At 41.9% G+C, this 72,089-nt stretch overlaps 1 protein-coding gene across 3 annotated transcripts; it reads left to right on the top strand.

The window, feature by feature from the left end:
* Positions 1-23,368: 23,368 nt before the first annotated feature.
* On the top strand, positions 23,369-35,340 carry PTHLH (parathyroid hormone like hormone). Of its 3 annotated transcripts, XM_086885344.1 has the most exons (4): positions 23,369-24,806; positions 25,303-25,425; positions 30,917-31,339; positions 34,828-35,340. In XM_086885344.1, the coding sequence occupies exons 2-4, from the start codon at positions 25,325-25,327 to the stop codon at positions 34,835-34,837; spliced, it is 534 nt and encodes a 177-aa protein (XP_086741470.1). In that variant the 5' UTR covers positions 23,369-24,806; positions 25,303-25,324; the 3' UTR covers positions 34,838-35,340. The 3 variants fall into 3 exon arrangements, with proteins under 3 accessions (XP_086741470.1, XP_023783829.1, XP_086741471.1); XM_023928061.2 differs by lacking the exon at positions 23,369-24,806 and having other exon boundaries at positions 25,150-25,425; XM_086885345.1 differs by lacking the exons at positions 23,369-24,806; positions 34,828-35,340 and having other exon boundaries at positions 25,265-25,425; positions 30,917-31,343.
* The last annotated feature ends 36,749 nt before the right edge of the window (positions 35,341-72,089 follow it).

A 72,089-nucleotide genomic window follows, 5' to 3' on the forward strand; every position in this document is an offset into this window, starting at 1 on the left:
TCTGCACTGTATCACCTACAATGGGCATGTTGTGTATAAGGACATTAAAGGATTCCCACCCCCAGAAACTCTGCTTCTGGCTATCCAACAGGTCCTGGGGCTTTCAAATGCTCTTCATTTCCAAGGCCTTTACTTTCTAATGGAAAAGAATCATTTGGGTTGGAAAAGACCCTTAAGATCATCAGAGTCCAACCAGGATCCAGATCATGAATGTAGATGTTAAACAGAATGGGCCCTGGGGAACACCAATGGTGACTGGGCACCAACTGGATCCAACCCCATTTCCTACTCTCTGTGTCTGACCATCCAGCCATTTTTTCACCAGTGATCTGTCCCACTATTCCAGCCACGAGCAGTCAGGAGAATTTTGTGGAAGCTGAGTGAGTGTGGGAGTTTTGTGAATGTCAAAGGCTTTACAAAAGTTCAGGTAAGCAACATCTACAGACAGCGTTTCCCTCACCCACTCAGTGGGACATTTTGTCATAGAATGGGATGAGACCAGTCTTTTATAGCTCTGGGCTGGCTGGGTTGTCCCCTGTTGTCCTGTGTGTTTTCTATGGTGGCACTCAGGAGGATCTGCTCCATAATGTGGTGTTTTGGTCTCTCTCATGAGTTGGTCACACATAGCCAGGCACTTTTTCAGCACTAGAGACAAGCAACAATGAAAACTGAGAAGTGTCCCTTTTCCAACATGCTTAGTTTTGTATTTGGACATGCTTTGAACTAAATGTAACACAACTGCTCCACCCTTCCCCAGGGGCAGGGAGTTAAATACTTCATTTTGCCAAGTTTGCCATATAAATCAGAGTGGGTTCCATCACCTTAAGAATGTGTTCACTGTCCTTGTCCTTTAAATTCTGACATTCCATGCTCTGCAGTAAATGCAGTAGAGTATTATTAGTGGAAGCAGAGACTGGGTACAGTTTCCTGAAGACTTGAGAGACCTGAACTACTTTGAAGTCATGGTCAACTTATAAAAAATATATGAAAAGGGACATTAAGAAGTTTTAAATAAAAGGAAAATAATAAGGGGAAAGGAGAATAGCAAGGAAAGAGATGAAGGGTGAGAAAAAGGAAAAGGGCAGAAATGGAAAAGAGGAAGAGGAAATGGGGGGGTAGCAAGAAAGAGAAAAGGAAGAAAATTTGAAATGGAACAGAAAGAAAGAGGAGGAAAGAGGGGGGAGATAGAAAGGCTGGGGAAGTGAATATGCAATCAGAATTCCATTCAAGACAACATAGATCTGTAAAGTTTTAGGTCTCACTTATTTTAATATTTATATTTATCTATTTGGAGATCCTGACTACTCTTTTGTATAGTGTACCACTCTCTTATCCTTTCAAAATGAGTAAACATACTAAGGCACTGCACTGCCTGGGAACATAAAGTCCTTATCAATCACCAAAGGTTTCTTCCTGCTGCAAATACTAGATATCATTTTGATAGCAGAACTTCTGCTGTATAACCTTCAAGAGAATTTAGAATCTTTCTGACTAGCCCAGTGCAACTTACTGCAAGGGAGGAAATCTGTCTGGATTTTTATTACATATTTATACTGCTAAATCTCAGTAATTCTACCTTAAGATTATTTCTTTGACCCTTAGATTGTTGCATGAGCCCCATTCTAACTTCCAGCACAAATACAAATTCCTTTCTCAGTGCTGGAAATTCCATTCCATTTATTTATTATTATTTCCATTATTCCATGGAATCCCTGCTATTTAAATATATTGTTCATAAATTGGTTTCCTTCATATATTTGTCTTCATATACACAAGCAAATACACATACATTTATAGCTTTAGCAAATACCAAGCATTAAAGAAAATACTCCTTGATTAATTCTTAAGTGTGGCCACAAAGCAGAGTTTCAAGAGCAATTGGTTGACGCAAAGATTAAGACTTGGTAAGAAAAAATATAATTCAGACGAGGTGTGGCAAAAAGGAATTAAAAAAACAATTGTCCCAGACTTTCATGTAGGTGGACCATGGCCAGAGGCTCCCCATTTCTACCTCTTCTTCCTCCTCAAAAATCCCAAAACCAAAAAACCTCTTCTGAAATAAAAAAGTACCTTAACAGAAACCAAGACTAATCATGTATTCTTTAGCATGGTTTGACAAGACTATCACATGCTGCTTTCCTTTTCCTGTTAATAAAGTTTGATAGATTTGATTTAAATTGTGTAAATGTTAAAAGCTACTATAGTTGGCATTTCAAGAGGATTCTTCAAAAATTAACCATATAAAGACATGAGACTGGGGGAAGGATGCAGGGAAGTGAGAATTGTAACTGAATCCAGGGTTTACTTTCTCTAGCTCCTACTCATTTTTTTCTCTAGCTCCTACTCATTTTTTTTTTTTCAAATTGTGGGGAGCAATGATCACAGGAAAAATAAGGAAAACAGCAACTGGAATATACTTCTGTGATGAAATGGTCAAGGCAGCATTCACTGGAATACTATAATTCCACATTGTATTGAGGAGGTGTAAAATAATAGTGCAGACCTGGCATAATTATGACAATTGCTACTTCAGTCAAGTATTAATTCTGAGGCTTCTTATGAAGCTTTTTATTTTTAACAGTGAGTAATGCCCCAGACCATACAACTCCTCTGTCTCCATCACCTCTTTAAATCAAAACTGCTGTTAGGACACAGTTTATATTTAGCAATAATAATGTATATAGTCACAGGAATCCATGAATGAACATGGGCAGACAGAGTTTTCCCTACAATCATGCTTGCCTGGGCAAAGTACCTTAATGCAATAGAGCTACATGAAATTCTTGTGCTATGTGTTGCTTGAAAGCCTTTTTTTTTTTCAGCATAGGAAAGATGGCATGTGTAGATAGTTATTTTTCAAATATATCCTCATTAAGACACTATGAGTTATTTGGAAATGGTTTCCCTTCCCTTCCTCACCATCTGCTATCTAAGTATTTCACCTAAACTCCAGGAGACTGAGGCGTAGTGCTGGACAATTTCCCTCTGCTTGAAGGTGTAGATTTCACCCTCTGCCAAATAAAATTTAAAAAATAATAATGATTTTTTTTAAAAATCAGCTTCACCCTGTACATCTGGCTTGAGGATCTTGGCAGAAACTTCATCAGGACACAGCGTTCCAGTAGCCTGCTATTACATTCACAGCAGCTGGAATTGCAGACCCTAATTTGGAGTTATAATGTAATACCATAAAGGCAAATGGTTATTTGGGTTTGATTACAGCCCTTCAGCTTTCACAACATCTGTCCCCACCCACACGGGGCCAGTTTAATCTTACAAAAGTAGGGATAAGCCCTGTTACCTGTATCCTTGTGTCAGGAGACATTTTGCAGGACCTACATTTCTAGATTATGTTCTGGCAATGGTCCTTCTAGATTAATTGCTGTCCCCTTCAAGACTTTACTTTTAACTTCAGTAAGTTGCTTGTAAGTTCTCAGACGGCTCCCCTTCAACCCAGACCTGATCCTTGGCACCACTGCTCCTCTGTGGCCTCAAGGTCCTTTGAACACCCCACCCGTCCAGCACTAGCTCAGTGCTCAGCAGGAGCAGAGAGCACAGTCCTGCAGCATGGGGACCATGTTGAATATGGCACAGCAAGCCCTTCTGATCTCACCAGGACTTTCTTAACAAGGGGCCCTTCAACACTCAAAAAAAAAAAAAAAAAAAAAAGAGTCCAAACATTAAAAGCAAACAAACAACTTCCTTGAAATTTTAATAGCTCAGTTAGTAGTGGTGACAGATGTCAGATTGACAGTGCTGGAGAAGACAGCTTTCAGTGGTGCATGCACAGTTCCTGCTGGGGCACTGGGCACATAGTCCTTTCTGCCTCCTGTACTACCCGCAGACCTCCCCTCATGAATGCAACGTGGTGCTGAAGCCATCACCTGGAGAGACCACCTGGAAGGACAGTGTAATCCCCATGCCAAATTAATGCTTAGGTTATTGGCTGACACTGCCAAGAGAGGTACCAGTCCTGATGGTCTTTTTAATGTAGATACCTGCCACCCACTGAGAGCCAGACTGAGAGACCATCAATTCATAAATTTATTCTATTTATTTTATGACATCACATCAATTAAACTTCTATTCCACAACCTTGGATTGTAGCTGAAAATACCTCCAGGCAATAACTTCACATTTAAATTTTAAAAATTTCGCACTTCATCTGGCTTCTTCTATTCATCCTTCCCCTTCACTAGAGCTCAGAAATGACATACAACAGATGAAGAAGTATGGAAACAAACTGAAAATCACCATTTTAGACACCATCCCAGCAGGTGTGCATGTTTTTCTTGGAATTTATGAGAAGTAGTAAATATTGCTAACTCACCTCTGCCCATCTTGCTGCAAACTGTGGCCAGTTTATAAACACCATCCCATTTCCACTGGTGGCAGTGGACATGGCCATCAGAACCCACTGTGGGAGACTCTAAAGAGCCAACACTTGTAGTATTGCCTCCCACTGAAAGCTGTCTTCTCCAGCACTGTCAATCTGACATCTGTCACCACTACTAACTGAGCTATTAAAATTTCAAGGAAGTTGTTTGTTTGCTTTTAATGTTTGGACTCTTTTTTTTTTTTTTTTTTTTTTTGAGTGTTGAAGGGCCCCTTGTTAAGAAAGTCCTGGTGAGATCAGAAGGGCTTGCTGTGCCATATTCAACATGGTCCCCATGCTGCAGGACTGTGCTCTCTGCTCCTGCTGAGCACTGAGTTAGTGCTGGACGGGTGGGGTGTTCAAAGGACCTTGAGGCCACAGAGGAGCAGTGGTGCCAAGGATCAGGTCTGGGTTGAAGGGGAGCCGTCTGAGAACTTACAAGCAACTTACTGAAGTTAAAAGTAAAGTCTTGAAGGGGACAGCAATTAATCTAGAAGGACCATTGCCAGAACATAATCTAGAAATTATTTAGATTTGTCATTAAAGTTAGGGTTTTTACAATTTTTTTCTGTTTGAATTAGACATCAGCAGAGCAAATCTCATGATAAATTAATGGTTTGGGTCCCTTTCAGTTCAGATGCGAATCACTTGGCCTAAATAAGCAGCCTGTCACTGCTGAATTTCATTAGTCATTTCCTGTCATTAAATTAGATGAGATTAATAAATAGAAACTGAAAGACAGTTGGCCAAATTCAGCCCTCCAGTGAAACTTATCCCCAGACAAAGCTGTGAAGGGAGCCCAGTCATTCACTGTATGTGTTGTGGGGCGTTTCTTGCACATTTTAGAGATTCTCAAGCAGAGTGGGATTGCTTTTCTTAATATCTTCTCTTAATCCCATTTGTCCCAGGTAAGCATCCCAGCCTGACAGAAAGTACTGCTAGACACCAGACAGGTTTTGAAATAAATTGTAAGGGAATCCAGCCCCTCTGAAGCAGAAGTGAGACTAATTAATGACACTTCAATGAGACCTGAATGCACCATAGAGGAGAAAACATCCATGAAGAGAAGCCCCAGGCAGCCCAAACAGCCTTTGAGGCTGTTTTCTCTGTGAGGGGATCCTATTCCCCACGCCCCACTAGTGCCCATCCCTCTGAGGTGCTGACCTGAAGCTGTACCCCAGACCCAGCTCCCCACTCCCCTCTGTGAGATTAGAATCATTTGGTTAAGCAAAGGGAGTGAGAAAAGCTGAAAGAGGAATCAAAATCAGGCTGCAGTTGACATTTTGCACCAAATTTGATCCTGTAGTGCCTGGGCATGGTGAGACAGATGAGACTGTTATTGTAGTGGGAGCTGGCACCAGCCCCTGTATGGAAGTTGCCTAATGCTTTTCATCCTAAGATTCTTTCAATCAATTTTTGAATAACGTTAACACCTCCATTGTTTGTCTTTGAAATCTGGCAGAAGTGGGGATTGCCTGAGGGCAGTCATGCCTTTCATTGATGCTGTTAATAAACTCAAATTTGGACAAGTAACAGAGGTGTTGAAAATCATAATTTTTTCTCTGTATTTTCCAGAACCCAGAGTTATTTTGGCAAGCGGTGAACACCCCCAGAGATCTGATGTATCTGCCTTCATGCTGCACCCTGAATATCTCCCTGAATGGTAATGCCTTGGGCTGGTACAGGCAAAACCCCTCTGCCAGTCCACCAAGAGGACTTAGTGTAATACGCACAGATTACAACAGCCAGTGTGGGGTCATGGAATGGTGGCAGGAAATAAGGAAGGAAGAACAAGTCATAGGGATGAGGTATCTGGAGAGGGGGAGCTGTTAACAAAGAAAGGAGAATTGAATGAAAGGAAGAAGGAGGGTTACAAGCAAATATGTAATAAAGACATCACTTAAAAGTACAATTAAGAACTAGAACTCACTGTACATCTCCCTCTAATGTCCAGTTCACATGGGGAATGATGTTTTGTACTGAACTGAATGACCTCTTTCTGTCTCATGACAGTTGAAAATTGCTTGCATTGTTAGGCCTGGAGGTCAATTGTTATCAATGGGGAACGATAAATGACTGTTTAAAGCAGAGCTTTTTTTTGTAGCATCTATTAATTAAATGCCTGTAACTAACGTGAAATTGCATGCATATAGCTAATGAGAGAAGGCTGATGTTTTAGTTTCCATTGTAAGGCTTCCAAAGGTGGATAACCAAGAAATTCACTATTGCCTACTGTAAGTTGATGTATTATAGACTTCAATGGCGGCAAAACACTATTGTTTTGCACAGGAACCCCGTGTCTATCTGAAAAATGAGGCAGTTCCTGATCCTCCTGAAGATGTGACAACTTGAACTAAATACACCAAATTAATCTGGACCTAATACACCAAATGTTGGAGAAAAAAAGAGGGGGGGAGGGGGGGAGGGGGGAGGAGGAAGGGAAAACCAGCACACTACCTAAGGTCAGGCACATGGTCATAATTCCCTTCATTTATTTTTGTGCTTGAAATAGACCCTCAGAGCAGCAGCAGAGAGCAATGGGAAAGCAAGTGAGCCATGCAAGGTTACCAGAAAGCAGTGAACTGAGATTCTGAGACATCAGCGAACTGAGGTCTTATTGCTGCTGGAAGGTGGAAGTGACAGCAAACCCACAAGACAGCATGAAGAAAAGCCTGTGCTTAAGGAAATGGGAAGCAGAGTTGCAATCTGGTCTGCTCTGGATTAGGCAAAGCTGCATCACAGCACAGCCCTGGGGACAGACACCCACCTCCTGCTCAAGAGTGTTTCTGCATCCTTTGTCTTCCCAGCATCCCAAGAAGTGCTGCGGTTGTGCTGGGAGTGCTCCCAGCACTATGGCACACAGTGCTTGTCTTCAAACCTCAGGAGTTGCAGGCCTGAGCTGTGTTTGTGCCGGCAGTGCTGATATAACACTAATTGCCTGCTACATCAAGCTGGGCTGAGGCCACTTAGGTGTGGTTACAGAAAGGTTTTGCAGTTGTTCAGCAGAAGCTGAGCTCAAAACACTCCAACAAGGCAGGAGTAAGAGCAGACTGCTTTGGCAGGGGAAAGGAAAACACAATTACCGTGGTTTCTGTGTAATCAGAAGACCCATTTGTGTAAAAATCTCAAACTCAGCATATTGGAGAAGCAGATATTCAAAGGCCATCTTGTGGGGATTTCTGAACTTCCATGATCCATCTGACAAAAGGGAAAAATTCTGCAAAGAAGGGCCTGGAAATTTGCAATTCCCATTCTGGCTGACACTATTAGGATTACCTCTGAGATTACTGTTTACTGACTTTCCAGCAATGCCTATGGATCAATTATTTCAAGACAATGTTCCAAACCTTTTCCCAAGAAGCCTTGTTAATGTAAGCTTCCTTAACTACTCTTTTGGTCAGTATATGCCAAAAAAAGGCTATGTAAATATTTGAGGAGGTAGAGGAAAGCTCTTTTGATACCTAAAATTCCACAATTCCTGTAAGTAGACTAGGCAAAAATAATGTTCATGTCCCACTCAATCTTCTCTCAAGGTACTGCATTTAATTTTACTGCAGCTTTTGAAGAGTGTTGTGTTCTCTTCCTGTGTGCATTTTCATGAAATATTATTGAGTACTGACATGCTCTGTTGAAATGCCTTTTGATACCATTCCATTTTAACAATGAATAAAGTTATAGTATCTGGGGGGTATGTAGAGCCACCAAAGCTAATGGAAGTAATTCTTTAGGCTTTAGAGCAAACTCATGTTAAGGTCTCCAAGTTATATTTAAAGTCTGTATATGGTATTTGGGAAGGCCTTAGAAGAAAGATACTCCATAAAAAAGAAAAACCATAGTAAGTTGTAGGTGTTCCTACAGGATACATTATTCTTCAAGAATAGAATGAATAATGTAGAATTTTGTACAACAAATTTTTTTAAACCTGCACACACTTTGTTAAAACACCCATTCATCACAGTTTCAAATCCTAAAAAGACAGTAATTTTAATGATTTGTAATTAATAGTTTCCTGCTTTACTTTTAGCAGTCAGAGCATAGTGGGAGAACTGAATCAGTAATGACATGGAAATAATGTTCAAATAAATATATTTAACTTTAAGGAAAGGGCTTGTTCTTATCTGCTTAAAAGGAGAATGATTAATACTTCAGCTATTGTTTAAATACCTAAAGGGCATCAACTGCAATTTTCCCATTAAAACTAGCACTGACTCAGCGTGTGGTTGCATGAGGTGTTTCTTATTGGATGTGTCAACTGAAAAGGAGCTTGCTGCAACTGCAGCCCAGCTCTGAAGTCAGAGCAAATGGAAAGAGGCACGTAGTCAGAGCCTGATGGTGCTGAGAAAAACATGGTAAAAATAGATTTATTTTTCTGTCAGTCTGCTTCACCATTAAATACCAGTTTGGTTTTAAGGTTTTATTGTTTAATCCTGCATTACAGTCACACCTGTTAGTCTTCTCACTTACCAGTGCTATGCACTGCTGCTAGGTGTGTGGTATCTGAGAGAAACCAGGAAAAACTCACAATGGATGCTTTCTAGGTGCAGACGGGCAGTTTACACAAGTACAGTTTAGAATTTTGGATCGTAAAAGTTCATTTCAAGTGGATTTGACTGAGAGAAAGGACGTTCAGCTCCCTCCAGTACACATTGGTTGCTGTGGTAAATGTTTCCTTACCACAAGATGCAGTCCCAGACATGAGGTTTCATAACCCTTTGCCAACCCTTTCTCACTAACCAGATCAGTCCTGGGCCCTCTCCTTCTCTATGTATTTTTAATCTTTGATCTTCAGTTGCTTAAAACTCTCACAAACCATTCCCCTTCAGGAAGAAACACCCTGTTCCCACTTTTTACTACTAGAGAATTTCCTCCCTATCTGAGTTTCAGTCTGAGCAAATCTCATTTATGTGTATCTGCACTCTGAACTCATACACCTCCCATCCGTTCCAAGGAAGGTCTTGCACTCATACAGCTAAAACCCACATCCCAAGCTGTACCTTTTGCACATGGGCACATGGAAAGGTTCCTGACTCTCCTGCTGATGTAAATAATGGCATCAAATAATAGCATTATAGCTGCAGTTGTAGCTACAGATTTCAAAAGGCATCTCATGGAGGTGGTGTACCTGATATTCACCCTCAGGAGACAGAAGCTGGGAATAAAAGCATAACATGAATTGAGCAATATTCTTTCAGATTCACGAAAATGGCATGAGCATAAACACCATACCTTGATTATTTACCTCCAAGAGGGCCTTCCTAGACAGATGAGTTTCCTGTTACATCCCAGACTTATTATTGTTTGCAAATAGATAGATCTATATAAAAATATGTATATAAAGTACGTAACAAGTATAAGCATATGTACACATATATCCATGTATACTATCCACATGCAAAATACATAATAAACATATTTTTTCCATTACATTTAAAGCACAGCCCATCTAGACCCATGTATATATGACAAATCACATTTTCTTTTCCTATGTAACAATTTCATAAATGCAGAGGATTAGGACTGAGCACCCTTTAGCAGAGGATTCCATTCCATGCCCAGATTTCCCTGAGATAAGTGGGCTTCTCAAGAAAGCAGAGCTTTCCTGCAGAAAGAGACAGATTAAAATGCTGAACATGACTTTTTTTTCTCCTCTAGCCAGACCACAAAACCCTTTCTCAAGGAAAAATGACCTCATATTTTATTAACCCCAGCACAAAGTGAATGAGCTCATACACACACACACACACACACACATGCGCGCGCACACACACACACACGTATATGCACACATGCACACATGTGAACATGCACATACACATGCAACTACACACCCAAGAAAAAAATGAAAGACAGACTTCTAAAAACAGGACTGCCATTGAAAAGTTAGTAAATACAAATTCTGGAATCTACATTCCTTATAAAGGTAATGGCTGACAATGGCCCTTCTAGAGCTTTGAAAATTACATGAGGAATTTTCAGACATATTTTGTACTTTTCTATTTTCTTTGCCTTCTCTTTTTTGCATCTAACAGGCAAATAAGTAAAAAATCCATGTTTGTCTTCTCTTTGGATTGCTTAGAGGGGAAAAGCAATCTGAGATTTTCTTTAAAGTACTCCCTTAGGATAGAATGAGCAGAAACCCTGTGGGACCAGAAGCACTAAATCTGCACACAAAGCTTGCAAAACAGCAGTGAGTAGCTGTACATTGCCACAGAAGTGAAATCCTATAGAAGTATGAGGAAAAGCAAGCTGAGTTCTGCATATTCTTTCAAGATGTATTTGCACGCTACTGAATAGTTTTCTAATTCTGATTATTAGTCCTTTGTTAATTATGACACAGTAGAAGTGGGCATAACTCTGTTGAGAAAAACAAATTAAAGAAAGGCTTCCACAAGAAGAGAAAGGAAAGGGACTACAACTTCCCTGCTGGAAAAAGAGATGACAGAAGAGAAATATATTAGCATCTACAAAATTCTGAATGGCAAAGAGAAGATGAGCAGAAAATTACTGTTGTCTTTTTCTCATGACATAAAAATGAAGGAGAATTCAGTTCCCACTATATGAAAAACAAACAAAAGGAAGTACTTTTTCACACCACATAATAATTAAACTGTGGAAGCCACAGGATGTTGTGGAGGCCAGCACTTTAACCAAGTCCAGAAAAGGTTTGAGTAAAAGTCAGGAGGAATAAGTTATATTGGTGGTGCAATGCATTTACCAGTCCATCTCTAAATCAGCAATTATTGAGAGACAGGAGAATTTAACTGGGAGATGACTCACTTTATATTAATGTCTGTGTCTGCTCAACAGGAAATCCAAAGGATTAGCTGCACCTTGGTGCTGCACCTTGATTCTGATTTAACAGGGTGACTTTCAGGCTCTCTGAAGATATTAAATGTCAAGGTTGGTCTAGGTGTAGGTCCTATGACATAATGCACGTACACAGAGAACTACTATACACATTTGCCTTTTATTTTCATGGAAATGTAATTCCCACAAATTGGTGCAGGCATGAAGGGAACACACATGTTAATGTGAAAACAAAAATACATATGAAACAGAGTCATTTTTCCCCTTAATCTCTATGCAGTCTTACACTTGGCTTGCTTTTGGTCCGTGCTCCTGTTTTAGAGTGTGAATGCTGATTTTAAAAAGAGTTCTTGCAGGCATATGCTCAGTGTGGTTTCTAGCATTGATTTCATAACCATAACATAATCAAAGAGTTGGATTTTTTATAAAATTAAGGAATATATGGTGAAGTCTGATGCAGGGATGTGTGATTTCAATGTTCATTAAAGAAGCTAACACTGTCTGAGGCCAGGAGAGCATCAGATGTTTTCCATGTAGGCCTGCAATGCCTTTCAATCCTTAGGCAGGCTCCAGCCCTTTTCATATTTTAGCTTCTGCTGTGCTTGGTTCTGAAATGTAACAACTCAGCAACCTGTTCTTACCTTGAGCACGTGGGTCTCCCTCTCCTGGTATGTTTGTAGTCTTAATGTGCTTTTGTCTTCTGGTGGGTCCCATGCACAAATCTAGCTTACAGCACAGTTTTTGTTCCTCTTTTCCCCTTTCCTTCAAAGTATGGATATTATAGCACCTGTATCTTTGTTATTGATTAGGTATCAAGGTGAAGAAACCAAATTCCTGTAATCTTGCATGGGATATTAGCTTGACTCTCGTAAGATGAAAAGCCAGTCAGGGCAAAACTGAAAGGGCATGCCAATGTCCCAAGCTCATGGTTCATTCCTAACAAATCCTACTGCAGTTTTCTTAGGATTGCCCTAGATTTTCAAAGACCAACATTATTTCTGGAGTGCAGACTATCTAAGCAAGGATTCTATATGAAAACCGGGAGTGATAAGTGGTAATTTTTAAATTAGTTTCCTTGAATTTCTGGAAGTGGACCTTGTTTATGATCTTCCCATTTGCATTGTTATTTGAAATGTTGCGAGGTTTTCTGCCAGCCTGTATTCCATAATAACTTCTCATATTTAAAACATTTAAAACATGCTACACTCTTGACATGTTAAGAAGTATCTCAGCCCAGTACAATATTTGGCTTTCAAATTTTTATTTTGCAGCAAGAGGATCAACAGTCTTGATCAGCAAAAGCAACTTTGGTTATTATAGTTCAGACATGAACTTGGCTTTCTAATACCAGAGAAATACAAGAGCCTCCTGTCATGCTCTTAATGTTAGCATGCTCGAATGATTCATGTCTTATGTCAGCAGCTCAAACGATACATCTCCAAACACTTTACATTACTTTGCAAAAGGGTAGTCACATAGAAATCCTAGGGAAAAAATGTTCTTAACTTCTAAATTCATAAATTCTAATAATAAATAGATTTCTGGTTACAGGCATTTGTGCAGTCATTTTCTCTCATCCTCCCTCTTATTCTGTCATACCATGACTGAGGATTCTGTTATTGCTTGAGGAAAAAAAATGAAATTGAATAATATATCCATATACTGTTGCCCTGTTGCAACTAAATGAACTTCCTGAGCCTGAAAATATGGCATGCTTCTGATTAGTGAAGAAACCATCTCAATAGACTTCTTTTTTATAGCTAAGAATTTGCTGTACCTTACTGTGACCCTTGCTATATTTCCTATCATTACTAAATAGCTGTTTTTATTAAATAATCAACTTGTTAACAATGTTGTAAATAATAATTAAATTATTTCTCTTTCAGGATTTAAGTAGATACAGCTTCATGCTTTAAAACAGCCTCCATTACAGAAATAAGCTATTATAGATGATAAATAAAACCAGATTTCAACTGCCAAAGTGAAAAAGAGTCTTGGGGAAAACTGTTTCCAATCGCAGCACCACAATAATGCTGTCTGTGCTGTAGTACACTTGGGGAGACAGAGAGCTTTTGAAGTAAAGCAAAGATTGACATTCACATTGGTTTTGTTAATCTTCCAATAAAATATATAATTTCATTTTTTATTCTGATAAGGCCAGCTCCACTGTTACTGCTCATTTCAGTAAGCAGTCGTTCATTGTCTTTCTCACATCATTGAAGATGGAGCTTATCTGTTCTGTGGTGGTATAAGTAGAATAAAAAATACATTACCATGGAAAAGATAGCAAAATTAACAAGATAATATAAATACATCTAATTTACATTATGACCAAGCACTGTATTCACATGACTCATCAGAATATCATGAAACCTATAGTGAAACTTCTATGAAAGAGACTGGGAAAAAAACCCCAGTATTCCTTCACACAGCAGTGATTTTATGGAACTTTGTATATGGAAATTTTGGGATTTAAAGGTGTGATTACATTACTTATAATGTGCATCCAGCAAGGCCCTGGAAACAATGAGAGAAATTCAGAAAAACTTAATCTATGTCCCCACGTCAGTATTATTGGGGAACCTTCTAGTATTGAGGGTGAATTAAGCAATTATCTTTAACTGGGATTTGAGAGAATGGTTTCAGGTCAGTGAACTGGCTGACGTGGTTTGGTTCTTTGGAGAAACTTGAAAGACTTGATACCTTCTGTGTGAATTACTTCAGCAGGTAATGTAAAACTTGAGATGTTTCTAAAGTAGCTCTGATAACAGAGGGTAGTGATTGAACTGTACACAAAAATAAAAAATCCAGCATGGAAAAATTTGGGAATCAGAGTATAAACCAACTGTAGGAGGTAAACTTATTACAAAAGAGAGACATCCAGAAAAGGCAATGACAGACTTGAGAGATTAAAAAAAAAAAAAAAAAAACAGAGAAAATATCTACTTTTCATACTAAGGTGAAAGTTCAGGAAGAGGAAGACTCAAATATGCTGTGTTGTAACCCAACTGAAGTTGACTGAGGCTCATATAAGAGTTTTAGTTCCAGCAGAATGACTTACCTGTGAACTTTGCAATTGGGAAAACATTTGTCTTTTACCAATGGGATGAAATAAGACAAAGTCACAACATTGTTTTAAACATGTCGTAGTTATTCCTGTCTTTAAGTAACCCATACTTGCCAACATTCCCATTTCCTTCCCCCTGCAAAGGAGGTTGTGTGACTTTTGCAACACCTAAGGAAAAAAAGAACAAGTCCTAGAATTCTTCTCACTAATATTATTCACAGCTGTCTCTAGTTTGACTTCTAGCCTCTTCTTTTGGCTAATGCAGCTCTCAGATAAGTTTCCAATCTCTTTCTCTTGGCTAAGTCTCAAATCTCCTCCATCCATATCCTCATAAACTGCTCATTTCTTCTGTTCAGCAGAATTTTAAATTTAAAATTTCACTTTTCACCTGTTTAAATTTCACTTTGCACTGGGCACTGAGTTTTATTACATTCTTATACATCTCCATTTAGAACCATATCCAGATGATCTTTCCTTCTTTCCCACTTTCCTTTCCTTGGGATTTTCTTTTCACTGTGCTGTCATTAACCCTTCCTTTGTGATTGTTGTGTTTGCGTTACTATAAGAGATAAAACTTCACTATGGACTGAGACCCACAGTATGAGGCACAGGACCTTTATTCACTCTCAAACTGCCTTTAGAACGATGATACATGAAACTGCCTCCATCCAGTTCCATCCTTCATTCCATCTCTCACTTGTATGGTCTTGAACTTCAGCTTAACATGGTTAAATTCTCAGCTGAGCTCCAAATCCACACACTACTTTTATTCTTTCTGCCTGCTGATAAGAGTCTTAACAAACATGCAATCTCTTGGGTGATGGACTTTCATTTTGGTGGTGGGGAAGGGGGTTTTGAGGCATTTTTTTTCTTTCAACACTTGTTCTATACTCCAATATTTTCCTCTTTCAACATCTTCAGAAGATATCTTGAATGCAAAAGGTTTCACCAGAGTGCTTCACCCCTGAATCTTAACCCTCAGCCACTGCAAATTATTTATCAACCAGTCTGTTAAAGTAATTGCCCAAATCATTATTTTTCCTAGTTATTTCAGTCCTGCAATTTATGTAACTCATGGTCTTCGGTTTCCTCCACTTTCTTTTCCAAAATGGCAAACAAATAACCCCTCAATAAACAACAAACAAACAAATCCAAATAATAAAAAAAATTACCTTTTATCCCTCCTTTTAGGTTCTTTCACAACTGAACGTGGCCTTACCTGGCTGTTCAGTTCTTTCTATATTCACGTGTTCACACTAATAGCACTTCTCACTTTCCCTGTCTGGTCATCCACATCAATCCCTTTTAACTGTATCCCTTATACCATTAAACCATTTCTGTGTACACCTTTAAATTTCGCATGAAACTTTACCTGCCTTGATTTACAGACAGCAGGCTGAACTGATACAAAGCTAACTGAAGTGGATTTGGGATTACTGTTGTCCCTTTTTTGCTTGTTTTGCTCACCCATTTCAACTTGTTCTTAAAGTGGGTTGTTGAGCAGAAGGTATTTTTGTGGCACAGGACTCCATACAGCACCAAGTACAGCAGAGTCCTTTGGCTCACAGGCAGCCTGGAGATGTTTTCTATTGTGCAATATTCTATAGAATACACAGGGGATCTCAGAGGCTTGGCAAAACTTAAAAATATTGTCTTCATTCAGCTTTTGTGTGTTTATGGCAAAAGGCACTGAAGTTTAACAAAGGTGTTATTTTGTGCATTCTTACACTCACTTTTTTTTCTTTTTTTTTCAGTAAATGTATTTTGAGGAGCAACAAGTAAACAGCTTATACAAGCCTGAACCTGAAGCTGAGCACCTGCACCTCAAATAAGATCATCATTGTTTGAGTAAGGTTTAAACAATTTAGTACAAATTTGCTTTCCTGTAGGTGTTGACAAGCACATCATCACTAGTTACTAATGAGTACAGGATTCCAGAGGTCTGCACAGATATCCCTCTCCTCCTCAGACTGTGCATGTGTCCCTCAAAACAAAGTATTTCACAAACAAGCACCTGGAGACCTTGATTAAAAACCACCTGCTCTGAAGCTCTTGGGAAGACAGATTGCACAGTGTGCAGGTGGCCTCCACAGCGGAGTTTGCTGATATTTCTGATAGCTGGAGTCACTGAAAGAAAGTTTGCTTCCCTTCCTCCCACACACATACCCAGCCCTTTATGCTGGTTGGCCTCATGAAAGGAGTTTATGAGTGTGCCCACAAAGAGCCTGACAGAATCTGACTGCAATGACAGAAGTGATGAGTCTGACAAAGCCTGGCTTTGTGACGGGACAGGCCTTTCTTATCACCAATTACCTTTTGGCCTGATACTGCAGAAATAGTGATATTTGGTGAAAGCAGGACAAAAGCATCCCAGGAATAATCAGTGATAAGCAACCATTTGAGAAGCTTCACCACATATTGCATAATTTTCTCGTATTCATTCCTGTGACTCCGTAGATGGTTAATGAAAAAACATACAGATGTAATGAGACCTTGCATACCACTCCCTGAGTCCTTCAAGCTCTTTAGACAAATGGGATCTCTCAACTTTAATGTCATTTTTTTCTGGTCTGCTGGTCTTGGCACAAGGTTCTTTTGGGAGTTTCAGTGCAGTGCTTTCAAAGATGGAGCACAAGAAAGTGAGGGGGAGTTCTTCTGGGCCTGAGCTCATGTGAGGAATTTCTGCAGTGCCTTGGGTCTGAAAGATTTTCTGAAAAGGACTGGAATAGCCACACACCCTGAATCAATTAACTCTTTGTGGAAAGCCCAGAAGCCTTTTCTATCCATGTGTACATATAATTTCAAAACTGATACATCACTCACAGCTGAAGCGAGGAGCTCACCACTCCTGCAGCTGATTCAGGGGTCTGTCTGACCCCCAGCTGCCACAGGCTTCCCGGATAGGGGTCCTACAAGGAACAGCCATCCAGAGGTCTCAGGCAGTTTCCAGTTGGAGTAACCCCGATGAGCCTGAGGTTTCAAGTGATTAGATCTTTTAGATGTGATTTCAACTCCTGTAGCGACTAGCTCAGCTCAGCTCAGCTCAGCTTATGAGTTACCCCCCCCGACACATGGACAAGAGATGGAAGGCTGTGTAGCATTCCACAGAGTCCTTTATGGGCAGGCTTCAGCAGTGGGGGCAGTGACGGTCTTCCCCTGAACTGAGCAAAAGCTGGGTTTTTATAGGGAAGGGGAGAATTGGGAAAAGTACTGAGGTAAAAGACCAAGGTAAAATGACCAATAGTTTACAAGGAGATAACATGTGGTCCTGAAGCAGGAAGGGCTCCACAGCTTGGTCACCATGACTAAGTAGTTTTGTTTTATCCTATGGAACAGATCTCCAAGGTGGAAGCCTTTCAGAGGACTTGCCTCCCTCCACATACCACATTTCCATGCCCAGCTACAGCCCTTTGCCAAAAGCAAAGTGAAGCAGAGACACCAGGATCTTTTATGCCTACTTGTCTTGCTGCAGAAGCAAGGCTTATTCAAGATGGCAATTTGACTTAATCAGACAACAAGGGCAACACTTCCACAGGACAAAGATGGGAAACCACTTAAAGATGGTGTTTCTAACCTGGTAAACTACAAAGCAGTAGAGAAACCCAAGTATTTCCAATACAGTAGAATCCAAGCTGCTGCTGTTCAATCTGCAGGTTGAAGCAATGACTACGGCCTGCTTATGTCAAGGTGTGTGTTACAACCTTGGATCTCAGTCTCAAGGGCTTGGGAAATCAATAAGAGCAGCAGAACCCAGGAAGTCTGCCTATAAATGTCCAGTCCTGCCCAGAGCCAGAACTCTTTTAGGCACATTTTCACTTCCATCTCCAACATGCAAAGAAATTTCTTCAAGCATCTGGAAAAAATAAATTCCTAACAAACAGAAAACAGCTTCTAGAGAGCACCATTTCTAGGTCAGACCAAACACACAGAGTAATATTTCTGATTTTAAGAGAGATGAATTCTGGAGGTGAAGGAGCAATTAACTTAATCTCAGTATAAGGCAAGTTGTTAAAAGAAGCATTTTCATTATCTTGGGATAAACAAGTAATAACAAATAACTTTTATAGTTCATCCTTATTTATTTCTTCAGGTTAATTGAATTTCAAATTTGATAATCTAGTAAATTTAGAACCCTAACCTGCAAGGGGTAATTGAAACTCCTAAAAAATATGCTTGCTCACATCTCCTGCTGTCCAAGCTTGACTGTGTCATGGGCAACTCTCCAGGCTGCATTTCACTATGCAAGGCCTGATTAAAGCAAGTGAGGTGACCATTCCACTTTGCTTATTGCAGCCTAGGGTTTACAACCTATGGGACATCATGTCTGGAAAAGAAACCACACTGAGATTAAAGGACATTCCATATTTAGAGAAGGGATGGCTACATAAGATGCTGACCACCATCCAAATGAAGTGAACAAAGAAAAGTAGTCTGGCTTCAGTGAGAGCTGGACCGGATCCCATGACTTATGGGAAGAGTTTAAAGATGCAGTTTGTTCAGTGAGAGTTAGAGATATGAAAGCAGATAATTAATGTGGTGTGGAAGAAGAGAATACAGGATCATTTTACTTGCATAGGTGCAAAGGAAGGAGGAAAGTACATCTGAGTCAAAGCAGAGGATGCATGCAACTGTTGCAGTCATCTGTACTTTTTAAAACAAACAGCAAGAAGCAGAAAAATTCCCAGAAGGCAGACTAGAAATTACAAAAAATAATTAGATTAACAAAACCAAAATGTATAAAACAAAGATATGTACATCAGGAATGTTAGCTAATAAAGGCTGTGCTCAAGGCAGAGCTTGTTACAGTACATTGCTGCCCAGAATCACAGACATAACTTCAAGCTTCACACAAACCAGTTATTTCCATCAGTGTAGAAAGGCAGTCGACCTTCTTATCTGGGAAGTCAAATGAGCCTGGATGATACAAACTACAACTTTCTCTTGTGTCCCATAAGCTAAAGGAATAGAAATGATTGAGCAAAACCTTATCCAAGGAAAGCACACCCCAACTCTACTAGCCTTGTGTGGCTATGGGGAAGGACAGAGTCCTCCTTTTTTGACCAAATAATATGCAAAAATAAAGATAAAGAAAGTATGTCTTAACCACACCAGCCTTGTATACCATCAGAGAAGGAGACTTATTCCTTTTTCCTAGCTTACCCCTTCTTTTCTCAGCTTATGATTCCTTCCATTGTTGTAGGATGGCTGGCTGGACTTCTTGTTTAACTGAAAAATCCCAGAATAACTATTCACAATAACTGTTAGATGGGAATTTTTCCTTTACTAAGCATTCTGTTTTCACCCATTGGAAAATATCAATTCATCACAAATGTAATCAGAAAGGGCTTTAGGTCTGGGATGAGAGGGAACTGAGAGAAACTGAGAGTCCAGGGATTAGGACTCTGAATAAGAGAAGGGAAGGACTTGACCTCCGGTGTCCCACATCCCGGATGAGTACATTAACGACTAAGCTATTGCAAAACAGAAGTTGAGTCTGTCTCGTCTCAGAAAAGTGTCTAAAGGGATGGATTTTGTTCTAACATAGCACAAAACCAAATTGCAAATCATCCCTCCCCCCCGCTCACTTCTTTAAATAGGATTCTTGTTCTCCAGCCAGCCCAGCTTGGTATTAGTTTTTTGTGAGTTAAACAGACCAGACACTTTTTTTCCTGTTTGCATTTGATAGATATTCAGCAAAAGGGGAAAAAGAAAAAAAAAAAATAGAGTTCAATCTATCTTAAATATATTTCAAACTGAAATAAAGACCAGACCTAGCCGAAGAGTCAACGCAGGAGCTTAAGGCCACGGCCGCACCACCATGGACAGCGCCCTGCGGATGGAGCCCGGCCATGCTCCGCCGGCCGCGGCACCGGCGCCGCCGGGCGTTGCGGGGCAGCGGCAGTCCCGGGGACTCATCACTGTCTCCTCGCCCTCAAATCTGAAAATTACTCCTTTCGCTGGATCCAAGTCTGCTGTATTCTAGGAACCAGACAGATGATTTGGCAAAGCTCTTCTCAGTTCTACGCAGCTTTTTGTATTTTTGCTTCACCCCCTCCCCGCCCCGCCCGCCCTTTCTCAAGTGCATTAAATTAAATGCATATTGTCTAAATAAGTGGCGCGTTGTGTCAATGGCTGAGCTGGAGGAGATCCGCCCGCCCCTCGAGTGCGAGAGGTGGCTCTGTTCTGCTACTCTATCACTGTTTAATAAAGGAGATTACTGTGCTCTCATGGAGCGCCACGGAACGTCTGGGGCTTGCTGATGGGGAGGGGAAAAGCGGGTATCTTTTTCTCCCTGAGCAATCCTTTCGCTCAATCCGAAGATGACACCATGTCAGGCGTGGAAAAAGGAGTTTCTCATCCCCGACGGCCACCGGGGAGTCAGAGGAGAGGAAAGCACCCTTCATGAGAAATGGGCACTGCAGAGCACAGCTGGTCTAGGTCGTGGGCAAGAATGAGTGTGTGTGTTAGAAAGTCTGCCTCAATCTGCGAGTGGTCGTGTCTGCTACCAATTGCACACAGCCTTGTCCTCAAGCCCACCCTGGCAGCCTTGGAAAAATATTCTGGGGCTTCTCACCTCACCTGCAGAGAGCTGCGCTCGCCGGCTTTTAACCTCGCTGGATCAGAGAGGTTGAGCAAGTCAGGGGATTTCTGGCTCTCGCAGGACGAGTCCAGCAATCACTGTGGTGCTGCTCCCTTCCCTTCCCCGCCAGGCTCTCCAGCAGTCAGCACGCCTGTGGTGGTTTTTTTTGGTTTTGTTGGTTTGGGTTGTTTTTGGGGTTTTTTGTTGAATTATTTTGTTGAACTATTTTTTCCACCCTGGGAAGACTGGGGAGGTTAAACTCCCCGTCTGAACCGAAGCCCTGGACGAGTGCAACTGAGGTTATAGAAATCCGGGAGAGGAAATTACGAAAATGCTTTATTGTGAATATAACAAGAGGGAAGAGGGAGAGGCGGAACTTTACAGAGGTGAAGGATGGGAAGTTTGCGGAGCTGAGGATTTAGTCCTTCTCCGAGCGCCGGGCGCCAGTTTAGTCATTATTTCCCTATGCCTCCCCGAGGCTGCAAGGGCACCTCCTCCCCAAAGAGGTGAACCCGTCCCACTTGCTGGCTTTTGTTTAGCTCCTGAGTGGCTTCTGGGGGGAGCCCGGTCACACACCCGCCCGCAGCCCCTGGCCCTATTCCCCGCCCGGGAATTACGTGCCAAACCTGGAAAAGGGATTTTTCTTTCTAGCCAAGCGCCCAAGTCAACTTCCTCGTAGGAAAGCTGATTTATGCCTGTTTATACGTATGGAAAAAGGAGGCAGAAGCCAAGCGCGGCATCCCTCCAAAATCTCATTGTCTTTGAAGCGGGAAGACGGGAGAAAGTGGAGTCAGAAAATCTAAAATTATAAAGTTTGCCTTGTCGTGGCAGAGAAGGCTTGGCCAGAAGGGCAAACACGGGGTTTTGCCTCATCTCTCTGCAGCTGAAGCCTTTCCCGGGTCACACAAAACGAACGGCTTCCTCTGCGTACCCCGGCTAGAGAAACAGGCGGCGGCCGCAAGCTGCTCTCCTTGGCTGGGGGCCCTGCCGCCACCGAGGCCCCGGCAGGTGACAGCTCCACAAAGGTGTGAGGTTTTCCCCTCTCCCTGACACCGGGCCAGCCGTTCCCGTGGGCGCTCCGTGAGTAGAGTGATGTTCGGCGCAGGCTTGGAATCGCACCTAAAGCTCCGCCGGCCCACACTCTAGTCCAGCCTCATCCCTTCTCACCCCTCTGAGGCCAGGGGACACCGGGAGCTGGCCGAGCCGGAGTGGGGAGATGCTGCAGGTGGTGGCGGGTCCCTCCCGGGTGAGCATCTTCCGTTGCATCCTGAAGGGAAGGTTTAAATCCCAAGTGAGGGATCTTTTCTTCCCATCGTGCCAGGGGGGAGGGCTCAGGCTTGCGGTGAGGCTTGGGACCAGGAGTTTGCTCACGGGTACGTGAGTTTCCTCATTTGTGCACATGGCAGGTGACAAAGCACTGCACCGCTGTTTGCAGATGACACCTTTCGGGGGGGGGGGAGGAGGGCAGGGAGGCAATGGGGTGATAGTGAATCTCCTAAAAGCCTTTGGCACTGCTCAGTTCCTGCCGTATTAGCACAGACGTAGTTGGGTTGTGCTGGCTTTTTTCTCTTCCCTTTCCTTTTTTTTCTTTTTTTCTTTTTTTTTTTTTTCCTCAAGCCCACTGAGGCAGAGAAGAGGCAAACTCAGCCATAGGAAGGTGGTTAGTGATGTCACAAGTTAGATCTTTTCAATAAAAGCAATGGAGAAGGGTCTCCCTCACTATATATATTAGGGGACGCTTATGTTCTTCATAATAAAAGGAGCAGCAAGGGAGAAAAGCACCTGCTTTTAACAGCCTTTATTTAACCCTGATCTGTTACAGGCAGAATTAAAGCTCCGTAGGCTGGATTTTTGAAAAGTATTGCCTTTTTTTAAAAATTAACTTCCTTGCTTTTTTTTTGCTTTTTTCTTTTCTTCTTCTTAAGAATAGAACATAGTTTGGGAAGCGATTGCTGAGAAGAGCAACCACTGTTTGCCAGGGTGATCTCTGAGAGGCACAGTCAGCTGTAAGTCAAAGAAAAGGTGAAGTGATAAATTGTGAAGAAACTTCAGGATTCTGAGTTTATAGAAGCTATTTATTTTTCCTGAGTTTGTAAAGGATGGTGTGTGTTGGTTTTTGATGTATTTTTTAAAATTTTTAATTTCTGGGGGAGAGGAAATTCTATAAATATTTGATGAACGTTTTACTTTTAACATGAGCAATGCACCAATGAGTGTGGGGGGGATATTTTCAGAGGACCTTACAATTATTTTTAATTAGTTGAAAGAACTGTGTAAATCAAAGACGGCTATTAGCTATACATTTTAGTTTATAGACTACTAGCTGTTCAGGGAATTTATTTACAGCATAAACGATTTAAGGTTTTCAGGATGATTTCTGTTTCAGCTCTTATGCTGTAGGTTTTATTTGCCTGTGTGGTGTGGAATATGGATTTTTAAATTGTGGCAGCAAGCGTCATTTAACTTAAAATGAGCTGCAGGTAGACAAACGCTTTGCTTTCCGCCTAAAACTTCAACAGTGAGTCTGCTTTAATTCTAGGTCAGGATGAGAAGGAGCCATCAGCCGGCACGCCTCAGTGTTGTGTTGCGGCTTGTGAGGGTGTTGGGAAAGCATTCCCTGTAAATCAGGCTGTCAGCGGCATAACCAGCGACCCCGGTCCCCCCGCCGAGGTCTCTGGGAGGGGCGAGGCCTCCCGGGACGCTGCCGGGACCGAGCCGGCGCCCCCAGGTGTGCGCTGCCGCGGTCCTGCCCGCACCGTCGAACTTGAGGATATCGGCGTGCAGGGCATTTCCTGCAGGAAAGGCGCCGGAGGTGGGGGCAAGGGGCGCACTGTCCCCCTCGGCTCTGTCCCGGAGTCCCCTTGTAGCAGCCGGAGGTAGTTTCGAGCGCGAACAGGCTGGAGAGACGGGCGGGCTGCGTTACCTTCGAGTTTCACGCAAATGCTGTCCCGGGATGGAAAAGTTTGGTGCCTCCATCGGGGGGTGTGGGGCTGTCGGCCGGCGGTTCCCGGCGGGGCTCGGGGGTGACCAGGGGTGACCGGCAGCCTCCCGCGGCTCCGGCCACCGCTGTCCCCGCAGCCCTGCGGTGCTGCCCTCCTCTCACGGGAGCGCAACCTGACGCAGCGGTTTGCAGCGCCGTGGCCAGGCTGAAGGAGAGCGAAGTGGAAGGCGAAAAAGGGAGAGGAGGAGAAAACTTTCCACTAGTTTCTGTTTTTGTCCAGGAGCGCCTGTGTTCATAGACCGCGAGTCCTTCCCCTAGCCCTCCCCCTTAGCTCCCCCCTCTCCCTTCACTAGCATACAATTAGCATCATTAAGAACCGACCCTCCGACGGCGACCAACAACGGTAGGTGCGTGTAAAGTAAGGCGGCAGCAGACCCGGGCAGCGCTTTGGGGCTTGAGCTAAAAAGTGCTCCCGCCGATGGGAGGAATCCCCGCGGCAGGGGAGATGATGACCCGGGGATAAACAGGAAAAGGGAGAGCTGGAAGGTGAGCAAGAGAGGAGCGCTGCTGCAGAAGATGCGGAGAGCTTGGCCGAAGTTATTGAGGTCCGCTGAGTGCATGTGCAGCCGGGTGTTCCCTTTTCTTCCCTCATTTTTGATTTGGGCCCGGGAACCGCTGATTTCCAGTCTCCCTTTAGGTTGCGGGTGTCCCGTCCAGGCTCTCGCTCTCTCCGCACATGTTCCTAGGGCGCCATCTCTTTGCAAAACCCTCCGTCCTCCCGCAGGTCTCCCAGAGGCTGCTCCGGAGCGTGTGAACATCGCAGGCTGCAGCCCAGTCCAACCTGCCGAACCAAGCATGCTTCCCAGCCCCTGAGCCTCCCGGGCTACCGCTCCTCCCAGACCTCTCGGGCTCTCCAGATAGGCAGCAACCTTTGCTTGCCTTTCCTTGTCACCGCTTGTCTCTCTTCTTATCACTGTTGGGGACCAAAACTTTCCAGCAGCTGGAGACGTGAACCTGACCCTTTTTCTTTGCAAAGGTATACTGAAAGACAGATGTGGAGGTGCATTCCCCCCCCGCCTCAGCCTGTGTGTGTGTTATTGTGTCCGCGCGTGTGTTTACAGAGAAGTGAGCAGCTGAGCTGACTTTTGGGAATCTTTCCTCATCAGAGTGGGCTTCTGCTGTAACACAGAGTTCTGAGAGAGTGGCGTAGCGGACTAGAACTAAGCAGGGCTCAGGGAACTCCCTGGACCCCGCTCTAACCCTGTTCAAATGAGAGCTAGATGGTTTTTGAACTAATGTCGCGAGAGATCTTGCCTGCGGGCAGCGAGGGAGGGAGGGAGGGAGGGAGGGAGGGAGGGAGGGAGGGAGGGAGGGAGGGAGGGAGACAGAGCAAAGTTTGGAAGGAGTGAGCCGAAAACTCAGAAAGTTTGTTTTTCCTTCAGAGCCTCGGAGCTGGTAGAGCCGAAGCGGGAACTCCTTGAGGACGGCGCTGGCGCATCTGTCCCTCGGGACTGACCTCCCTTTCCTTTCAGGTTTTAAGTCCCGGAGGATACAATGTTCGCTAAACTCTTCCAGCAGTGGAGTTTCGCAGTGTTCCTGCTGAGTTATTCCGTGCCCTCCTACGGGAGATCAGTAGAGGGGTTCAGCCGCAGACTGTGAGTTTCTCTATTTTCTTTTTTTTTCTTTCCCTTTATTCTCCCTCGGTGAGGCGGCGGGAGGCGGGGAGGGGGGAGGTTTGGCAGCCCGGGAGGCTCCGCAGCGCTGCCGGCTCAGCACAGGGCCGCTCCAGGTTACCTGCCCCAGGTGCTCACCGACGCTGCCTGAGAGCCAGGAAGAGGTATTTGGGGCAGGGAAATGGCGCTTTGCAGCTGTCTGACCTTAAAAAGATTTGGGGGAGGCTTTGTGGTGAGGGGTTTCTCTTCCGACGAAGCGGGGTGATTGTCGCACAGTTGCCCAGGACCCTCGCAGGGAGCATCCCGGTTTATCCAAGTGCGGTGTTACACTAACAGGCACTTACTCGGCTCTGGCGTGGAGCCAATATTGATAAGGGCAGGGGAAACCCGCAGAAGTGAGGGCCATCATGACACTGAAGTACTGAACAATTTCTTTAGATTTCTGCCACTTCAGGGGAAAAAAATCCAAAGGGAGTCCAGTATCTTACTTAGAGGCAAAGGCATATTTTTTGATAAATGATAGTGTACCTTAAGACAGTCTGTTCAGAAAATGACCTTTTTGCTTCTTCCAGAATAATCAGTCTGATTTATACTAATACCCATACACAAAGTTCAGGAGAAGCCTCTGCACTGATGCAGGAGCAGCTATGTCATACATCTAACTTGCTGGCTTTCTCTGGGCTTGCATCAGATTTTCTAAGGAGGAAACACCTCGGTCATACTGGGGAGGGCTGTATTGTTATTTAGTTTCAAAGGAAGCCAAGTTGGAGAAAGAGTTCTGGAAAATCCTATCACAATTTACAGGGAAATATGACACAGCAAACAATTTCAGATGCATTTCCTTGTAAATGTTTTATTACATAAGGACAAGATATCCAAATAGCACTTCCTCTGCCATTTAAGCAATACCAATACCAATACCAATACCAATACTAATACTAATACTAATCAACCCAAACACTCAAAAGAAAAAATCACTGCGGATGAAGTGACTTAGGACATACCTAAAGCTTGGCACCAGGCAGACAGCTATTACAAATCTCCTACAGCAAATTGTGTAGAACATGTTTTTGCTGATAATGTTAGAGTGTATTATTCTCAGTCCATTAACATTTAACTGTTTTGTACTCTTGAAAGCTGTCCTTGTGCTATTTCTTTCTTTTAGGACCATATTATATAGAGGAATTAAATTTCAATTTCAAAAATAAATAGGAAAAAAGAAAATTATTGAAGTACAGCTAAATGCTGTTCTTTTCTTGACTAGCAAACTCTGAACTGGATCTAAGCCAAATTTGGTTATTAAAAAAATAAATTAGATTTATGGAGAAATACTCTTCCTCTTTTTGAAGTTAGTGTAGTTCTAACACTTGTTTTTAAAGGTCAGGATTAGAGGTCTTCTCAACATCCCCATTCTGTCCTGAATGTCCTAAGGAAACCAGTGAAAATGCATTTCTCAGCTCCCTCTTTGCTCTGGCATGTAAAACACACACAAGAAACCAGTCAGCTGTCAGTGGTATTCATGTAGTTTTGTTTGTGGGCACAGCACAAACACAGACACCGCACTCAAACATGTGTCCTGTTTTAATATTACCACAAACCATTCCTAGAGTTAATGGTTAATAACTCACTTAGGCTTGGAGATTTTTTTTTTCTCAGTCAAAACCTTAGACCAGTAGTGGATGAAAATACTGAAGCACATTATTATATACATGCAAAAATAATCAAAATTACATAGGCCTGGTTCTACAGACTTTGCTGAAGCAAATCTACCATGGTAAGCAATAGCAAATTGTCCTAAGAAAAGATTTCCAGACATGTTATTTGTTATAGGAGTGCTTTAGCTGCTAAAAAACTTCTGAGAAACCCAGTAATGCCTCAAAATGAAATGACATATTTTTATCATCATGTCCAGACATTGCAGCATCATGTCCCTAGATCTGTTCAAAACATTTTTCCTAAGCCTGAGATAGGTTGAGCAGATTTCCCTCCCTTTGGAGTCAGTGGCAAGGGCACTCAGTCTTGCAAAATCCAGAGAGCTGACTGAATCCTCCTCAGTTATCTTGCTGAATTTGGGATCAAACCCAACTTGAACAGTCAAGGATAATAACAGCTAAATAAGAGCAGCTCTCTGAGATAGAAAGTGGAAAGTCTATCTGAGATAGACTGAAGAATGTTGCCTTTTAGAAATGCTAGATATCACAAGGGGAAAAAAGAAAAAAAAGAAGGAATGTGCCTGAAAGCTCTTATCTAGAAGTACATGAAGTCAGGATATTCCCAAGTCATGGATTTCTGCTGCTCTCCCCATGATGAGACACTCAGTCTCATATGTACACAGTGTACTTTGATCCAGTAATTGGTTTGGATGCTCTGGTCAAGTACAAACCATTAACAACCCTCTCTCAAAAGCTCCTGCCACATATAAGCTTAGTATTCACTGCTCTTGCTTTGGTACAAGATCCTTTTCCTTGGATGAGAGGTGTGTTTTATAGAAGGATGGAAGGGACCTCTAGTGGGTCATCTTAACCCTAACAGCCTAATATTTTTTTTCCATATCATAGCCAATATGTGAATGCAATCATTCCAGTCTCCATTGCCTTCCTACTCTGAGTGTGTGGGTGAGATATTGCTGATATCTCCATTATCAAGCACTTCTTACATCAGTCTTCTTGGGCAAGCCTTTCTCCATGATTTACAAACATAGTAGTTGTTTGAATAACTGAGGCAGAAGGAGGCAGAAGGTCAAAGAGATAAGTATCTAGCACATCTTTGTTTCAAAGAGATTTTTTGATCTAGAGCATACAAAGGAAGCTGGTAGGCAAAATGTAATCCTTAAGTCTGTCTGAGTAATAAAAGTCATATGAAATGTTACACTACATAATGTTATACAATCATCTGGAATAGAAGAATGTTATTTGGGGCCAGACTTGATGCTAAATATTATACAGACATTTAAAGAGAAACCCACCCTCTGGCACACCAACCCCTCACACATCAATCCCTGCATTATTTTGGAAATGCATACTCACTCAAGATGTAGATCTTGTAATGCTCTCTGACTGCCTTGTGTGCACTGGAACCAAATGTTTAGGTTTCACTCCTGTGAAATGGAACAGGTTTTCAATCAAGAGGACTTTAATAACAGGCTTTGGAGAGTCAAGATTTTGTCACAGTGGGGAACTTGACCAAATACATATTAGAGGATTGAGGCAGCTTTGGGTTGTCAGTGATAGAAGGAATTATCCTTGATAGTTCACAAGAGGCAGTAGGAAAGCTTTGCTCATCACATGAGACACTGGTTTAGACTCCCTAAAGCATGGAGATTTCATACGCTTTCTATGAACAAGAAGAGTGAAAGCAGAACTGCATTTCCCATGCAAATTTCTTGAGAAAATAGAATACTGAAGCTCAGAATGTATCATGAGTCACATTGGACAGCCTGACAGGCAGCACAGAGGCAGTTGAACAGAGGAGCCCAGGGTGCTGGTTTTATTGGCCTATTTGCCAATCAGACTGACCCTAATAAGAAGTGTGTTGGAGATGGCCCTTGTTCAAAAAAATTCTTCTGGGGGAGATCATGAGCTTGCATTAATGGTCACAACTGCACTGAAGAGAAAGACACGATATGGGATCAGCTTAGCATTATCACATGGCATTTTTGCTCAGGGACATTTAGTAGAAGGTCATAAAATATTTGCCCCAATAGCTGAAGTCATTCAAAAAACAGATTTGGGGACACTTAAATCACAGATATTCGATTACATGTGTATTCACAAACCTCAATATATGCAGAGCTGATTTTGAGCAAGATTTTGACAGTCATCTTCCAGTCTTACTGTGGAATGGGAGAAAGCCGCTGTTTGAATTTTGCCCTGAGCAATAGAGATGTAGTATCACTTAAATCAATCACTTGAACCCAATACTCAAAAAGTGCAGCCCTGCAAATACAGAAATTGAAGAGGATGCTCTTAAACCAGAGCTACTTGAAATTGCCAACTTCCAGTAGCTCTACTATTGATCAAGTCATAAACCTAAAGAATTTGGCTGAGGGGACTGAAAAAGAGAACCTGCAGAATGCTCCCAAATATTTTGCATTTTCAAATGTGGTAGCATAGCAGGAAAAAAAGGGATGGAAGGAAGGAATATGATGTGTCTTCTTCCTGTTCACCCAAATGCAGAAACCACTTCTTACTCAGCTAATTGAACAAATGATTATAGGACAGGCAAGGCAGTGAATGTAATTTCTTTGGCCAGTGAGAATCCAGTCACATGCCATACCCTCATGCAAGAGGAGATATTCCATAGCCAAACTCTGCATGATGGAGTAGAGCAATTGGAAGGATAAACTGTATTACTGCATTCATGGGAATGTAGCTAAAATCCCAGTTTGTGCTCTGTCTGTGGTTCACTGTGCAGCTGCGTATCTATTCCACTTCAAGAAAAAGGCATGTATTTTCCCACCTTTTCTCTGGTTATTTATTATTCAGGTACCATTTGTATCTTCTTTCCTGAGATGTTTAATTCCTTGTCAGAAAAACATCCCTAAAAGACAGATAGCTACTCATCTCCCAGTTTCTTGAAAACAAGACAGAGCTCAGTGTACCAAAAGGTCAGGATGAACTCTGGAAAAACCACTCTAACAAACCAGGATGCTCTTGAAGAAGATCCAGTGAAGGGGGTTAGCATGAAATTCAGACAGCATAGCAGACAAGAAATTTGGCCTCAAAAGTTCACACTTAAAGCAATACTAGGAGGGCATCTAAAACCGTAATTAGACACAAGTGACCAAGCAGTAAATCCACAGGAGTGGCTGAGGCTCGTCTCTGCTGATGCTCAAGCTGCCTCCTTGGATAGCTCATTATGGACTGAAGTGCCTGTATTTTAGGCACCCAAGTTCAAATATAAAAATATTTTATATCCTTTTTGCTCCTGCAATATTCCTTATGCTACTGCAATTTCACTTATTTAAATATAGGAGTAAAGTGTGCTTTTATATGCTTGTTTAAGTTTTTGAAGTACACTGAGCAGAAGAAAATCACTAGAATGATGCTTCATAAACGCTGCTTCTGGCTACAGTACAAGCACTGGGTTTTTCCTCCCTTGCTGTATTAGCTGACCCTTTCATTTTCCTATCCCTGACAACTGCCTTCCTGCTTTTACTGCCTCAAGTGTGATATATTAAGAGTCATGATGCTTTCCTAGAACAGAGCAGTGACTAATCCAGCTCCAGGTCCAGTGGTGTGTGATCAGTCAGCTGAGAATTATTACCTGCTTAGGACTTTCCCTTCTCTGCTGAGAACAGCTACTCTGCGGAAGAAGCAGGACGTGCTCCAGCAGTCTGACTTCACTGGATGTCTCCAAGCCTGGTACATGGTCACTGTGGCCACCACAGCCAGAGAAGAGAGGAACTCTGCCAAGCACTGGGCAATAACCAAATCCTAACCACTTTTCCCTCTCCTCTCTTCTCTTCCTTTAGCAAAAGAGCTGTATCAGAGCACCAGCTACTGCATGACAAGGGCAAGTCAATCCAAGACTTACGAAGAAGAATATTTCTTCAAAATTTAATCGAAGGTGTCAACACTGCAGAGATCCGTACAACATCAGAGGTGTCACCTAACCCTAAACCTGCTACCAACACGAAGAACTATCCTGTCCGGTTTGGCAGTGAAGATGAGGGCAGATACCTAACTCAGGAGACAAACAAATCACAGACCTACAAGGAGCAGCCCCTGAAGGTGTCAGGGAAGAAAAAGAAAGCAAAGCCTGGAAAACGTAAGGAACAAGAGAAGAAAAAGAGGCGAACCCGCTCAGCTTGGCTAAATTCTGGCATGTATGGAGACATCATGACCGAGAGCCCACTTTTGGACATCTCTGTTACTACACATAATCACACTTTAAGGTAATTCTGCTACATTCTCTTGGGGAGTGTGCCATGTATTTACTGAATTGTTATCCCTTGGTGTGAGAGACTAAGGCCTCGCTCAAACTGGGAGTAAAAGCAGATCTGGGCAGTGGTTTTTCAAGCACAGTCTCAACGTGCTCTCTGCAGGTAAGTGCCCCTTCCACTTTGCACTGAGGACAGACCATTTCTTTCCTATGAGACACAATTCACGTAAACAACTTCTTGCCAAAATCTGCTGCCTGAAGCTGAGTATTAAGTGAAGGTATTTCTGTGAAAAGGAAGCACATCACAGCCACTAAAATTTCCTTTCCTGCTTTAGCCTACTGTATCTCACTATCTTGGTCCCACAGTTGGGCCTCAGCAGATTGAAAGCTTTGACTTTTATTTAAGGCTTTGCATCTATAAAATGGTTAAGTTTTCTTTCCTTCCTCTCAACACCTCCCCTTTTTGGCAACTTTCCTACTCTTGCTTTACAGTTTTTCATTCTACTGTTTAACCTTAGGGGAGAACATGGAAAACTTCACTCTCAGTAATATCTGCAAGCAACTCAAACCAGCCTTTCACCATAAAATTCTCCCTGCCATTAGGACTTTTTAATTCAGCTCCATCCTTCTGTCAGCTTGTGAAACTATTATGTTGCTGCCTAAAAATGTTTAGCATTGCTTTTGGAGAGGAGTATGCTTCCCTCATGCATGACAATGAAGGGTTTTTAGGGCAGTGGCCTGGAGACATCAGCCTAGGTGTCCCAAGTGACTCATACCCTTGCAGTCATCTCAGCTTGAGTGGAAATCTGCACACTTGCAGGCAAAGCCAAGGATCCCACTCTTCAGCTCTTGAATGTTTGCATTTCACCAGCGTTTCACCACCCTTTTCTCTCCTCCTCCCCCTCACCTTGGCAGAACACAGACATAAGAGAAGTGCCACTTGCTTGCAGTAAATCTCTTGCAAAGAGACACCAGCTGTGGGATTTACTAAATTCCAGCCTGGGGTTAAGCTTTACAGGCCACAGTTTACAATGTGCTCCATCACCTCAGCTCATGCTGGCATCTACAGGAGGTACCAACCTGGGCCTGGGCACTCAGGCCATAGGCCAGGGTATCTCAGACCATAAACGAGTTGGCATGGCTGTAGCAGGTAGGTGGGAAGTTAAAGACATTGGTTTGTCAGCACCTTAGGAAAGGTGAACTTCAGGATTCTGCTCAGGAGGTGCCTGAGGCTTCAACAGATGTCAAGGGTCTGTTTTGGCCAGTAAATAACACTTGCCTTGAGCACAAAGTAATATAGAATGGAAAAAACATCCTAGGGAATTTTAACAGTTACTTCTTTTTCTTGCTGTGCTGTCTTTGGTGGCCACCTAATGGGGTTTATAAAAGAGCTACAGGTACAACCCTGTTGATTTTCCCAGTTCAGCCTTTCTGTTTGAAATGTGTCTGGATGGCTGAAGGCTCTCAGCTTTACTGTGGAGTCCAACATCCAAATTCAGCATTTCTCAGAGATTCCTAAAAAGGACCTATATTTTAGCTAATGAATTGGAGATGATTAAACAAGAAGAATCTGTTAAAAAAGGAAAAGGAAATTCCTCCTTCACAAGTACAGGGAACATGTTGGTTTAGTCCTAACAAACTTCTAGTACATGAGTTTTTAGTTACCACAGTAGGCTGGCAAAGGATGTAAACTTTAAGCATGATTTTCACTGTATTTCTGTGCTCCTTTTCTGCTGAACACCCTGGATTAAAATCTTCATGCCAATTCTCTCTGATCAGTCTTGAAAACAAAATTTTGGGTTTATATCAGAAAAAAATGGACAACAATAATATAATTTCTAGATCTTTTGACTTACTACATAGAGAATCTCATGGAAGAAGCCAATCTTGCAAAATCTAGGTCCCAATCACAAAATGCAGCTTGTAAATTATTAGTATAGAGCCCACTGTCAAGATGTAGCTTAGCTTAAACTTTAAAACCAAACCTAAAATCCAGGCTTAATTGAAAATGTCACCCTCTTAGAAGTAGGCCTGAGTAGTGCAAACACGCACACATACACAGCCATGCTGTATGAATCGTGTGCCATCATTATACCTGTTGGAATATATCCTGAAATGGACCCTAATATTGTTGTTAACTACTTATTACGGAACTTCATGCTAGCATTTCCATTCCAGGCTCTTAAAAAGTTATTTCTCATGGACATTCCAACTATATCCCCGTTTCAATTCAATTAAGGTGTTCTTACTTAATTTCCTATAAAACCTTTTGAACAAGCAAACTCCCTAATGATAGATGTAGACTCCCTTTCAATGTGCATATTAAGAAAGCTCTTTTAAACTCTCCAGGATGGAAGTTTTGTTGTGCCTCATACCCACACACTTTTTCCACATGGGTTGTTACCCCCATCTCTGTTAATCAGTCCTACAGCAGAGAGAATTTCATTTCACTCCATCCTACATATCTACATTTCACCCTCAGGTATTTCCCAGGGAACCACTAAAAAATGTGTGCTGTTCACAGGGACAGAAGGGAAAAAAATTGCAACCCTTCAGCATTTCCTGCAGCACCTCTGAGCAATTTCATGTTGAAGTGCAAGTAATACACTGAGAGGCTGGGAGCAGGCTCTGCTTAGTTCTCTTGGGGAGAGAACTCACACCTGACTGCACCATCCCTTAGAAAACACTCAGACTGGGTGCAGTTGATTGTTTCAGCTGGGCTGAATGCAGCTGGAGCTGGAGGATAACAGGATAGGACGGTTGCTTTCTTTCAGGATCAAGCTCTCTGGCTCCCAGAGGGAAAGTTTCACGATTACAGCCTTTTCACTCAGTCAAGTACACAAGAGATGCTGTCAAGAGTCTGCTCACTTCAAGCCCTGAGTAGCCTTTAGTCACATGCACCACAGTCCCTTGCTCAAGGAGTGGTCTATCAGTGGGAAACAGAGATAAAATAAGCACAATGGCACTGTTTTAATCAGAACATGGCATCACACTCCAGCAGTTAACACAGCATTGCCACAGCGTTAACAAGGATTTCCTTTTCCATATCTTCAAAACAATTTTCTCTTTCTCCAACTGTATTTTTTTTTTCTTTTCCAGCACTTCACATTTTTATCATAAAGTGATACAATTCTTCTTCTTGTTACACTCAGGAATTTTACGTAAGGCTCTAAATAAAACAAAACCTTTTCCATTCCTGTGAGGGTACAATGGCCTCAGTGTGTGACAAATTGCAGGTCATCATACTTCTAGAGGGGTTGCATTGAGAAAAACATGACTGAGACCTTGAATAAATGTCTGAAGCTGGGGCGTGGTCAAACAGGCCCTGTTACTGCAAATGGTTACTAGCAAGGCACAAACAGGCCCTGTTACTGCAAATGGTTACTAGCAAGGCACACCTGTTGCAGTCCGTGGCACTCTTACTATTGATTCTATGTCCACACATTTAAAGTGAAAATTAATTAATGTTTCTGTTCTTCCTGTCCTTTCTTTTCTTTGCAGGAGGTGCTGACATCTTCAGCAAGAGATATTTGGAGGACATATTGCAGTATTCTGTAATAGTGAATATATGGGAAGTATTAAAATATTTATTATCTGTAAATATTGTAAATGCTCAGAATGAAACCTTTTTCCCCTCATTGCTCTCTGAAACTGCACATTTGGCTATTGTGAATTTTCCCTTTTTTTTCCTTTTTTTTTCCTTTTTTTTTTCTGATAAGGCTGAGACAATTATTATTGTCACATTTACTATAATTTATTTTGTTGACTGGTGTATTTATTTTGTGAACGTATCTTGGTGCTGCTGACTTCCTATATTTTTTGTAAGATAATGCACTTTAGATATACATATTGAGTACATTGATAACTGACATAAAATGTTTCTGTTTTGTGGTTGATTTCAATGAATGCCTACATATGATTGTTCAAACTGATTTTCCTCTGTGCATGTATAATAGCAGTATTTTATAATTTGTAAAGAATGTCTAATAAAAATATAATCTAATTAAATCATGACTCAGAAGGAAAAATGTGTTCTTCAGGAATTTTAAGGGCAAGAATATTTTTTTTATCTACATTTGAAAATTGTTTTAAATGTAATGCATTTACATGGGTCTAAACTCCCACATTTTCACATTAGCTTTTACTTAAAAATAATTTAGAAGGTTTTTTTGGTTCAGCGTTCTATTTCAAGTTAGCTCAGCTGCTGTACAGCCTGGGGGTAAAAAAAGTCCCAGAGCTCAGATCCCACTGCAGGGGAAGCAGATTCCCAACCTCCTCAGGCCCCAGCCCTGCAGAGCTGAACCCCTGCACTCTCCAAACTGGAGGGTGTGAACAGCAGCCCCAGGGGAGGCATCACATCCTCCACCCTTGGAAGGTGCCCACAGGTCACATCCACAGCTCAAACCCAGGCAGGTGGGCAGTGTCCTGGGCTCCCGACATCTCTGCCCCAGGATCCAAATGGCCACAACATGAGTGGAGCCTCAGTTCTTAGTGCTTTTCTGTGAGGGGGGAAAAACCTATTTCCTGGGTGAATATACAAAGGGAAGAAAAACTTCAAACTGCACCAGGGGACACATTATGAGGTGCTCTTGCATTGCTGGAATAAATTTTCCTGACTCCCATCCTCTCCCACCAGAAAGATGCCTCATATATCTCTGTTTCCAAAACCATCTGCCTTAATCCTGCTTCTGCCTCATCTCCATAGATAAGACCCACTAAGAGAGAGACCCCCTTCAAGACTTCATGTCCACTGACTGAAGAATAAATGAGAAAAAAAAAATTATGGTCTATCACTTTTTCTTGCTTCTTATCCCTGTCACATGCAAAATCACAGCAGTTGCTGTGGGGGCAACCTGAATAAAGGGGATTGTTTCACAGAGATATCTGAACTTTGCAAAGTCCAACTGAATTTCTTCTGTCCCACTCCTTTAGCACCAGCAACATCAGAAAAATACAAGCATGGAAAAATAAATTACAAATCCTGGGAATTTTAAGATAGTTCTTGTAATTGTTGCTCTATTCTGTAGTTGCCAAACTTTTATTTTTGATTCTTTCATTTTTTCAAATGCCATCTTTTTCCACTGCCAAAGTACAGCCATCATGTAATATAAACCAGATGTATTCTTGCTCCCTTCCCAATCTTGCAAAAAACTACCTCCAAGAAAATACTAAAAGCAGGAAAACTTTTGAAAAAATTACCCATCCTTCCCAATCTGCTTCTCTGAAGTGTGAAATTCAGTGCTTCATTATGTCCAGCTAATTACAGCAGCCACAAAGCACGTGCATGCCGTTTCCTTTTCAGATGAAAAATATTATACATGATGAAGCATAGCACTAAGGAAAAAAGGCAGAGTTTCTGCACATTTTCTACTTGGCCTCCTTGCACATCCTGCCTATTTATAGTATACAGCTAATGCTTGGGTCTATACAGCTGAAGTTAACTGCAATATATTCAGAAGACAATTTTGTATCTCAGGATTATCAGCATATCCCAGCTAGAACTGAAGCTGAAAGCTCTGGTGGGCAGAAGCAATTTATCTTCATCAGAAAAGATCTTCATTTATCTTTGCAGACAGGGGCCCAAAGAGCATAAACCAAACCAAAACCACAAGTGCTTAACCTTGGCTCCACAGAACTGGCCTCCTTGTAAGAGGAAAACTGATTTTGTCTCTGGTCTCCCCTGTATCCTTCCACTGTCCATTAAGGACTTGTAATTTTTTTCCTAGTTTCCTGTAGGTGAAATCTGCAATTATAGAGGGTTTAAACAAAAGCCCTGTTTTTCTGAAATACCTCTGTGCAGGCCTTACCAAATCTGTCTGTGGATCCTGTGCTTCACAGACTCTGGTTTGAAAGTCGGGGCTGCAGACTCCACAAAGCTGAATGCAAGATTTTTTTAAACTCTCAGCTTTGCAGGAAAATAAATCCTGAAGACCCCCATTTCTGAGATGAACTAGAGCAGCTTTCTTTGCCTTTCTTGAGGTGGGGGGTAAAATCTCCCAGAGATTTCAGTTTCTCAGACAGTTTAACCCTAAAGGTTTAACTAGTCCCAAAGACCCCTGCAGGAGTCAGGACTTAAGAATCAGGACTTATCCTGGTATTTTCTGATGTCCATGACACCAAATCCTGGAGGAGAAGAGAAATGATGCTCGAACTTCAATATTTCATGTTTTAGGAATGACCTCTAAGAAGGTTGCACTCTTGCTCTCATGTCCTTTCAGCTCTGTTTCTCTTGCTCTCCCTATTCCCAGCTAATCCCAGACATCACCTCACCCACCACCTTCCTCACCAGCCTCTTGTCTCAGCAAGTTCTCCACATTCTGCCTCACAGCCATTGATCTTGTGTCCTTCACCCCAGCTTTTCCTCTGGTGGGTTGTGCTCTCCCCTTGGCATTTCCACCAGCTTCCTCCTGCTCTCTGTCCACCTCCCAGCAGGAAGAGCAGCCAGAACAGAGTGGGGTAGCTTCCTACTCACTTTGCTTTACCACCCTCTCCCAGTGCCTTTTCCCAAGCTGCTGGCTAGGAAGGAGCTCTGGGGGAAATCATCCTTTGCCTTCATCATCACTGAGCATGAGTCTGCTCAGATGGCAGGGTCTGCACTCCTGGAGGGTGGTGGGATGTGCACAGAAGGTCCACTCACGCACAGGAGGTGAACCATAATCAGCTTTTGCTGATAAAGGACATTCCATTAAATTAGTGTGATTTTTGGAGGGTTTTTTATGGCATTTTTATGGCATTTTATGCTTTTTTATGCCCATTTTATGGCTTGGGCATTTTATGACATGCCCAGATATTCCTTCAGGTGATAAAAGAGCAATCACAATGCAGATCATGCCCTTCCAAATTCTCATTTTTTCCTCTGTGAGCCAGGCAGGTGATAGAACTCTAAGAAGAAATTCCAAAAGATTTTTACTATGGGCAATACAATCGGTTTTACTTGGTTTACATTTAAACATGGTATGACTACTTTGGCTGAAATCTTCTGAAAGACAATTTACAAGGTTTCAGCTTGAGAGGTCAAATATGAGTCAGAATTTCACAAAGAAATGAGGTCAGAGTGTCACACCAGGACCAGAGTGTCCCTCAGGAGTGCCTTGAGCAGCAGTCCTGCTTCCCAGATCTGACCACTACAGTCAGAAACTTTGTCCCTGCCCAAGACCTCCAAGGGGAATACAGATTTGGCACCCCACCGCTGCTCTGGTTTTACAGCAGTCACCATGTTTACTACAGAACTTAAAACTGGTTAAGAGACAACAAATGATGACAGCTCTTCCCAACAGCTCCCCTGTGCTGGACCTCCATCACAGACCTTTCCAGACTCCATGCACTTGGAACAGGGAGCTCATCCAACAGTAGAGTTCCTCTCACAGAGTTTGTTTTGTGGTCCTTTGTAAATACAGACAGTTATCTGTCCTTCAAGACACACAAAAACCAGTTAGTGCAATTTATGCCTGTCCTCTGGAACGGCTCTATCCTCTCAAGGAAGGCATTTCAGGCACAGGAACTGCTTGGCTTGGTTTGAATCATTTCCCAACCCCAACCTGTGGACAGAACTATCCCAACACAATGTAGCCACAGTGCAGTGATCATGCGTGTTGACTTCTGAGTAAGTACCCTCAATCTGCTAAGCCACCAGACAGAAGTTGGCTTTCTTGCAGCATTCAGAAAGTAGGGGAATGTTGTCTGTATTTAGTTACAGCCTTTGAGCCTGAAACATTTTGTTATTTGGTCATAATTTACTGCAGAGAAAAAGTGCTATGATATTTTCTGTGGATTCTGAGGGGCTTTATTTATTTACAAAAGAGATACTACTAGAGGAAGCACAAGCTACCTTTTAAACACCACAGCATGTAACCTCCCAAAATAAAATGGGAACCATCAGCATGAGGAATTGGGTCACATGAGCAATAAAGTAATTAAAAAGTACATTTTGTCCTCTACTGAAATCACCTCTGGTTTCTGCTAACAGATTCAAGAACAAAGCAGGGAAAGAGGCTCATGCATTCATCCCCAATTTTAATGAGGAGAGCACTGGGACTCCTTGGCAAAGTAATTTCATTGTTTTATCATGATTATTATTCAAAATGGAGTCATATTTGCCCACTTTTCTGAAGATTTGTGAGCTGTGTGGAAAGTTTGGGGCAGAAATGTAAAGCATTGATGTGCAGCCTGCCTTCCTCCCCCTCACTGGATTGTTTGGTTGCCTGATTTTGGTGGTGGCAGGTTTGGTTTGGTTGGTTTTGGTTTTGTCTTGTTTTCTTGGACTTTTTTCCTGTGGTTGCTTATCCCAGTTTTTTAACCAGGCTATGAACACAGTCATCAGGTAGTAAGTGATAGGTTTCATATTCACCCAGATAAAGGTGACAATACTTAAAGACATTTTCTCAAGGCCCATCCATCTCCCAGGATGCTCCTCTGGACACTGACTTCAGTGGAAGCTATGCACACAGCTTCCCACACAGTTCTCTGAACACATACCCTCTCAAATCCACTTTTTTAATTGGTTTCCTGGATGGTTCTCCTCACAAATAATTTTTCCTGCAGTTAATGTTAACTAATTTGCTGTGGAAAATGTCGATGATCTAACCTTCTCCATGCCTTTCTTTCCAGATGTGTGAGTGATCCAAAAGAGTGGCTTGCAATGCATATGCCATGGACCATCCTTTTCCAACAGCTGGATTCTGCTCTCTGACAGGGCAGGTGAGCATCCTCTGCACATTCATGGGCTCACTGCTGTGCTAGAATGCAGGCTTGGACTTCAGAGAGCATGTTTGAGGCCACTCTGCATATTGTGGATCAAGTTCCCGTAAGAAAAACTTCTGAAAATATGAAGGGATTTTTTTTTTTCTCCAGTGGAACTTCCAGGAAATCTCTACACATTCACTAAGAAAAATCCTTCCTTATGTATTGGAACTACCTTTCTTGCTATGGCCATGCATTTACAAGCGTGTTAAAGGCAGGAGGGATTTGTGTGGATTACTGTTGTTAGAAATACATTTTACAAGATCTGGGTCACTCAAGCAGAAAACCAGGGCACAAGAAAAGGCAAAAGAATCCCATCTTGTCACCTGAGTTTTCTGTTGTGCATCCATTTTCCCCATTTTTTCACTGCACTGGAGGAGTAAAGATCTACTCTGATCCAGCTCAAGTTTTCACACTATTAGACGCTTTACCTGTTTCCATAAACTTGTTCTTGCCTTCTCTCACCCTTTACTAGCAGAAAGGCCATGGCAACACACAAGCACTGTGTGCAGCTAAACTATGATCCAAACAAGATTTTCCCAGTGAGAAGAAAAGTGTCTGTGTAACATTCTGTCAGAGGTTCAGGTAAACAATCAGATCCACCCCAGTGTAAAATGAGAACTGCCCCATGGCTCCTCTCATTCAGGCCAGGGAACACAGGGTATGGTGGCCCATACATATGAGAAATGGAGCTTTAGTAGCCAATTCCTCAGTCAAGGTTTTAGGCCAGTCTCCTTTTGCAATTCTGAGGCAAAAACCAGGAAGATTTAAGTCTTTTCTGTACCCACTTTTAAATGTCTACAGTTTCCAATTCCAAGCAGGCAAGAAGTGTCTGTAAATAGATTCTTTTCCTTTCTACCTTTTCCATTGCTCTAGTTCCTGTTCCAATAACAACCAGGAGAGATATACCAGGAAAGCACACAGGCTTAATACATTTTTCATAAGATAAAATGGGTTTATCATGCCTTTGGGGATAATGATGAATCTTTTTTTTGTGTAACAATGGTATGCTGCAGAGATGGACAAACCTCCTTGTAACTCTCCTAATATCTGGAGAAATGCACCTTGGGTTGGCAGGCTTGCTCTCCATCCTTGAGCAGTTTGAGTCTAATATGAACCTGTGATAGACTGGCATTTAAGAAAACAAAGAGAAACACCTAAGGAAGTTAAAACCACTGGAAGCTGATGGGAGTTTTTCTCCCAGCCAGCTGGCCATTTCTAAGAATTGACAGCAGTTTTAACCATTGAAAAGTGAGATCAACCTGTGAACACCACCTTAAGACCTAAGCCTGGGAATTTCTTTGTCTCTTTGTTTCCTGGCTGTGAAAGGTAACTGAGCTTTAGCTGTCTTCCCGTCCCCTGCCCAGGCCATGCAGCCCGGGCAGGGGGGCTGGGCTGAGCCTGCCACGGCTCCCGGCCGGGAGATGGGGCCTGCGGGGCTTGCCCCGGGCTCTGGCTGGGCCAGGCCGGTCCCTGGCTCGGCTGCAGTTTTTGCTGTGTATGAATTCACCAGAGACTGCCGAGTAAAGAAAGAAGAAAAGCTCTGGACCTGCGGTGGGCTGAGACAGTGACCACACTCTCCAGAGCAGCCATGAAGAATCTTCCATCGCAGACAGCTCCAGCTGCTGCTCCAGCAGAGATCACAGAACCATCTACAAAGCCTGGGCAAGATTTTAACCCTTTCATTATCCAGATGAGACTTGCAGATTAATCCCTTTTTCCAGAGAAAGAAAAAGAGAGTAATCAACATGTAAAGAGACTTTATATACTATTAGAGACAGTAAAGAAAATAATTAAGCTTCAGAAGAAGTAGAAAATAAGGAGATGCTTTAATTAAGCTGAAATATTTTTCTGTTAAAGCTATGGAGATGGACAATAATGTTCTGAAAAACTCCTTTAATTCATGACAGAGTATATTGGGAGGAATGGAGTGTTCAAAGTGTGGATTTTGAGCAAAAGGTAGAGTAATCGTGACAGAGTGAGGTGGTGGAACAAAGGGACGAGAAGTAATAGTTGAAGATTTGGGGCTGTTGTAGAGGTAAAGAGAAAACTTCTGTTTCCAGAGGAGCTCACAGAGACAGATGAAGAGAACTTTTGCCTTTGAATAACATCCTTAAAAATGACATCCCTAGACTCATTGACCCATACACACCTCAGAGTGATGTGAAATGGGATGAGTGAACTGATGACAGGATTTCTGGCCAGCTGGCATCAGAAAAATAGAAAGCTATAACAGAAATACCTTTCTTGTGAGAAACTCCATAGATTAGCAGAAGAAGACTTCTGTTTCTCTACAAAGGCTGATGAAAAGTTTTTGATGAAAAGCAGGAATTGGGACTGTTTTAAACACCAAAGTTCCAAAGTTTTTTGTCTCTATGTTGTCATGTGAACAAGGAAATTGTTGGGTAGTAGGGGATAAAGGAGTTTTCTGGAAGTTTATTCTGGTGTTCTTATTCTTGTAGTTTTGTTAATAAATTTTCTTTATTCCTTTTAAGTTTTAAGCCTGTTTTGCTCTTGTTCTAATCCATATCTCACAGCAAGAAATAAGTAAGTTTTCTAGTAAATTTTTTAGTTACTGCTTTAAAACCATGACATTTATTTGGTGCGTTGGCTGGGTAAATAAAATTAGCAAATCTAAACCACTACAGAATCCCACATCATTCCTTATCCGTAAATAAGCAAGGATTGCAGGATCTCGTGGACCATGGAAGGGTTTCTCATACGCACAAATGCTCAGTTTTGAAAGCCGTGATCACAGGGAGGCTTTGGATACAGAACCTGCCAGTCACTCTCAGCAAAACCATGACAATGCACAGATTCTGCAGAGAGGTGGAGACAAAGAAGGCAAGAGCAGGGGCAGAGCCACTGGCAGAGGCTTGGAGGATGTGTGGGCTCATCTCCTGGGACAACCAGGACAGAGCTACTGGCAGCCGCATGAAGGATACACAGTTCCAGTGATTGCTGTGAGGAATTGTCATTGGTATAAAAACTTGACAAAAGTTTGGGATTCTTGAGTATGAAAGATATAGAGAAGCTTCAAAAGGCCTCTTCTCAAGCAGCCTGGATGTTGTGCAATGACTACAGGAAGTTCCTTACAGGACAGAGTATATTTGTTTATATCTGAAACATCAGATCATGAAATAAGATACAGAAAGTGATATCTACAATAATGAAATGCAGCTGACATCCACTGATTTTGAATTTTATTTTTGTATTGTACTTACTCTTACATCAGTACTCCATAAGGCTAAGCAGATCCAGAGCTTTTAGTTTTTCTCAGTTTTACAGGCTCATTATTGGCACAAGAATCAAAATTTTAAATAAATATATCACAATCACTATGACTGCATTTGAGTTGTTCAGATAATGATAAGATGACATGGGGTAAATACTTGGAGTTAAAAGCAGCTCTAACAACAGTTGATTCTTCACTAAATTTAATCCATTTAAGATTTAATCCATTTAATCCATTTTTATCAGACAAAGATCAACCCACTGGGACCATTAATAGTTATAAAAAAAGCCAGCAGCCAGCGATCAACTGCTACAGCCGTAGCAGTCTTATGGTCAAAAATCACCAGTAAATTTAGAATACACTCACATGAACATTTTGCTGTGCTTGTTATTATTTAAACAGCATTGTAGTAAGAGCATATGCATGCATAATCAAAACCATGCCCTAGGATCTAATATGAAAATACTGGGAACAAAAGAACTCAGGAGAATGCCTGGCTCATCCTAGGTGATTTTAGCAATTGAAGAGGAAATGGTAGTGCTCAATGTGTTCAATAGCAAGTTGTCTGGAAAAGCAGTGGTCTGATTTGTCAGAGGCTAGGTTGGATTACATGGAGCAATCTGCAGTGGAACATAGTGTCAGTTAGGTACTGAGAGAGGAATGCAGCTCTGGGTGCACTATAAACACCCTGCAGAGCTTTTGTTTATGTTAGCAGGAGCTATCCCTGGGCACAGTAGATGGCCCTGGGCACTGCTGGATGTGCTCATTGGGCTGCCTCCTAGGCAGGGGGCTCACAGAACCACAGATTCATGGAATCACAGAACCAAAGAATCACAGAAAGAGTCACAGAACCACAGAGTTATAGCTTCACACACCACAGATTCATGGAATCACAGAATCCCTGAACCACAGAATCCCAAAATTACAAAATCATCAGAGAAACACAGAGTCACAGAACCACAGAATCAATCCCAGAATCACAGAACCTCAGAATCACAGAATGACAGAATATCCTGAGCTGGAAGGGTGGAGCCATAAGGATCACAGAGTCCAGCTCCTGGCCCTGAAGAGCACCATCCCCAAGAGTCACATGCTCCTGGGAACATTGTCCAAATGCTCCTTGAGCTCTGTCAGGCTTGGTGCTGTGACCATTTTCCTGGGGAAGCTCATCTCAGAGCAGGCTCTTCATCCATCTCAAAACAACATTAGTAGTTAGCCCGGAAACCAGATGTTGATCTCACATTGGATTCTTGGGAGTCATCCCTCATTTCACCAATATTTACCCTTATTCCACTAGACAGGGCTATCAAAAATGAGGAAGGTCATAGCAGATGAGACATGTAAGCTATGTCGAAGCTAAACTGCACACTGCAGCATTTCCAAGCTGGGAAATTTCCCCCACTAGACAATAAATAGTAAACAATAAATTAATTTGTGAGGATCTTCCTTAAACGCCCAGGCTTCTGGGTTCTTGATACTCTTGTGGGGCATGGACAGGCAGGGCAAGGGAGACTGTAGGACAATATTCAACGGCCCTTAGTCATGCAAACTTTTTCTTGGATTCACTGGTAGTATTGCTTCCATAAAAAATACCCGCAAGGAGCCCTCCAAGACTCCTCTGAGTCCCTGTCTCTGAGTTTGACAGCATTTGGCTAATTTTAAACACAATTTCTCTTCCAGTCTACTGTGATCTGTCTTTGCCTACAGAGGTGTCTCAGTCTTAGCCTCTGATGTCCTCCCCTTTCATCCCCATCCTCCAGGGCTGTCCCTTCAGCCCCCTGTAGAGTACAGATTTATAAGCTGTATATATAAGGTGAGCAGGCTTATAACTTCAGAGCTTCTGGCACAAGGTACAAAGAGCAACAAAAACACTGATATATGCATCTGTTTCTTTAAATAAAGGAAGGCCAAGCAAGGTGACTGCTGCCAGCCAAGTATGAATGTATAAAGAGAATCACTTCCAGAAAGAGGGCTCACAAATTTCTTGAAATTGGGACCACCTCAGAGATGAAGTTAAGTCACTTCCCCTCCCCCCATCTCCCTTGACCTGCTTCAGACTTCAGCAAATCAGTTTTTCCAAGCCTCTCATCCCCTCCCTCCCCTTAAGGAGTCTGATTTCTCTGTGTGAACATTTTGGCATATCTGAGAACAGTTTTGCTCATTCATTTAATAGTCACAAATAATGTTTCTGTTTCACCAGTTAATTATTTCACCAGTCTCACAGATGCAAGCCTTTCCTTCATGCTCAGTGGGGAGGAATCCAGTATCCACACACACAACAATAACAATCTGATTAAAAGACTAACGGGTTCTGATTTCTTCCCTTCAACACATTGTGCTCTGTGGATGTTTAAAAAAAAAAGAAAAGAAAAATGGAAAAAAAAGTCCAGCTTTTTAGAGGGGCACAGCATGAAGGACATAAATGAAGAAAACCACTGGAGGTCACTGTGACAGAAAAGGAAAATGAGTCAGATGAAAGCAGGACCTCCAATGCACCAGCCACTTTGAGGTGGTGGTAGTGGCTGTGGGGCTGAAAGGGTGAGAGAAGAGACTGTATCTTCAGTCTGACTTTACTGGAATTTGGAGCCACTGGCTGCAGAAGCAAGGCAGAAGATGAGGAGGCTTGTGTCCACATCAAAAGCTTGACTTCTGACCAGGTTTCCCTCCAAAGAACATCAAACTTTTATCTCCTGTAAGTGTTTACCCTCTTCAGTCTGACTGTGAAGTGTCCTGCCCTGCTTAGGGTCTCCTATCTCCTTGCCCTGCTGAACAGGAACTTTTGCAAAGGACAAAGTCATGTCTCTTACATATATAATACCAATCTGCCTTCAAAAATACTGTTTTTCCCAGCACTGAGGGAACTTTCAGCTGAGACTTTGCCTCTTCCCCAGCTGGCAGAGAGGTCCCAGCACTGTACACAGCACATGGGACTCATTCCTAAAAGGAGAATCACACATTGGTTACAGCACTGTAAGCTCTCCAGCCTATTTCCAAGAACTGCATAGCTTGAAATCCTCGCTCACTTTATTAATGTGTGTGTAGGAGGGAGGAAAGGAAGTGCTGTGGGGGCAAGGGGGACAAGCAAGAAACATCACACCTTTCAAATGTAGGGGGTCATTTTCTGCTTTTTCCACCCTTCCCCTGGCCAGCTGTTAAATCCCATGTTTCTCCAGCCATGCCTGCTGCCTCTTCGACAGAAGAATGCACAGCAGTCATCACTTGCAATGGCTGAAATCACTTGGCAGGACCCACAGGACAAGAGGTTTGCAAGTTCATTTGGAATAAGAGCACAAAAACCTACACAATGTTGCTTTTTTCTTTCTTTTAGAAGTCCCCCTCCTCTTTATCCTTCATCTTCCTTCCCATCCCATAGACTTTCTCTCAGTTTTTGATGTGCCTTTAATCTACCCTGTTGCCCTCCACAAGTTTCTGGTTACTTCTTATACTGTTCAGAATACCTCACAAAAGAGGAAAAAAAGTGAAATATCTCCTGTCAAATAAAAGAACAAAAACTAAGCTGCAAATGCTGCATCTTGTGAGTGATGTCCCTTCAAGGGCAGCTTTCCTTTCTGCCTTGTTTTTTGGGTCTGTCTGCATGTATTTTTGACTAATAACTATGCATACATGCACGTACGAGTGTGTGTGGGAGTGAGAGCCAGGGAGTACATAAAGGGTATTTGGGGTTTCTTTGGTTTTGGACTCTCACACAGAGTTGAGGAAAGCAAGTTATAAACATATAGGTAGGTCCAAGAATGAATACTTTAATATTTGCAGATCCTGATGGCTGCCAAGTGCTAGCATTTCAGGGATGCATATTCACATGCAGCTGGCGACACGCTTTGGAAGGTACCCAACATTTTGCCAATCAGGTTCCAGATTTGAAATATCTCAGCAGACCCACATGTGGATGTTAACACAAAACAGGGAATGTTTCCCCTTATTCTACATATTCATTAACTAATTAGCAAGCAAAACAGTTTGCAGAGAATAGGAGAATGGAAATCAGTCCTTTACTAGAAATCCTTCTCAAGGCCTCAAAGTCAACCTTCTACCTCCCCAGTCTGGAGAAAGACACCAAAGCTTATTAAATTAAACAAAAAAAACCCTCACAGTCATCCCCCTTTGGGACACCTCACCTTCAGGATACTTTCTAGACATTTGTTCTAAATGGTTGTTTGCAGCTGGGCTTTTTATTTGATTTCAGTTTCTTAGGGCCATCTTCCCGCTCCAGCATTCCCCAGCTTGTTTATGGCCAGTCCCACCAGTGAGCTGGGTGCCAGTTTCATTTAATTTGTTTTTCCAGTGACAGCAACAATTTGTGTGGAAAGCATAAACAGAGGGAAAGAATCTGGAATCAGCAAATGGTGTGCACAGCTGCCCACCATAATTTCTGCTAGTGAAAGTTTTAATTCCGGTCATCAGAAGAAGAGCAGAAGAGTTGGAGGTAAAGAAGAGGTGGAGTAGTGGAAGAAATATAGCAAGAGGAAATAGTAAAATCCAAGGCAGCTGGAGAATCTTGGAGTCATTATAATTAGGGCCCAACAGGTTACAATTTCTTCAAAAGAAGTCAAAGCCAGAAAGCAGCGAACAGGTCTTCAGGAGGAATTGCTCAAAGATGTGATTTTAAATTATATGGTATTAAAAAGTGAAAAATGTTTTTTCTTGCAGATAAGAACATTTCACCAAGATAAAAAATGAGGGGAAAAGAAGTCATAAGAGAAATAAAATTACATCCATTTTCTAAAAAAGTAAATAAATTCTTAAAAGTTAAGAAGCATTACTATTGGAGGTGAAGCAACCAAAGTGGCATTTCAAGCTCTTTAATAAGAATATGCCAAGTAAATGGCAAAGTTGAAAACCATGGGAAAAAGGAGGGAAGGGAAGGGAAGGGAAGGGAAGGGAAGGGAAGGGAAGGGAAGGGAAGGGAAGGGAAGGGAAGGGAAGGGAAGGGAAGGGAAGGGAAGGGAAGGGAAGGGAAGGGAAGGGAAGGGAAGGGAAGGGAAGGGAAGGGAAGGGAAGGGAAGGGAAGGGAAGGGAAGGGAAGGGAAGGGAAGGGAAGGGAAGGGAAGGGAAGGGAAGGGAAGGGAAGGGAAGGGAAGGGAAGGGAAGGGAAGGGAAGGGAAGGGAAGGGAAGGGAAGGGAAGGGAAGGGAAGGGAAGGGAAGGGAAGGGAAGGGAAGGGAAGGGAAGGGAAGGGAAGGGAAGGGAAGGGAAGGGAAGGGAAGGGAAGGGAAGGGAAGGGAAGGGAAGGGAAGGGAAGGGAAGGGAAGGGAAGGGAAGGGAAGGGAAGGCCACAGTTCACACCTCCCAGAACAACGTGTACTGCGAGACCTTCCCTCTATGCCCTCACTCCCTTCCCAGATAAGAGCTGCAATGGGCCTTGTCATGCCCAGATAATTCTTATTGGCAGCAACTTAAGAATTTAAATGGCTGCTGATATCATCATTAGGTGGTGGCATTAGTACAGAGTGAGGTGATCCCTGTGTGAAGTCTCAAAGTCTGTGATGGTTGAATTTATTCATGAACTAACACCATCTGTGTTGATAGTCCTCCCAATTTTATTTTGATCCACCATAACACATGCTTGAAGACACACATCTGATTGAAGACTAAACTTTTAGCAGTGGCTGATAATCATATGAGTTTGTTTAAAAGAAAGAGGGACAAAATATAGAAGTTCAAATTCTTGCATACCAGACATGCAAAAAGAAATCTTAAAAACTAAGTAAACGAAGTAAATATAAAAAAATACTTTTGAAGCAAACAATATATTTTTAGTATTACTATCCCATACTTCAAAAGAGCTATAGATGAACACAGGTGAAACTGTACCTGTATTTTACCAAACATTTCATGGTATTGCTATTAAACTTTACTCATTTATTTGAAAATTGACTTGAACTTCTAGAATTGAAGGTGGCTGAAAGACCATAAACAAAAACACAATAAGAAGGACTGCATTTTTGTCACAGTTGTCATGTGAGTCATGGATTTTCATGTACTTTCAAAGTATCCGTGTCTTTTGATATTTAGGGATTTTGCATGTGGGCTGGTAAACATGATGGTTAAAGAGCTGAACCAATTTCTCTGAAAACCTTGAGTTCTGCCAAGTTAAACCCTAGACTGCACGGGAGGCTAATAGAGAGCAGGAGCTCAGCAACAACACTGTGGTTACACAAAAGATCAGAGCAGTGAATTCTCACTGAGAGCTTTAATTCCTCCAGGGATAGAGAGATTTCTCTTTGCCCACAACGTTTGCTGTTAGGTTGGGTTTGCAAAGGCCAGCTCTGGCAAAACAATGACTGAAGCTAAATGGCTTCCCACAGCAAAACACAGCAAATTAATTACTTGAGGGAAGGAGGCAGGGAGAAAAAGAAAGAAGGAAATAAAAGGGGAAAAAAAGTGTTATTTATAACAAACACCGCCCCCCCCCCCAACATTTCTTCACCTGTGTCCCTGCATCTGTCACAACTCTTTCATGACACTTCTTTAAAATTTTAAAAGCAGTGAGTCAGACCAAAGATCTGTCTGGCTCAGGACCCTGTTCCTAAATCTGGCCAAAAGCAGATGCCCAGGGAAAATTATAAGCAAAAGATACAGTGATACTTCCTTGTAACACTCTTCCAACCATTTGCAGTTTAGGACTTTCTGGTTTTGTATTTAATAGCCTAAGTAGATTTTTCTGCCATGAATTTGCCAACACGCTGTGTAATTTTTCCTTGGAGTTACGGTCACTGAAGATTGATCAGAGAATTCAGTACTAAGCAATGATACTAAATAAATATTCAGAAAGCATGAGCAAATGTGCCAAAGGAATTGCCTTTGGTCCTGTGGTGAACATTCCTTATTAAAAAAAAAAAAAAAGAGATCGGGAGAAAGAAACATTTCTATTGCTCCACCAATTGCCTGGTCACATAACCAGGATGAAAAAGTGGTCAAGTGTCTCAGGATACACTTGAGTTAATTGTACACCAGAACTTCTATATATACAAAATATATGAATGAGAAATAGAGATAGGAAAATAGTGTTTACAGTAAGAAAGGCTGTTAATAGCTATGACAGCATGGAGAAGCTTTTCAGACAGACAGATGATGGTTTCCTGAAAAAGCAATGATCAGGCTATTCATCCTTTTCCAACTGCACTTGTTCAAACAGAAGATAGGTTTTGCAAAGGGTCACTGAATTTTCTTCAGCTAAGGCACCCAAGGCTAAATCAATCCAGCCAAAAGTCCTCCTGTTCATGCTTTATCTTCTGTGCTCTAAATAGAATATCAGAAGCTGGAGACTTTTGAAAATTCCTACTCTGAAAATAATAGCTCATTATTTTGTCATCAGACTGGTTAAAGGGGCCTTGTATCTTCCTTGTCAAGTTCTCCATTTCTGTCAGAGGTGTAACCCTGTGCTCATGCATTATGTTTTCCAGTAGCAAACGGATCAGTCCTGGTGTCAAACCAGTGAGAAACAAAATAAAATTGCTCTTTTTATTTTTCCTTTCAAGCTGATGTCTTCTTTTCATAAACGCAGGTAACAAGAAGTGGCAATCAAAAAGACTCAAACCAACAAGCTGCAGGAAAGACTCTTACCAAGATTGCAGGGAAATCTCTTGCATAAGCTTTTAAACCAGACTGGTTAAACTGAGCAAATTAAAATTCTGCATTGTAACCCAGTTCTTGAAAATGTCAGGGCAATTCCATGTCCTTGATTTTCATGCATAGTAACAGCCTTCATGCATAGAAAGGAATATTTGTCAGGGGAATTATTGTAGTAAGACAGTAGTATAAGACACTGTAAAGGTATTAGGTGTCATGAAAAAGCCAACCTAACACAAGCTCCTTATTCCATTATCCACAGGCACTGTGGACACAATACAACTCAGAAATAGTTATGTGCATTGAGCCAGACCGTAGGGAAAATGTCAATTAGGTTATTTGATTCAATATTCAAAGTCCTCTACAGATGGGGCCTTACAGCCACAGGTAGTGCTGCCAGCTCCGTCTTCCCTGTCCAAACTGCACTTTTCATACTTTGGGAAGTCCTTGTACCTTGCAAAGGATGTTTCCTTGGGGTCCAGAACTCCATGAGCCTAAGGCTGCAGCACTGGTCCAGTGGTCCAGTTGGAAACCCATCATGGAATGTTTTATTTCCCAGCTTTGCCTGCCTCTGCCAATCAAAAATCATCAGTCAATGCAAAGAAAGGTTGGGATGGGGTTTTTTTATGCTGCTTCCTGAATATATTATTTACCTTTTGATATCAACATTAGTTTTCTGTTCCCTATACATATAGTTAAGACTCACATAGAATCTTTAGTGCTGATGTGATAAATTAAAAACCTGCTCATTAATTTTATGCTTTTAAGGCTATTTTCTCTTAAGGTTTTCTGGGGTTGTATGGAGTTTTATTAAAAGTTCCCATTTTCTATCTTATTTGCTACCAATCCTTTTTATGTTAATTTTTAGTTCTAATAGTCTTGATCACATCCCTTGGAGAGGAAAAGGAATTTTCCATTAATCCTGAGTTAGCCCAAGAATACAGTGGTCCATGGGAATTCTGCAGTGCCATCTACTGTGAAGTATCAGAACAACTGAGAATGCAGCAGGGCTTTTCCACTGCATCTCACCTTCCTCACTAGTTCTAAGGCCTGTTTTATCTATGCGCAGATCCCGGCACAGTTTGCTCCCATGCCAGTTTCTCTGGCTCTTTTGTGCTGTCCCTGTGGTAACAGCACTGCACGCCTCATTTCCAACCCTAATTTTACCATCCATGTTTTTTTTGTTTTGTTTTGTTTTTTGGTTTTTGTTTTGGTTTTGGGGTTTTTTTTTGTTTGTTTGTTTTTGATTTTTTTGGTTTTTTGTGGGGGTGGTAAAGCCATGCTGGTTTCCAAGGTATGACTCTCTCACCTTGTCAGATCTCTGGCTTCATCTTTCCCTCAAGATCTCGAGAAAACTCCTTTGGGAGCCTGCCCATGCTGAGAGATGGCCACAGGGAGAGGTGAGATTTTCAAGCACTGACATCCTTCTGGAGGGAGCTGAATGTGCTGCCTCTGCAACTTCTGCTGGCCTTGGAAGGAGGAGATGGGGGGAGAGGAATCCACCACTGCTCGGTCTGAGAGCAAAAGAGCTGTGCCTGTGTTGACTGATCCGTGTTAGGTGTCCTTTTAGTTCTGGCTCACCTGTGGAATTTTTACCCATTCGTTGCGAGGAAAACCTGACTGCCGGTACTTGGTGGGTGCTTGAGAAAACACAAAGAATTCGGCCGGGCCCAGGGGGGAAGGGGGCAGGAAAAGGGGAGGGCGGGGACAGTTTTGCGGGCTTCTTCAGCTTTGGAGAAGGACACTTCGCTGAGAGCTGTTGCTGTGGAGAGAAGGGAATTTCGCCATCACCCAGACGGAGCTGCTGTTTCTTCTTCCCTCTTTGTTGGTGGCCTCGCACCCCCTGTCCTGCCGGGACGTGTGGCAGTGCCAGCCACCGCCGCAGAGCTGCTGATCCACCTCAGCCACCGGATCTCTGCTCATTCCAACTAAGTGTTCCTCAGAGCCCTGCAGGAGCACCGGGACTGACTGCCCGAGGGGGTTTGTGAAACAAAGCCTCTCCTCCATCCCTTCCCGTCTCAGCCGAGAAAGCTGTCACAGGGTCACTGGTTCTGTTTTGTTGCTAACGCTGTAGTTATTGTTGTTTGTGTGCCTTGTTATACATACTAGTAAAGAACTGTTATTCCTATCCCCAGATCTCTGCCTGAGAGCCCCTTGATTTCAGAATTATAGTAATTCGGAGGGAGGGGGCCTACATTTTCATTTTCATTCCTGCCTTCCTTAGCAGGAGAGCTGTCTTCCAAACCAAGACCACCAGTTAAGCACAGCTCATTGCTTAGCAAGGATCAAAGTAGCAAAGGTTCACATGAGTGATTTTTTTTTCCTTTGACACCCTGAGTTGCTCCATTAAGGTAAAATTTGGAAGCCCAGTGCTTGAGTGACAGATAAGGGAGTTGTTGGGTTAACACTGTGGTTTTCAGCTTTTTGTTTTTTGTTTTTGTGCACTCCAGTGCACAGTGAGACACAGTGAGAAATGTTCATCAGTTGCACCATCTGACAATATAAACCAATGTTTTGAACAAAAGCTTCTTCAGTGTCTCAACAATTATTAGCTTTAATATCTTCTAAAATTAAAACAATCTTAAAAGAATGAATGTTTGATATAATGAGACTCCAGTAAGGCAATTATTCTATATAATATTATATAATAATATCCTGCATGTTCCTGATGGGTAAACAGAAAGGAACTTCATCTTTGGCCATGGAGTGTGTAGCCACAGAGGCACAACCTAGAGTTTGCTTAGAATCCAGCTAAACTGAATTAAACGGAACACTTTTCACTGCAACTGCCAGCAACTGGAGTCTACAAATCCCCACAGAATAACAAAAAGGAAAAGCAATGGAATGGAATGGGGAAAATATTAGGCTGCAAATCACAATATTCCTCCAAGCCAAAATAAGTCATGTTTATTCCCCAGACTGGTTCTCACCTGAGATTTGATTGATTCCTGTTTGTGTTCTGATCAGATTAGAGAGCTAATAATGAATTATGGATAATATGCAAACACAGAGAAGAGAATAAAGTATGGCTATCTGTCTATATGGTTCTTTAAATCATAGGCTTTTTTGTACACTGGTCAAACAAATGTTTGAACATTGGGGCATGTTCAGTGATTCCAGGCAGGAAGATTTCCTTCATTGCTAAAAATAGATCTGCAGCCTGTTAAGCATTAGCATAGTCATTAAGCAGTTATGTGCATTCTCTGATCAGAAAATAGTTCTACTTACCATGCCAAAACGACATCGATATTTCTAAAATTAGCCAGGGGAGGTCAGTAATCTTTTAATAACACTGGCATCCTAATCAAGTTATGAATTGCAAAAGGCTTGTCAAGTTGGAACTACTTACTCAAGGACCAGAAAGATATATAAGGAGAAGTTCCTCATCAAGTTCTCAATTCCTTTCTGTGTAAGTAATGCCCAGGAATCCTGAGTAAGGACTGATCCCAGCTACATAAATGTCTTGGGAGCTGGTTAGCTGGTTAATAGGTGATCTAAGGAAAGAGTAATTGTAAGCGTGGTTTTATTTTATTTTGGTGTGTCTGTTTTGTTAATCTTGGAAGAAGAAGAAATTCAGTCATTACTCTCACTTGGTTTGGTGATTGATCTTTTTTTGTTCCATGGAAAGGGCAGCTGGCAAACCACTGAGGAATTACAGCAGGATTAGTGTATTCCTCAATGGGGAACTGCACCATGGCTGTAAATGACCAATGTTTCCAAGGAATACTTGAGGTCACCCAGCTGGACCCTTGTTGGGCTGCATGGAGGTCAGCCTGGAGGCCAGTCTGTCAGTGCTCCCTTCAGGAAGTGCTGTGGAAGTGGAGCATTGCCAGCTTGTCCTCACAGCAGAACAGTGGTTTCATCACCTGAGCCTTGATGGTCACTCAGTTTCCAGCACACACAGAGGAAACTGGACAGTGTGATGCTGTTTACCACAGCCCTAAAATGGGCTTTAAGGCATTTTTTTAAAACATTAAATTACAGCTTCCTACCCCTAAACAAAGGATCTCCTTGGAGGTTTGCCTCTGTAATTCACTCTAAATAACCAGAAAGGCCACAGAAGCTTCATCTTCTGCATAGCTGTGCAGCTTTTCCTTTGGTTGGGGGCCTATTTTCCCATGCAGAAATGATCCCTTGGGCATTATAGCATATTCCTGGTTCATATTTACCTGATCTATTAGAGGCAAAAGTAGTTCTGACAAGAACAGTAATTACAAGAATGTAACGTTCATTTCTACAGAAGGCACGGTGTCTGCATGCCTGGGAAGGGACCAAGATGCTTACAGCATTTCTATTTTCCATGCTGTGGTGAATTTGGAACCTCTACACAGCTTAAGACAGAATAAATTTCACTCCAGCACAAATCTCTTGATCATTTCTCCTTCAAATGTGGGAAAACAACACTGAGAATGTGGAAAGTGTAGAGCACATCATAAATCCATGGACACAGGAACTCAGAAAGCTGCATAAGGCACATAAGGTCTGCTATAAAGGAAGCACTGTGCTTTCATATTATTTTCTGTTTAAAATCTACATGTGTGGTTTGGGACAAAGGTCTTTTAGTGTGGAAGAAAGAAGGTTCAGTGTTTTTCTTCCTTTTTTTTTCCCTGAAGAGAGGTAAGTCTCTGGAGAGACAGTGCTAAGATGTGCTCCAATCTCTAGCACACACTGCTGTAGGAAAGCTAGAATCTTTGAAACCACAGAAAGAATTGTGGGGAGAACTCAGCACCCAGGATATAGTTTCTGTGTGAATAACCAACAGGTGTTTGAACAAAGATGCAGGTTTGCATGCTGGCTGTCATTTTCTGGAGTTTCACTACAGACTTCTGATGCTGGAATTGGGATGTCTTGAAGAAGTCTTCCTCTATCACCTAATCCTATGTGAAAGCATACCTGATCTTTCTCTTCCCAGGAAGGCAGAGTGTAGCTGCTTTTTCTGGCACAGAAATGTAACACCTGCATATTCCTACTGCTGCTTGAGGAAGCATATCCCTGAAACCAAACAGGAGTTTCTGTATCACCAGATTTCTTGGGACATCTGACTCCATGTTTCACAGAGCCTGGGAAATCGGCATATTCTTATATTCATATTTTCTGCGTGCCCACCCTTTTCTTTTTTTTTTTTTTTGTCTGCATGAAATGCAGAATCAAAATCCCCAAAGGACTTCCAGTACAAATAATCTAGACAATCTAAAAACAAATTGCAGATTGGTCATCTGTTTAATGAAAGAAGTCAAATCACCAGCATCAGCTGTCACAGTAAATGCCATCAATTATATTTTTGCCCACATCTGCTCTATGCTGGGTAGAGAAGTAGACACTGGATTTTGTGATTCATGTTCACAGTGGGAGCAGAGCTCAGCTGGGATCCATCTCCCCTCACTTTCAATCTTTACAGAGTAAATTTCATTCTAGAGCTGAATGAGCCACTCTGGGCTCCCTTGATAAACAGTTTTTATGTGTGATGAAGCTCAAGTTTTGCTCCCCATTCCTACCAATCACACCTCAGAGACTGGCTGTGATCCCAACACAATCATGGATCAACCACCAAAGGAAAAAAGGTGTCATGCAGTAGGAGAACATTATACTAACAAGTATCTAAAACCTTTCCTGAAAACATCCATCAGGATATATTGTCACCTGCCCTGTGGAGCTGCCAAAGGGGTATCAGGAGGGCAGACATAAACAGAAAGGGAAACTGGACTGGACATCTGAGACCACCCAGACCTCCATCAGGACTAAACAGCTTCAGGTTGGTTTAGGAGGAATCTGGCCTGACTTCTTTGAAAGAAATCATAAGCTTTGTATTACCTGTGACATACTAATATTTCTTTTTTCCTAATACAGCCTAGTTTTCATTATATTACATTTTCCTCCTTTTCTTATATAAATGCATTTTTTCTAATTAAAAGAAGGATTTAAAAAATTACATGCCAAAGAAAGGTTTCTATTTAAATACATCTCTGCAGTTTACAGTTTACATACTGTTTTGTAAATATTTGTTAAGCTGTGTACTAGAAAGGAAAAGTAAGATAATATTTTTCTCAAGAAAAGCTTGCTTAGGTTTAGTGAGTTTCAAAAGTTATTGTTGCTTTAGGAAAGAATGATTTTGCTTTCGGCATAAACAGATAGAAATGCCAAAATGCAACTAGAACTACAACTATGCGAATGATTAATCAAATTCATGGCTATCATAAAGACTGTTTCAGTGTTCATCCTGCAGATACTCCACAGCACAGCAAGTTGAAGAGCAGTGAGGTAGCTTGTATGGAATTGCTGCTGCTGCTATGGGAGAACAATTGCTCCTCTCTGCTCCATAAATGTGGGGTTTTACAAGCTTGGGGACTGTAGAAAAGCCAGGTTCTCTGAGATTTGTCTGTGCTGTCTTTCTGCCTGACCATTTATAATTCAGAGTCACAGACACCCAGCAACACCTCCTGTTGTAAGATGCAAAGTCCTCAGTGGGGTCCAAACACAGAGGATTGGTGAGAAGGGGTTACATAAATATTTGATGCCTGTGGCAGTCATTGTCTTTCACAGTTCCAGGAACCTAGCTCCTCTGAGAGCCTCCTGCAGGTACCACTGGTGTAATTATGCCTCCTATGTGCCAGACCCAGGAGAATCCTGTCATTCCTGTCTATGGCAGGAATCCAGGGACACAGCCCAGCTTGGCTCAGTTCCTACAGCTGGACCCTCCTAAATATTTTCATTTGACTTCTCAGCAAAGAGGGGAATAAAAGCTGCTGCACAGCTGCAAGGTACCAATTTTCTGTTGTTCTACAAGGATCTGACAGTTCAGATCCTTGCTGCTACATCCCTGTGCTGTTTCATCCCCGTTCCAGGGGGTTGGGGCACAGAGTGATCCACGAATGCAAGATCTCACTCCAGAGTTTTCCACATCTCTGGATTCTGGGGGAAAAAAACAACGAAAAACAACCAAAAACCACATCATTGGTGCAAATACCAGATTAATTTATGTATTAATCCATGCTGATACTGGATTGGAAAGCACCTGTAGAAACCTTATGAATCATCCCTAAATTGATGATGTTACTCAATTAGAGGTAAAAAGCTCCAACCACAAATAAGGAAGAAAGCAGAAGGCATACTTGGGCTATCAACCTCAATAATCTATGTGCCTACACACCTACACAAGCATAGTGCCTTCTGTAACAGGGCATCGTTAATCCTGCTGAAATCAACACAGGAATCTGTGTCAAACCAAGGCTGTGGTCTCTCACCCTGCGGGATATTCTAGATGCTGATGAAAGCTTTTATTGCATTGTGTGTAAAGAAGGAAACAAACAGATGCTCTGTTTAAAATCCTACCTTAAGAACCCAGGCAGCTTCCAGCAGGCACCACTAACCTGTGCTTGCACTGCAAGCTGCAGGAGACAGGGGGTTGTATTGAAAAATTTTGTTCTACCATACCATGTAATAAACAGCTCTTTAAAAGGCCTCTTTTGGTTACTGGCAGTGTAGGTAGGAGAGCTAACCTCCCACCTACTGGAACTCTCTCAAATCCATGGAAAGAATATCAGTGATTTTACTTTGGAGCTGGCATTAAAAGTGTGCATATCTTACATAAAATCAAAAAGCTGCCTTTCTACAAAACAAGAGTATGTATCTTGTTAAACTTTTCCAAATAGAGATGCCTCATTCATCACTGAAATTATTTCCATTAAATATCTGAATTCATTTGTTCCTGTAATGAATTTTGTAATTCCTAGAATCCACAGTTAACCCCTAATGGGAAAATTGGTGTATTTCCCTACAAATTCTTAAAAGTAAATATATATTTTCCTAAAACTTTTACCACGTTATCATAGTCAACCAGCCTCCACGGTTTTCCAAGAAATCTTTGGGATCCTGTGTGGAAAAGTGTGTGTTACATATGGAAACGTACTGGGCTTGGAAACTTCCATGGCTTAGAAAATTTGCGGCACTGAAGGATTTATTCTATCATCCATAGAAATATTAGATCCTTCTGAGAATCTTTCATGGATGTAGGCTCTTTGGGTCTATAAACAGAGGGAATTTGCAGCTCAAACAAGTGCCCAGCATTTAAACCTCCACCTTGAAAAGATAGAGTGAGGTTTAATAGGCATTTTAGTGCCAGGACATGTCAGTCAAATTATTATTGGCTCTAGCTGCACTCTCACAAGCTGTTACATTCTTTACCTGCAGCTGAGTGGTGATCAAAAAGGTGTAAAATTCTTCTTTGCTTTTGAAAACACCAATGAAAGTGAAAAAAAAAACCAAAACCAAACCCACACACCAAAACCAAACCAACAACCAAACCCCCCGTTCAACTCACACAGCTGAAAACTTCTGATCTTCATATAAGAAGGGTAGACCCACAAACTTCAATAGGAAAGGTCCTTTGAGAGGTAGCAGTAAGTCCACAAAGCCCAGACATTTATTAATTAATGTGAAATCCATGGAAGCAGCTGATTCCCAACATAACTGGCCATGAATTCTGGCCTCATTTTTCCTGTTACCACACATGGATGTTTGGGCATGCACGGACAGTGTTACATAACACTGCACAAATCACAATAGTGGTTTCAAGCTTGCTCTCAGCTCAGATCTAGTTCGTAGAATCAGAACTGTGTCTTGCATGTAAAAGCAGTCTCACTGAAGTGTTAATAGTTCATAAATTCCTGGGATGGGAATTTTTCTTTAGAGAAAATGAATCACATTTTACAAAAGGGCGAGGAGGAAAGAAAGAGATGGAAGGAGAAAACAGAATTATTATTTTTAGATCACAATGTTTTGAAATGCAATCTGCTCTTTAGTCTAAGATTTCCCAGCTACCGTGTCTCTTTTTTTTTTTTTTTTCATTCCTTTGTCTTTTTGCAAGGAAAGTGTTGAGACAGGAGAGAAAACCATATACACAAAACAGCTTTGTCTATAAACTCTAAAAGTATGTTTCGCCTTGCACAAAAGAAGTTCTATATGAATTTGTGTACTGGGGGCCAGGGGATGTTTTATGGGGAATCACACTGCTCTGTAATTAGAGATCTTGTATATGTATAAACAAGCTCAGTTGTAAGATCAGCAAAGAAAAGACTTGCTCACTTGTCTGATCGCCAAGGAAAATTGAACCAGAGCAGGCTATAAATAGAATGAAGAAAAAAACAGAGGGGAAAAAAATGCTCTAGTGGCTGAGAGAAAAGGCTCCTCTTGGTGAAAGCTCTGCTTACAAGCTTTGTCAGACCTTGTATAAGCCTCTTTTTCTTTGGACTTTGTAAGAGATATCATGACATAGACCTTTCCTGTGGAACTTTTTGACCATCCCCTAGGTGTGCTGTAGATGAGTGTCAATAAAGTTCATTTCAAGGCAAGGGTCAAAGTGCATTTCAGACAAAATGAAACAACTATGGATAGAAATTCCACAAACTAAAACTTCTAGCCATTCCTTGCCTGTGTCGTTTTTCCAGGTCAGAAAAGTACAGCCTGTTACAGTTCCCAACCTTCCCCAGATCTGAACCCATCCCACTGTGTTGATCCATGCTCGCTATGGTGGTCTCTGAGGGGTGATTGCCACCTGAGAACTTCCAGACACAACTACATCATCTGCTCACACCCTCCTGCCTCCTGGCGTGGAGCCAGGGCTGGAGCCAGTGGCAGGAAGCACCTGTAAGAGTTTTACATCCACCAGGGACAACACCTTCCAACTTGCAGGCTTCTCGTCTGGCCAGTACAGCCAGGGACCTACCCCCTCCTCCTCAGGTAGCCAGAGTCCCAGGCCAGAGCACTTGGAAGTGGCCACAGCTCATGAGATGAAGGCATTTCCTCTCTGCCATAAAATGCATCATTTACTATCACAACCTTTTTCTCTATGGGGCATGGCTGGTGATGGATATTTGCTTGTCTCACCCTTCCTCCTCTTGTCTCTCCATTTTTCCACCACCCCTGCACATGTCAAGCCCCAGGAGCTTTCACGGGAAGGAAGAAGGAGGTTGTACATTGTCTGAGAAGGGTTTATAAGCTGCCCTTCTGGCAGAGAGCTGGAATCAGGACATTGTTCAGTTACATGTCTGAACTAGACAAACAGGCACAATTGATGCCATTGGGTGGCTCACAGGGAGTAAATTAGTCCTCAGAGCATTAACCAGCACATCGCCCTGGCTGATGCTCTCTCTGCCTTCCTCTCTGCCTTTGGATTTGCCAGGCAATATCCTCAGAGCTACAGCACAATGCCAAACACACCTTGGATTATTACATGTTTACTGCATAACACAGCAGCCCTTGGAGACAGCTGGAGACAAGGCTACCCATACTGCCTGGGGTCCATCTAGGAACTCAAGGCAGCTGGTCAAGATGGGAGAGAGAATCAAAGACAAAACTAGCAACATTGCAGCTCAGACCAGAGGCAGGATCACAAACAGGGCTGGAGCACAGGCTGGGAATGTAGTAGTCAGCAACTCATGGCAGCAAGGGACAAGCAACACCTCTCAGGCACCCTGGGAGCTCAAGACTGAGCTCAATGGAGCTCATGGACAGACTGATGGGCAGGGGCTCCATGGATGGAAGCCCTTACCCTTTTTAGGAATAAAGCTGTGAATGTAGTACAGGAATAAAAAAAAAACATTTAGATTGGGTTCCTCATCCCTTTATCCCCATATCTAACACATTGACCAGCTCCTTGAAGCCAGATGGAGGGCAAGCATCAGTCTCTTTTGTTTGGGTTCAGCCAGGCTGCTCAGCAGCAGTGTGATTACATTAACCATTCAAGGCAGACAGAATGTTCTCCCCTTTTTTAATCTCTGTGAGATAAGACCATCAGATGCTCCTGCAAGGCTATATGAAGCCAGTGCATGTTTGCCTGAAGAGAGCCATCCTTTACGCTGTTTTCAAGTGTAACACCCTTACCAGCAGTACTGTCTCTGCTCTCCTGCAGCCTAAACACAGTTTTGCAGTCTAAATCCAAAGTTTCACTTTGATACAACCAGGACCTTAAAGTTTTAATCTTAATAGACAAGTCTGAGAACAAAAACCCTCATCTAAGTGGTGCCATTTTGAGTCCCTTGCTATAGTGTTCCATTTTATAAACCCCAGTCCTTGAGGGCAAACAGCTAATTGTTTAATGGTGTGCAAAAATTCAAGAGCTGAAAAATCCCCAAAACACCTGCTGCTTTAGTTAATGCCTGTGCATTTACTTCTAGCCATAACATGCATACATATAATCTGTCTGTGAAGAGACAGTACAGAAAGTTTTTAAAAGACAGGAATGTTCAAGCCATTTTCTTCTAGCTTCTTTTTACCGAAAAGACAGAGAATGTGCAGACATGTGTGATCTCATAACAAATGGCAAGAGAGTTTAATTCCTTTTAAGAAGACACATACACATAATGGAGGGCTTCTATCTTGCATGGAAAAGCAGCTGTGCAATAACTGGATGATAAATCGCATCCCAGCCTTGACGATTTTCTGAGAACATGATTTAATATAAGGCAGCCCACTGGCTGTGCTGCCTTCCTCCCACATGGGCTGTGGAATCCCTCAGAAGCAGGGCGATCACATCCAGTGCTCCACTATAGGTTTTATTGACCATTTGGTTTGCTGTCCTCCCCTCAGGCACCAACCTACTCAGGTGCCCCACACCCTGGGAAAGCATCCCACAAACAGCCCTGAGCAACAGGCAGGAGCAGAGATGAGTTCTTTCACAAGTTGAGATGGCAGTTTATGCCCAGAAGCAAAAGAGCTGATAAACCTCATAATACTTTAACCTCACAAGTTAACTACAGGTATTATTCCTATTCATTATTCCTACAGTGCTTAATCCCACTCTGGCTCTGAAAATGTTTGTCTCCATGTCCCACAGCAAAAAATTCCACAGGTTGATTAGATGCCACTTTAAGGTTTACTGCCTTTCAAGTGCTTTAAGTACATATTCTTCATTTTACCATGTTGATCCAGCATGAAGAGATAAATGGAAGTGTCCAGCTAATTACTCCCCAGTCAGCTCTCATCCTGGTGGAATAAGAGGTGGCCAGGTAGCCAAGAGTTCCTAATGGCAAGGATGTTCCTAAACTGAGGAGGTAAGGGTTGGAGCTCCAAGCATCCTGGGTGGATGTTAGAAATGACAAGGAATGAGTGTGTGGCCAGCTTTTCTGAAGTGGCATGTCTTTGATCCCACAGAAATTTTATTACATAGTTTAGTGAAAGAGCACTGATCTGTTGGAAGAATCCTCATTTAAATTAAGACCAGAAATCCTGAGGTTTATTCTGTCTATCAAAATCAAGTTAGGCTTATCAATGGATTTTTCTCTCAGAGGCAAAACAATAATCCTTCTTTGCTCAGGTTGGGATGTTCACTTTACATGTGTCTGCAGAAAAACACAAACACCCATAACTTGTCTTTTGACAATATATTTAACATCAAAATTACCAGTTTCATAAAACCAGAATTCTTAATGGGGACATCTTAATTTAGCATAACCTTGATTCTCAAAATTGCTTCTAAATTCTGAATGGAATTTTTCTGTGAAGTCTAGTTTCAGTGATTTGACACTCACCTGGAACCCTCATTTCATTGAAAAAATACTTGTTTATTCAGATAAGTGGGACTGCTCTGTAATGAGAAAAAGGCTAAGCTACAGGTCTGACAATAGACTCACAGCCAACCTTCATCAAAATAAACTGTACATAAGACTCAGAAAAGTAGGACAAAGAAATCCAGTGGAGTGTTAGGCCTAGCCAAATACATATATTTTAAAAGGCAGGAATATTCAGTATCTGGGGGTCACCCTGAAACAGATTAAAATTACTGTATTTTAAATCTTGATATAACTTTTTTCTGTGTGCAAAAATAATTAACATGGAAATCGTCTTACCATGTATCAGAGATTAGACAGCCTGGGAATGCAGAAACCCATGTGCCACAATGATATGAGACAGGAGAGGCTGACCAAGTAACCTCAGGGTGGATGATAGCCTTCTGATTGGGGCTGTCAGCTGGGTTATAAAAACTGGATTTAAACCTCTGCTAAGGCATTCTCTGCCAAGCCACACAAGTGCCCTAAGCAGACAGCTCTCATCTGTCCCAAGGTGCCTTTGCACATGTGTGTGAAGATATTTTACAAAGCCTTTTAGTTTTCATTGGCCTCATTATGACACAAGAAGCTTTCTTGAATGTCAAATACTTCTGGGATGAAGCACTCATCTATCTGCTATTGAAAGCTGTGCACTTTTAAAGCTCAGCCTCCTGAAAATTTTGACACAAGGAATTGGCTGTGTCAATAGATCTGCAGAGGATTCTGCTATGCAAACGGGCACTGGAGTACTCAAATCATCAAAGCAATGCTTGCTATTCAACAATGACCAGCCATTTGTTGCCAGAGAAACACTGTGTTGAATGAAATGCATTTAGGAAAACATTATTACAAAGGGAAAATATGAGTAATCAACCTAAAGCAATGAGCCATGGAAGCTTGTTTTATGAAATGTTTTCTGGACTGTCTCAAAACATCAGACATGCTGACAGAGATACCAGAGATATTTTCTACTATTTCTTAGAGAGGTGGTTTCAATCATAGATTCATCATCCCAAAACTATACCAGCTTGGTCTACCTGTCAAGCTGAGTTTTTGAGTGGAGGAGACTGGAAGTCTGAATGTCCTGAGAGCATCTGAAAGAACTTCCTTCCAACCCACATGCTAACGGTTATGCCTTTTTTTGCTGTTTTTTTGTGTGAATGTCTATACATGAATGTTCTCTAGTTCTTTTATATTTATTCCTCCCCCTTCCTTTAAGATAGGCAATCAAATCATGCTCCCTGCAACAGGCAAAGAAACTCTTGTATTAGTGGAGAAGGAAAATTGCATTCCAGGAACTTAAGCTGAGTTCTCTAAAATCATCTCCCATCTTGAAGCCTCTTGTTTTATTAAATCCGTTGACTTGAAATATAGCATAGCCTGACTCATCATGAACCAGAAATTCAGTTTGCACATAAGCAGCTTTCTTCCCAGCATGACATATTCTGCATGCAGTATTGCAAAGTTATTTGTCACAGTTCTGGAAGTGTTCAAGGATGGAAGGGGCTTGGAGTAACCTGGTCTTGTGGGAGGTGTCCCTGTCCATGGCAGGGGGGCGGAACTAAATGATCTTTCGGGTCCTTCTGTGATACTACAACTCAATATATTCCATAAATTCTATATCTTCTATGTATTCTGTAGTCTAGTACAAATGTAAGACTTTCTCCAGTAGGAGCAAGAAGGCAACTAAAAAGGAACTGTGCCTTGTTAAATCATGCTTTCATGCTTTTTTTTTTTTTTTTTTCTCCTCAGGGGCTCCTGGAGTTACGCAAATCTCTCTTTGTTTAAGTTGAGAAAATTTACTGGGAATCACATAGACGCACACTGTGGGGCTCATTAGCCTGCTGGGTGATTTTAATAACCCACAAATATTTGAGGAAAAAGATTGCCTCCTTACAAATGAATCCATGGTGTTATATAAGCAAGTCTGGTCATATCAGCATTGTGTATAGATCAGCCTACAATGTGACATTGGTCGTTGTGTGGAATGAACAAGTATATTGGTGTATTCTGTGCAGATAAGCAATATCTGCATTAACAACATCACGAAGTCAAAAGACATGAAAGTTTGAACCCACTGCATTTGTCTTTTTGTTTTCAAGGGTACAGGATGAATTGCAAGTTTAACAAAGTGCATTTTCAAGTAAAACATGGGGGCAAAGAGAAATCCTAAGTGATTATGAACTTCCATCAAGGCCTGGAGATTTCTTGATTAGCCAGTCAACAGACAGGGAAGACGAAACAAAACAATTCTCTTATCCTTTGTGCTTTAATTAGCTGTTAAAACACAGACATGAAAACACTCAACAAATAACAAAAATACCAGATTCATACCAAAACTTTTTCTTTCCTATCCATTTTATTTTTTTTTTCCCATCATGTTTCAAGCCTTCTTAGCTAATTTAGGTGTCAACCTACCTTGTAGAAATGCTGTCAGCTTTATGACATTTCTTCCATTAGGGTGTACTTTTCCATTTTGATGTCTCTTTTCAATAAGAAGTTCCATCAGAATTAAAACACTTGAGGGTAGGATTATGTCTAAGTATATCCATTACTTTTGCTCAAAGAAAATAAACTGCTGTTGTCATTTGATACGTACTTCATCTGTTGTAAGGGTTTCTTTTTTTCACTGTAATTCTGCCTTTTTCTGACTGGTGCATATTCTTCTATGACACCTTCCTTGAGAATTTTTCCTCTGGCCATATGTATTGGTTATCAGCAAAAAAACCTAATACCGTTCCAGGCATGCAGCTAGTTCTAACACATTTCAGGTAATCTGAGCCCTTCCCCAGCCATCCTGTCTGCTCTGTAGGACCACTGCACCTCAGGGACCTGCTGTCCCGCCCTGGGGTGCTAATCCAGAGAGGTCTGAGAACACATGAGCAGCCTGTCAAAGCAGAGTGAAACAGAGATCTGCTATTCCAGTTTTTCACTGCATTTGTCTCACTCTTCAAAATCCTTCCTTAGTTACCTACTGACATGGGAAGTTTGCTGCTATCCTAACAGTCCACTGAAAGCACTCAGCTCCTTGTTCCTGTACTAAGTGTATCCCAACCCAAAATTCAGTGATGCCAGATGAAGTATTGACTCCCAAGTGTCTCTGAATGGATTTGGACAGCTGGGGGAGAAGGATTAGTTCAATATACACATTACGCTCATGCATATTTACTGTGGTATGGTCAGCCTCAGGCATCCAAGAGCTGTGAGTAAGCACTCTGCTGCCTCCATAAATGTTAATATTTAGTTCCTTTGAAAGCAGAAAACAATAACAGTGGGTTTTATCCATGTTCAGTTTTTAACTCCCACTAGCTTGCTTGTGGCATTTAGTTTTGCCAACTCCTAGAAATTTATATGAAGCGATCTTTGGCCTCAGTATCCCCACGTGAATTAATTATGCACTCCTTCAGCCCTATGGCAATTCAGTGTCCAAAGAAATCTGCCCTCTGTGTCCACTACACATTTGGTTCTTCTGCATCTGCAGAAGATCTTCACCTTCTGACAAAATCGGGGAATGGCTGTTTTGAGAAGACTTCTCTACATCTTACTCAATGCCAAGGCAGAAGTAATTACTTGAGAGGTATTTTGTCCCACCTATTTCCTGGAATGGAAATTAAAGGAGCATGGTGAAGAGGAAAGAGAGAAACAGAGTGTAAACTGACTAATTTTTTTTTGCCTAGTGATGGAGCCAGTTCAGATGTCCTAAAATAGTGGGTAATTTCTGTTCCACTCCCATCCCAGGAAGATAACATCAGATGCTGTCACTCCTTTAGGTTCTCGGATAGCCTGAGCAAAAGGAGTAGAGGGAGGGATGGCTTTGGCTCCTGCAGGAACCTCACTGAGTGTTCTGCCCCAAAAGTAGAGCAGTCCCTGTGGAAAAGCCATCTTGGCACAGCCACTAATGGCCAGCAGCAGGATCAAAGGCCTGTGATAGCTAAGGTGAGATGTTCACAGCTGCTGGAATGAGATCAGAGACCAGGGTGGCTTCACATGGAAGCAATTGCTGATGCTATTAATGCTATTAATAAATCCTGGTCTTTCTGTCCAATCCTGCAGCTCCATTGTACTTCCCAAATATCCAACCATATCCAACCAGACTAAAAAGTAGATTTGGTTTTCTTTGCACAACTCCAGAGATCAAGAGAGAGGAGCCAATCATGCAGGGTGTCCCTGGCCTACAGAACGTTCCTGAGTGGAAAGGTCAAGGGAGGGTATCATGACCCCAGCTCTCCCAGCTTTGGCATGACAGGCATGGTTGAAGAGGCAAATGCCTTGGGTTGAGGGAAGTTAATTATTCTTGTAGATGCTCCAGTTCATCCTGAGCCAAGCAGGGATCTGAGCTAGCTTGGAATAGCAGAAGATGGCATAAAGCCAGCTGTGCCATCCTTTTCTGAGGGCTCCAAAGTCAGAATTCAGAGTTTATTTGGCTGGGTTGCTGTGCTCCAGCATCACTAGGACAGACATCTTCTTTAGATATTATATTTTACATGTATGTTTTAAATAAATAGCCTGTATTTTAGGAGCACTTAGCCATAAGTATATAAACTGCTCTGAGGTTTACCCCATTGGAATTAGAATGAACCTAATTCATAATTCAGACATCAGGCTAGAAACAGCTCAGATTCACTCCATGGACCTATAGCTTCATGTCTGAACTGCCCACAAGACGCCCTCTAATCCCAATAGCTGTAACCTAACCTCAGAGTGGTTTCTAAACTTACTAAATAAATATACTTTTTTAAGAGGAATGCACCATATTTGTTAGGGTTTTTGCTCCATTCAGGCAGACTGTCATTTTAGAGCAGTTCCTGTGAGAGAGGCTGTGGAGAGACATAACTATATTTTAAAAAAATTCAGAGCCTAGTGCCTTTTTTTGAAATTTTATTTTATGAAAAAGAAAATTCCAGCCTACTCTGTTTAACTGACTACAGGAAGTATCTGATGGTACAAAGTCTTAAGCATAAGCACTTACCCATGCAAAAACGTTTTTTGCATGGGTAGTCACACTGAATTCACTATCCCTGCCAGCTTCAGAAGGTGACCAAAGAATGGGCTTAAGCTCATTTCAATAAACATCTTTTTTGAATGTTCACATGTGGTATTCGGGTAAATTTAAAAAAACAATTTCCCAGTTAAAATGGAGTGACGACATTTGGTTTTTCTTCAACGTGTGCATTCAACTCTCACTCCCACTTTGCAAAAAAACCTTACTCATTACCAAGAATTATTTTAGAAGCATCAGTATATGAAGACAGAAAAGCTGAATTCCCAAAATAGCATTTTTGCAAGAGGAAGGAACACATTAATAGTGTGAAAGTCTGGCTGTCTGATCAGATCATGGAGTTCAGATTTTATCTTCATTGATCATTTTTCAACTTCACTCAACACTTTGGATACTGGAAAAGGGCGGCAGGGACATTTCTGAATGCCTTAATACCACAAATTGTATCTGGTCAGTCTGTCTGCTCTCCATGTGTGCCTGGCTTCACAGCAAATAAATGCCAGAAATAGCATTCCTACAGGATTTCCAGTTCAAAAGCCACAAGAATGCTCTTTCTCATGGTATGGCACCGTGCAATAAAATGGTGTCATCTGGAAAATTACAGTCCTGGAAAGAAATGTTTTTCCCTCTTGACTGATTTAAATCATCCAAAAATAGATGGGTTTTCATATAAGTTTTGTATTTGTCAGGGGAGTCCCTCATTTCATCTTGTGACAGTACAAGAAATGTATACCATAACAAGACAGACAAATCTTCCTAGGGAATCCCCCAGGAATATTTTTTTCTGTAACTGTGCAAACTCCTCAGAAATAAAACCTGAAAGCAATTCATGGAAGGCTGAGAACCCATTCAGGGTCACTCCAAGAAAGGATTTCAGAGAGTATTTATAAGGTACAAGGAAGGAAGTGTTAAGGACAAAACTCTTCAGTTCTTTCTGCTTTTCTAAGTAAGTAAGTAATACTTCTTGAAACTGACTCCATATAAAAACAGGTTGTCACATCTGGTGGCTGAGAGGAACATCATCTTAACATATCTCCCCAATCCATGCAGCTGAGCCACATGGGAATGGTGTTTGTCTGTTGACTTCAGAAAACAGGAAAACCGTGCAGCTGAGAAGTCATAGGATAATTTAACATAAGTAGCCAAGGCTTCCCAGCTTGTCAAGGAAGAATCCTTTTCGTTTCTAAGGTAATAGCTCAATATGGATCATGTATTGGTTAAAGAAGGTCACCAAACTACCAAATCTACTGGTATGTTCTTTCTATTATTCCTGGCCTACCTCCTCAGACTTCCCATAAAGCAGCTTCTCAACTCTTTTGTCACCGTGTGAAGCCAGTGTAAACACAGATGTTTGTGAAACCTGCTCTTCTAAGATCAACTGATCATTGATGAGCAATAGTTCTCATTTCCATGTATTTGCTGCTTTTTGCAGAAACTTAAAGAAGAGGCATGGCCCCCAATTTGAGAGTGTTTTATTCTTATTATTTTAGATAATTTCTTAACAATCAGCACGAAAGCTTAAAGAATGAGCTAATTCATTAGAAGTTAAGCTCTTTTTTTCCATCTGAGGGGGTTCATGCTTTTACTATTTAGTGTTTAAGGGTCCAGGCCACACTGATGGTCTGAAGCTGTGCAGATACAGGAATTCTGGCAGACTCTTGAATACTACGTTCACAATTCTACATATAATCGATATCACATTAAGAATCAAAGACTATTTATAAGCAAAGTAAGCAATAAATTGTAATATCTGAAAGTGTCTTCACAGTTTTCAGTGACTCACTTCTGAGAAATGTTAATGATGGAGAAAATAACAAGTTTACAGGTAGGGAGTAGAATGTCAATTATCATGAATGGTGTGCAAAATTTTAGGTAATAAAGTGCACTGCAAGAATGAAAAGGAAATTTATACACATCTACCTGACAGGAGGGTGCAGCAAGGTGGGAATCAGGCTCTTCCCCCAAGCAATAAGGGACAGGACAAGAGGAAACAGCCTCAAGCTGCACCAGGAGAGGTTTGGACCTCAGTAGTAGGTCGGACATCAGGAGGAATTCTTCCTGGAAAGGGTGGTCAGGCACTGGAATGGGCTGCCCAGGGAGATTTGGAGTCCCCATCCCTGGAGGTCCAATGAAAGACTGGATGTGGCACTTAGTGCTCTGGGTGACAAGGTGGGGATTGGGCAAAGGTTGGACTTGATGATCTTGAGGTGTTTTCCAACCTCAGTGATTCTGTGATTCTGTGTATTAAAGGCTGAATTGTTTTTACTCTGGTGACAATCCTCTAATTATTCCTTTCTACCCTATTAAAGTGATATATGCAAGCAAAACTCCAGTGAACCTTAGAAGCCTTTTTGCCTTCCTTTTCTGTTTGCTTTTTGCTTTGTTGGTGCCTACCTTTCTGTACTAGCTAGCAATGCCTTATGTTAAAAATTGCCCTATTAACTCTAGAAACAAAAGGCATATTAAAAATTATTTTTTTCTAGATGGGAAAACCTGCCATTCCTCAGGACAAAAGCCCTTTGCTGAAAGTACTTCCTTGCCCAGCCCCAATGATTAACATCTCTTGGACTGAAACACCTCTGTTTGGCACCCACAGAAGAGATTTGCATGCAAGCTTTCTTCCACATACTTTTGTTCAACAGCTGTATACAAGATCAGCCAGGACAGGCGCATGACATGCTTTCACATGAAATACACATGTGAACCATAAGCGTGCTAGAAATTCCCAGAACCACCATGTTTCACTTGTCATCTTACTTGGCCTCCTTCCTACACCGATGGAGTATCAGCTTCAGAGCCTCATGGGCATCTTATATCTTGGTTTGAGGCATTTGGTCACCCACATTCACAGTAACACTGCAATCATGTTTTGACCATATATAATTATTTTTCTTCATCTTTCCTTATGATTTTGAAAAGTTATCTGGCATTTATGAGCAGCAGAAATATCCTTCTCTTACAGGTGACAGCAAAATGATGGATAGTGACAGTTCCGATAGAAGAAGAATTGCCCCAAAAGCTATATGGAAAGATCTGATAACTAGATTTTGAATAGTAATTGAGCATTTGAATGAGCAGGCAGACAACAACCAGGATTTTAAATCACTAGATTTTTAATAATCTAAATGCTTTTTAAAATTCCTTTTGAGAAATGGAAGATCTCACTAAATAAGCCTAAGGGCTTGGTTACTTTCTGTTTTCTATTTGACTGAGTTCCTTCTCTGAAGCCTGCCTGTAATTGTGCCTTGGGGCATGTCCATTCATTTGGGAAAGGGAAACCAAGAAACGGTATCGCTAAAACCTTGAGAAGGTCAAAACACTTTCACCACAGCTCCCCACACTCCCAAACTAAAACTCAGGAGTGCTTGTGGAGAACAGCACTATTTGCCAAAGCAGAACCAATTTCTCAGCCTCTCAGAACAGGAAAGCTTTGGGTTAGAGGGGTAGGAATATGGAAAAATTAGAGAAAATTAGACATTCCCCTCTCCCTGACCTACAGCAGGGACCTTGAGCCCAGCTCCAGCTTATAAACATGAAACCACTCACAGGGTTTCAATGCCGGATCCCACCTCGTTCTTTAGCAAGGTCACCTCCTTTTATCCCTTTCAGTTCCTGCAGCACAAGGACTCACTGTTTCCTCAAGAATAAAATAATGCCAG

This window comes from Cyanistes caeruleus, chromosome 4 (assembly GCF_971803275.1).
Source record: "Cyanistes caeruleus chromosome 4, bCyaCae1.hap1.1, whole genome shotgun sequence".
In the NCBI taxonomy this organism is placed as follows: Eukaryota; Metazoa; Chordata; class Aves; order Passeriformes; family Paridae; genus Cyanistes; species Cyanistes caeruleus.

What these genes read in the sequence shown, in the direction of transcription:
- PTHLH (XM_086885344.1), top strand. Translation starts at nt 25,325, where the DNA reads ATGTTCGCTAAACTCTTCCAGCAGTGGAGTTTCGCAGTGTTCCTGCTG. An exon ending in GAGGGGTTCAGCCGCAGACT is followed by an intron (nt 25,426 to 30,916) that starts GTGAGTTTCTCT and finishes CTCTTCCTTTAG; the next exon opens with CAAAAGAGCTGTATCAGAGC.